This window comes from Lytechinus pictus, chromosome 19 (assembly GCF_037042905.1).
Source record: "Lytechinus pictus isolate F3 Inbred chromosome 19, Lp3.0, whole genome shotgun sequence".
NCBI classification, from domain to species: domain Eukaryota; kingdom Metazoa; phylum Echinodermata; class Echinoidea; order Temnopleuroida; family Toxopneustidae; genus Lytechinus; species Lytechinus pictus.
The window spans coordinates 2,706,534-2,772,500 of NC_087263.1; the positions used below are offsets into that span (position 1 = coordinate 2,706,534).

Consider the following 65,967-nt stretch of genomic DNA (forward strand, 5'->3'; position numbering starts at 1 on the left):
GTGTGTTTGTCACAAGGTTGATGAGCTGCTAGGTACTAGGTACCCCCTGGTGGAAAGTAATTGCTACTTGCAATATATGTGGAATTTTTATCAGCATTTATTTAGTATTTTTTTATTCTTATTTTTATAATTCTTACTAAGATTGTTGATTGCTCACACCCCCCCCCCCTGTTTACTAATAAATGCCAATGTTTTCATCATGTACAGTACATGTGGATTCCATATTTGCGATAGGACAAATCTACACCATACTACATATAGGCCTACATAGAGTACAAAATTCAGTCCAGCCAATGGCCCATATATGTACATGGTAGGTAACTGTTCATGATGTATAATTGTTTGAAAATAATGTGCCTGCCACCATATCTACTTTACCAAATGTAAAAAAAAAACATAACCCCTTACTGTTTTGCCCACAAAGGATCAGAGTGCCATAAAAGATCATTTTTTTAAATTCTGTAAGGCATTAGAGCCTGTGGGGGGGGGGAACTTACCCATTTTTTTCTTGAAAGATGAGAATGGGAAAGGAATTGCATGAAAGGGATACAGGAAAAAAAATCTGTCACATTTTTAAAATCTTTGTTTTTTGTGCTTGTTTGCTTCGCTCTCTCACATCTGTTAGACCCCACCCCCCCCCCCCCCCCTCAAGGGTATGTGTATGCTCTATATTAGATTTTTTACCCACGTTTGTAATTATAAGATGAAAACTAAATAAAGTTTTACATTCTCTTTCTTCAATATTTTTTCATGTTATACTATTTGGGTTCATTCTGAAGTGGATGTCGTATTTCAATAAAATGAAATACAGAAAAGAGATTTTGCCCGAAAAATATATATATATTTCTTAATGGAATAAGATTACCATGAAACTGTATCAGATGTACCTTGCGTCCATTCTATTTAGAATGTTATTGCAATCGGGTATTTTTTGGAACAGGGCATCTACATGTACATGTATATCCTTGAATCAACAGTGTTTTTGTTATTTAACCTTATCCCCATGAGAGGATTCAGCCACCGCAATCCACCAGAACTACAACGCCATATGAATCATTTATTTTCATGTAATCACTCCCCCTCCTACCCCTTTCTTTTCTCAGTTACTTTTCCTTTTTGTCTCATCTGCATAGCAAAGGTGATACCGTAGCGTTGTCGCTCCAGCTTGCATACCGGCTTGATCGGTAATTTCAGTCGATTTTTGGCTTTGTATTTTTCCCTTTCCAAGGTACACAAACTGGACAGCAACAGTTTGTCTGTGATGTTTAATAATTGACTGAAATAAAACATTCTTCAGAAAGACTGGATGTCTTGGCCATAAGTGTTGCAAAATTTACACAAAAAGTGAAATATTTGTGTTTGTGTGTTTATATCTCCTAGAATATGATTCCGATTTCCATGTAGACCTATTGGGTTTGGTCATAGGTAATGCGGAATATACGAGGGGTTACAGAGTTGACAATGGCATATGGAAATTGCTGCCCCAAGCATAAGCACAAAAGATTTGATTTTGCGTCTGAATTTCGATTATATGTTGTAGAATTAAAACATATTTGTGTTTGTTTTCTGTTAATTATTTCTTTTCGTCTCGCCTGTACGAAGTTCAGCAGAGACCTTGTTATTGTTTCGCCTGACCGAAGTTCAGCAGAGACCGTGATCATTTTTTTATGTTGGTCTGTTAGTCTGATGGTTTGTTGGTCTGTTACAAAAGTTTTTTTGTTCAACTTACTCTCGTTTCTTCATTTCTACATCAGTTATGTTCATACTTGGTACATGTGATCCTTGGGTAATACCAAATGTGTGCTCATGAGGATGATGGGGTCAAAGGTCATTTAGGGATCAGAAGGTCAAATAATACGCGATCATGTCCATCCTTGTTTTATGTTTTTGTTCAACTTGTTCTCATTTCTTTATTTCTGCAACAATATCGATCACACTTCGTTCAAATTAACCTTGGGTAATACCACATGTATGATGTCAAGGATGATGGGGTCAAAGTTCATCTAATGGTCAAAACGTTAAGTTTTTTGTTTAAAGGTCAAGTTCACCCCAGATGAATAATGATTTGAATAAATAGTGAAAAATCAAACCACATGTAGCATACACTGAAAATTTCATCAATATCAGATGTAAAATAAGAAAGTTATGACATTTCAAAGTTGTGCTCATTTTTCACAAAATAGTGATATGCACAAATCAGTGACATGCTAATGAAACAGACGATGATGTCGTTTGCTCACTATTTCTTTTTTTATTGTTTGAAATATATTTGAATACTCTTAGTTCTTTTTTTTCAGATTTGACAATAAGGACCAACTTGTCTGAACCATAGAGTATCAAACAATGCTAATTTCACATGTTCAGGGAGGAATTAATCATTGTTTCACTTGACAATGAGGAGGAACTTAGAATATTTCATATAATAAAATACAAAAGAATTAGTGAGTGGATGACGTCATCAGTCTACTTATTTGCATACAGACCAGGAAGTGCAAATAACTATTTTGTGAAATTAAGCGAAACTTTAAAATGTAATAACTTACTTCCGATTTTGATGAATTCTCCACATTTGGAGAAAGCCAGAATGAATTAAAGAATTCGAAGTCTTTAACTTGTATACTGGAATTTTTCCCTTGAAGTGAGTGAACATGGTTTTGGTGTCTTTTTGTGATCTTCTTTGTCTTGCTTGCGAAGCAGTATCCTTATATAAATGCCAATTTTATGACGTCGGCGGTGACTTCGTCGTTATCACTGAAATTTAATTTTTGGAGGGGTGTTGTTTTGTGTGTGTGTGTTTGTGTGTCAACAAAGTTTGAAAGTATAGTAGCCTATTTTATGAAATTCGGACATAAGGGGGGTATTGCAAAGCGTTGCTGATCATTGAATATAAGTCTCAGATCACATGTCAAATGTCTACAGAGTCAATTAATTTCATAATGCTCTGTCCAGTATCAATGCTGTAAAAAAAATCTTACTGCAAAGTTTTGGATTTTTCAAGATCAGCCTAAGTCCATGTTTCATATTCACTAATGGTTAAAATTTTGGCATGTGGATGAGTCTAATACCATTTCATTAGTAAAATGTTAAAGTGACATGTAATTGGGAGGTTGGTAAACTGGAAAGAACTTCAATAACTTAACTAAAGGGTAAGATTTTGATTTTTTTAAGATAGATTTGAAGTTTCTACTCATTATTCAGTGAAACATGGATATTATGGCTTATCAGGGGCCTGTTGCATAAAACAAGAACTCCGGCAATTGGTTTGTTTGGGGATTTTTTTGTCCATATTATTTTAATGTGTTGGGTATTAATCAGTGAAATGAGTGAGAACAAAATAGAGGGCTAGGTAAGGCCTATCGCATGAAATTAATGTTAAAGTTGCGAGCGTGCAAAGCGCGTTCACGAGCAAAAATGTCGACATTCTGATTTCAAAAATCAAATTTTGTGATAAATTTTGACGTAATATTAAAAAAATGATATATTTTACCCTTCTCTCTTTCCTTTTCTCTCTTTTCTTGGTCGTGAAAATTTTGGGGGCAAGAGCTCTCCCAAGACCCCTGCGAACCCCCCCCCCCCATCTGTACGACAGTGGTATCAATGACATAATTTGGTTTGACAGAGTTTTTTATGGCAAACGTTTAATCAACAGGCCCCAGGTGTCGTCATTTACATTCTTTAGAAAAATATTATATATTTTTATATGATGGAATTACGTTATGTTTCTCCATTTTAGGAACAATAAATGATTGTCTGGACGTGATCATTCCCTCGTGGAGTTCATTGGCCCGACGCTATTTAAAGCCATAATAGAAGAGCATGGTAAGTAGGAAATATACAGTGTATACATATATTTTTTTTTATTGTATTTTAAAATTCAGTTATTTCTCTATTATTACCATAGACGTAGCCTAAAGTGTCCCCTTTCATTATATATTGATACTTGATAATGTGTTGGTTTTTTTTTAATTTGCGAAATCACGTTTATTGAATGGTCTACTTACTTTGCGTATTTACATTTGTTATTTCCAGGCAAATATGTCTCTTGTTACATGTAAAGCCTTCTCTAAATGATAAGTGAAATGAACAGAGACAAATTATACAGGCATTATTTAGGCTGAAAAATTATCAATATCGGAAGTGAAATACGATTGTTTGCTACATTAGAATTAGAAGAAAGACAAAAGTTTATTATGTTTTAATTCATTCAGTGTTAAAAAAAATTATTGGCTGGTGTAGGCATATTGGGAGTTCATAGAATTATCTTGGAATAAGACTCAGAAACTGGATTTGCCAGTCACTGGCCGCTATGCCCTCTCTCGTCGATGGCGCAACTACCGACAGAAAAAAAATCTCACAAAGAGGCGGTATTGTGCTTGAACATGAAAAAGGGAGGGGGGATATCCTTGCTGAAGCTGCTCGAAACTATATAATTTTATACCGGAAAATTTGAAGCTGAGTCAAAAGTAATTGTGTGTATTTTACACAGCATATCTCTCAGTCACATTTGCTATACGCGGCCGTAGGGCCAGTCGAAAACAGCCATTTGAACATTTTTTTTGTACCAGCTACATATAGGCGGTATGAATCAAAATTGATAAAACGGCTGTTTTCGACTCGCCGTACGTCCGCCGTAGAGCAAATGTGACTAAGGTAATTCCCAGCAGAATCACGCGCAATATCAATAGCCACCCCCCCTAAAAAAATAACAAAAAAATAAATAATAAATAAAAACCCTCGGTTAGGATCGGGAACAATCCGGTTAGGGCGGGAAACACCAATACATCTTATTATATTTTAAAGGCCTTGTTTATTGAAATATGATATTTGTTCAATGTCGTGTAATTGATCGTATGTTCAATTATAATATTTACATGTTTCATGTTTCCACATTTTATTCCTGTGAATTCTGATAATTACTATATACACATTGTACAAATTTGTAATTTGGTAACTCTGCGTTCAAGCAGTGATTTTTGTCTCACCTGCATAGCAGAAGTGAAGCATAGGTGACGCTCAACCTGACGGCCGCGGCGGCGTCATCATCAATACCAGTGAAAAATTATATTGATCTTTACCTGTCAAAACTTGATAAAAGTTTAAAGTACAGTAGTATAGATCTGTGCCGTCCGCACAGAAACGTTTCTAGCCTAATAGAGCGCTAACAGTAAGCCCAGTCACATCTTTCGGATTGTGAAGTGACTGAAGTCAGTGTGTAATTAATGCAACGTTGTAACATCAGCCATCGCTGTCACTTAACCGGTTGTAACAGGTCATCTTTTAGCACATTTTTAGCGCTAACAACGTTTCTCTGTGGTCAGTACTGGGCATGGGCGGAAATCCCAGGGGGAGCGTGTCCCCCCTACCAAAAATAGTAGGGGGACACAATATCAAATGTCCCCCCTACTATTTTGGGTCTTTCATGATGGAGAGAAATACATCATTCACAATCGTTATAATGCACGTATTTTGACCTTACATTTTAGGTGAAAACCTTTTCTTTTTTTTGCTTGTCAATTTTTTTAGGGTGAAATTGACCTTACATTTTAGGTGAAAACCTTTTTTTGTCTCGCCTGCATAGCAGAGCGAGACTACATAGGCGCCGCTTTTCCGACGGCGGCGTCAACATCAAATCTTAACCTAAGGTTAAGTTTTTGAAATGACATCATAACTTAGAAAGTATATGGACCTAGATCATGAAACTTGGACATAAGGTTAATCAAGTATTACTGAACATCCTACCTGAGTTTCAGGTCACATGACCAAGGGCAAAGGTCATTTAGGGTCAATGAACTTAGACCATGTTGGGAAAATTATTTTCAAAATCTTAACCGAAGGTTAAGTTTTTTAAATGACATCATAACTTAGAAAAGTATATGGACCTAGTTCATGAAACTTGGGCATAAGGTTAATCAAGTATTAGTGGACATCCTGCTCGAGTTTCAGGTCACGTGACCAAGGTCAAAGGTCATTTAGGGTCAATGAACTTTGTTCAAGTTGGGGGTATTTGTTGAATTACTATCATAACTTTGAAAATATACGGATCTAGTCCATGAAACTTGGACATAAGGTTAATCAAGTATCAGTGAACATCATGCTTGATTTTCAGGTCACATGACCAAGGTCAAAGGTCATTTAGGGTCAATGAACTTTGGCCAAGTTGGGGGTATTTGTTGAATTACCATCATAACTTTGAAAATTTATGGATCTAGTTTATGAAACTTGGACATTAGGTTAATCAAGTACCACTGAATATCCTGTGCGAGTTTCAGGTCACATGACCATGGTCAATGGTCATTAAGGTCAATGAACTTTGACCGTGTTGGGGGTATTTGTTAAATTACCATCCTAACTCTGAAAGTTTATGGATCTAGTTCATAAAACTTGGACATAAGAGTAATCAAGTATCACTGAACATCCTGTACGAGTTTCAGGTCACATGACTATGGTCAAAGGTCATTAAAGGTCAATGAACTTTGGCCGTGTTGGGGGTATTTGTTAAATTACCATCCTAACTCTGAAAGTTTATGGATCTAGTTCATAAAACTTGGGATATAAGAGTAATCAAGCATCACTGAACATCCCCTGTGAGTTTCAGGTCACAAAACCAAGTCAAAGGTCAGTTAAGGTCAATAAACTTAGGCCATGTTGGGGTAATTGTTGAAGTGCCATCATAACTTTGAAAGTTTATGGATAGAGTGAATGAAATGTGGACATGGGTGTAGTTGACAGTCTTAAGTCTCCGTTCAAATGTCATTTATGGTCAATGAACGTGGTATTATGTCATTATATGAATGATGTTTTTGTGAATGATTATTTTATAGTAGTTTTCAAAGTTAGCACTGCTGCTATATTAAATTGCGTAATGCAGGCGAGACTGCCAGAGGCGTTCCACTTGTTTTTTTTTGCTTGTCAATTTTTTGAGAGTGAAATTGACCTTACATTTTAGGTGAAAACCTTTTTTTTTGCTTGTCAATTTTTTTAGGGTGAAATTGACCTTACATTTTAGGTGATTTGTCAAATTTTCCAGCCCCTGGTCCCCCCTACCTTTGGGGACAGATTTCCGCCCATGGTACTGGGCGTTGTGGCGTGCGCCTGTAATCCAAGCCACGTGCGGAAATTACGAATCGATGCAGAGATTCGAGGCTCAGTTAGATGATGACGTTAAAGGTCTGACGTAAATAATCATATCTGATTGATACACGTCTGTAAAAACTCACTTTATTTATTTATTCGTTTATTTATTAGTATTTTTTTAGTAGGGTGGCTCCATCAATAGTTTGCATACTGTTGTCCTTGGAGCGCTGGAAGCCCTACAATAAAAACACAAACATAACAAACATAATTATGCAAAGTATACAATGTGAAGACAAGCAACTGTAAAGAAGAGAACAACACAAAGGGCCAGTTTCTAAATTAAGGCTATTAATTATAACGCCAAAATAAAAGACTAAATGAGGATTCTAATTGGGCATTTCTTAAAAATCAGGTAAATTATTCCAAATGAATGCACCAGCAATTAAAGGACAAAATTTGCCCATTTCCGTTCGAACTTTGGGCAAAATCAAATCTGTGCTTTGTGCACTACGAGTAGGAACAATATGTACAGTTTCAGATTTTTTTAATATATTAAACAAATAGGCTTGATTTTGATTCAGGAAAACAGAAAATATCACTTTACGTTCAAAATAATTCCACCTATCTTCGATATGACCCGGGGATAGGACAGACCTCCACACGCAATACCAGTTAGTCGGGCCAATATATGGCTTGACCCCAAACAAACTGCAACAAAAGGTTTCTCAATTGTTTCTGGTACTTTTTATTACCCCAGGAATAACATGCTTAACATCTACCAAAATCCACATCCGGAAAAGGGGTTACATGTATTTTAAAGGGCTCGGTGTAAAAACGGCAGAGGTAAAAATGGCAAAGGTAAATATGGAAGAGGTAAAAATGGCAAAGGTAAAAATGGCAGGGGTAAAAATGGCAGAGGTAAAAATGGCAAAGGTAAAAATGGCAAAGGTTAATATGGTAGAGGTAAAAATGGCAAAGGTAATAATGGCAGAGGTAAAAATGGCAAAGGTAAAAATGGCAGAGGAATAAATAGCAGCGGTAATAATGGCAGAGGTAATACTGGCAGAGGTAAAAATGGCAGAGGTATAAATTATAACACTTGAGTTGGTATTTCTTTTTTTTTCCTGGACTTATACATGCACGACGTAAATCTCATGTCAAATCGCTCTTCAAATTTTCAAATTTGAAGAACACATTGAATCCAAAATATTGTACTTAATTCATTTAAGGGGAAATTCACACTGACATAAAGTTTATTAAAATGATATTGGTGAGGGTTTTAGGGAATCCATGAAAGATTTAAAAAGCTGCTAAAATTTTGCGTTAATGGGGACGTTATTTGCGCGCAGTTTTCCCCATATATGGTGTAATAAAAAAATATCAATAAAATGTCATTTTCTAAAAAAAAAAAATTAAAATGGTTTTAATTGTACCTTAAGTATATTAACATAAAAATAATTTCACATCCGCTATTAGCAATCATGAACCACTGATTAAAAAAAAACGAAAAGTAGACATTTTGGTGCATAAAATACGGGGTAGTTACTAGTATATGACGTCACAGATCAAAAACTCAAACTTCTAATAACTTTCTTAATCTTTGATGGGTTTTCCGCAAACCTTTACCAATACATTTTTTCTGCTATTTTCACAGTAAACCATTATTTTGTCAGGGTGAATTTCCCCTTCAAAACAGGTCGATAGAATGGTACCTAAGAAAACACCTATAAATTTAAATTCCTGATTCGCTACACATTTCAAAATTCATGCGGTAACCGTTACCATAGAAACTAGTTAAGGGACCTGATATCCACTTGGACTAGCTGCAATGAGGTATTACTCTAAAAAAACTGAACACTATTCGGATCCATTATGATGTTGAAATATGAAAAATTACTTTTATTACAGAACCTTTTGTTGTTTTTCTGTTAACCAAGTTATGCAATTGGTTCAAAGAAATCCAGAACTCGTCTATTTCAGTGTGTTAATGGTAACGCACATTGGTGTTTACATTGCAATTCGTTTGGTATCTATGTGATGAAGTGCTGTTCTACTATACGAACTGGCCAAGATAAATCTTTTCATCACTCACTAATTGAAATCATTTTGGCATGAAAATATTTGAGTTTAATCATATCAACGATAAAGTATAGACCTATAAAAAATCCGAATAATATATCATCAGTTCATAATACTCATTTTGTCGATAGGAGTCCATTCAAGGTCAATAAGTATGACTGATATTAACTGGAAAGGCACTATCTTTTCCTTGCTGATCTAGCATGTCATGATCTTTATCTCTGCCATTATTACCTCTGCCATTTTTACCTCTGCCATTATTACCTCTGCCATTTTTACCTCTGACATTTTTACCTCTGCCATTTTTACCCGACACCATTTTAAAGGTGGCGTCTAAGATGTCTGAAAATGGACATAACTCACTCATTATCCACCATAGACCACCAATTTTGGTGCTAATTCCATTGTTACGGGGTAAACAGATCTAAATACAGGTTACAGTGAACATATGCACTCCACGGCACCTGGAAATCCAAATGGCGTTCAAAATGACCGCCATAGCATAAGAGTCAACAATTGATCTATCACTTACTTTTATGTCTTTAATTTGTTTTCTATTCAATAGTTTTTTAGGGTCAAGTACATTGTGAGAAGTTGCAAGGACAGCCAGTGGTCCGGTATGTCCAAAAATCCAAGATGGCTTCAAAAAATGGAGTCTAAATGGCAGCTGATTCTTAAAACGGACATTCATTAAATATTTACCTGGGAGATTGGTGTCTAAGGCATGGTTTCAAGGGTTTCGCCTACATAGCATAGCGAGATTATAGGAGCCGCTTTTTTGACGGCGGCGCCGTCAACATCAAATCTTAACCTAAGGTTAAGTTTTTGAAATAACATGACTTAGAAATATAATGTATATGGACCTAGTTCATTAAACTTGGACATAAGGGTAATCAAGTATTACTGAACATCCTGCCTCGGTTTTAGGTCACATGACCAAGGTCAAAGGTCATTTAGGGTCAATGAACTTAAGTCCATGTTGGGGGAATCAATATCGATATCTTAACCTAAGGTTAAGTTTTTGTCATCATAGCTTAGAAAATATATGGACCTAGAACAGGAAATTTGCACGTAAGGGTAATGAAGCCTTACTAAACATCCTGCCTGAGATTCAGGTCACATGGCCAGGTCAAAGGTCATTTAGGTACAATGAACTTTGGTCATGTTGGGAGTATTAGTTGAATTTCCATAACTTTTAATGTTTATGAAGCTAGTTCATAAAACTTAGGCATAAGAGTATTTAAATATCACTGAACATCCTGTGCAAATTTCAGGTCACATGACCAAGGTCAGAGGTCATTTATGGTCAATGAACTTTGGCCATGTTGGGGGTAATTGTTAAATTACCATCATAACTTTAATTTTATAGATCTAGTTCATAAAATTTGGATATAAGAGTAATCAAGTATCACTGAACATCCTGTGCTAGTTTCAGGTCACCTGACCAAGGTCGAAGGTCATTAAAGGTCAATGAACTTTGGCAATGTTGTAGGTAATTGTGGAATTGCCATCATGTCTTTGAAAGTTTAAGGATCTAGTTCATGAAACATCGATGTAAGGGTAATCAAGTATGAATTACTGTTTTGCACGTGCCCTAGGTCACATGATCATGGTCAAAGGGCATTTTGGGTCAATGGACATAATATTTTATTATCATATTAGTGTTTTCTTCTGTGAATACTGTTTTCAAAGGCAGCACTGCTGCTATATCGAATTGTGTAATGTAGGCGAGACTGCCAGAGGCGTTCCACTTGTTTTTTTATTGTTTTTTTTAGCCATCTTGGATATTTTGACATACCGGACCACCTCTTGTACGATTTGACCTTTAATATCATTGAATAGAAACCAAATTAAAGACACTAAATTAAGTAATAGATGAAGTATTGATTATTAGGAAAAATGGTGGTCATTTTGGACGCCATCTTGGATTTCCAGGTACACTGGGGTGCTTATGTTCACTCTATCCTCATTCAGTAGATCTCTTTACCCCCTAAACCATGGAATATTCACCGAAATAGGATGTCTAGTGTGGATAATGAGTTAGACGCCATCTTGGAAATAACCACTTTCCCTGGATACGGATTTCGGTAGATTTTTAACATGTTATTCATGAGATGAAAGATTACAAAATCCGTTGAAAAGTCACTTGTTGCAATTTTGTTTGAGGTAGTGGTAATTTAGGTTTTGTACATTGACCCGACTAAGTTGCAACAAATGTGTTGGGTTTTCAATGAAAAAACAGCAGCACATATGACGCATATGAAAAGGGATTGTTTATAATAGAAGTCTCGATAGGAACATAAGCCCTCCAAAATTCAATCGCTTTTGTTATTTACATTGTAGTTTACTTAAATGACCTCACGTGCTTATACCGTAGATGATAGATCGCATTCATAACTAGACCGATCGTTAGTGTATTATTGAATAGCAGTACTTGAATTGTATATCCTGAACCCTCTATTGTGTCTATTAAACTGAAAGGAAACAAAGCTCTTCATCTTTATGTGGTCTTTCTCTAACCATGCTCTAACGATCTCAATATACTCACACAGAATGCAGTTAAAATCTCAGTTCATGCATGCAGTCTCTTGGCTTGTGGATGTCCACGGGAATTAACAAAGACTTGTCCTCGGGGAAAATAATTATAACCAGCCATCCCGAAACCAACAATAAGTCGTCAGGGATTGCTCTCTGCAAAGAGCAAAAAAAAAACATTTAAAAAATACCTTGGTCTCCAAAAAGTGAAAATGTGGAAATAAGCTTTATAGGTGAAAGAGTATCTCTTTCCCATTATGTTGTAAAAATTTGAAGTGGTTAAGACGAGAAACGGGAGTTTCGATAATACCATTTTTATCCAGACTACTGGGAAGTTTCACTCATATTGCACGTATCATGCTTGAGTGAATCCAGACTTCTGCAAAGCTCTCACTGAATTCCTTGTACATTAAATCATGAACCAAGATATTCCAAAGTTTTTATTTTTTTTTTTCAACTGAAAAATCCGAAAATTCATTTTGGGCGACTTATTGCTGGTGTGGGGTTGGTAGGTCACAAAATCTCTCTGTTACCTCAATCAGTTGCCTGGGGAACATAATTTCAAATCAGTTCCTTGCTACATAATGATGAATATGATCTTACAAAATGTTAAAAAGTTCAGCACTTTAAATTGGAAAAAAGGATTATGAAGGTCAGAAGTCATATCCAAATGTTTTGAATAGTCAGGCAACAAACACCTCTTCACTAGTCGAGTTCATGTTGGCCCTGTCTCTTATACAACGATCTGTACTGGACCGTTTCAAAATGAAATTTTATTTGTAGCCATCCTGTTGTATATGTTTATTCATTTATTCATTTTTATCTTTATTTTTGTGCCTAGGTGAAAGGTGACTGTCAACTAAAATAAACATCTGTAATATGGCATCATTTGCACCACTTTCCTTCTCTAAACTTCCACATGAAAGATAATCTCCCCAATGGAGGCTATGAGAACACAGGTCCCCTCATGTCAAAATAATGGCAAGGAGGACCCAATCGCCGGCTACTCCAAGAGAACTTTGAAGGAACTCGACGATGTCCCAATGGATGAGCTCATTGTAGGCCCTTTTGCTACCGAGGATCCATCAGGCAGCGAGGGTGATGACGGGTGGATAGAAGACTCTGATGAAGAAGTCCCGGCTTTGCGGAAGCTTTCCGATGTCAACGACGATATCGACGATGGGGATGATGATTCAGACTTCAACTATGATGAGAGTTTTTTGTCGACATCAAATAAATGCGCACAGGATACTTCAGTTGATAAGAACATCGAATATGAAGTAGCAAAACAGCCAGAGTACACAGATCTTGTGAAAGAGGGAACAATCATTGGCTTGCTGGAACAAAATCACGAACATGTCAGAAAGGAGGTAGTAAGGACACAGAGTTCAGTGTCAGTACTTCCAACAGATGAGATAAGCAAAATGCAGAAGAGTAACGAGCGTAGGAGGAAACAGGTGTTAATATCCAGAGACAAGGTGATAAAGAGGACCTCTGTGGTTCATTCTGACCCAACTTTACACCCTCAGCAAAACACACCAACTTCCCAAAGTAAGACAGTAACTCCACATGAAATTCAAAGCTCTGCTAACACGCTTCGGGATCTTAAGAAGATCAGCAGTAGTGTGGATAAGAAAGGTAGTAATGCCTCATACTTCACACTTTGGCATCCAAATAACAGTGAGGTCAAAACCACTTCACAATTGCAGAACGTTAACTCCGGATGTGAGAAGTCAGTTCCAAGGGCAACAGTCGTCAAGCAAATTGAATCATTGAAAAGCGATCATGAACACGTCAGGACCATGGCAGCAAAGATAATTGAGTCAGTGGCAGCAAAGGACGGAACAAAGAACAGTGATAAGGTGCACAGACGAAAACAAGTATTAGAAACCATTGCTGAAAAGGAATCAACATCTAAACCCGGCTTCATTCCTCCTCTACCTACAGTACAGGAAACGTCGGGTACCATTCTTATATCACGTAAGGTTAAGCGGGAAGGGTGTGAGGTGGTCTCAGGAAAGTCAGCCAAATCTGAAAACCTGGTTAGAGGTGTTGTTCCATATCAACCTGCTCCAAAGCAAATCATTGTTGAGTCGCATAAGGGAAACCAGTATTACCCCCAAGTCCAACCAACCTCAAACATCAAAGACAGTACGAAGGACGGTAAGCTGTTGGGTGGCGATACGGGTACTAAGAAAAAATACACGTCGGTGGAAGAGTATGTTGAAGACCTCAAAAGGATGATGCAAGAGAAGGGTATTTCAAACATGGTACTGCATGGTCCTAAACGTGTTATTTCGGATGTTACCAAAAAATTGAATGCTATCACCCTTCCGCCTACCTCTGTCTTTTGCAAGGCTCCCTTTGTGAATAAAGAACCCCTGGAAATGAATCCCTCAGTACCTACCGTGAATAAAGAACCCCTGAAACTTAATCCCTCAGTACGTACCGCGAATAAAGAACCCCTGAAACTTAATCCCTCAGTACCTACCATGAATAAAGAACCCCTGAAACTTAATCCCTCACTACCTACCGTGAATAAAGAACCCCTAAAACGTAATCCCTCACTACCTACCGTGAATAAAGAACCCCTAAAACGTAATCCCTCACTACCTACCGTGAATAAAGAACCCCTAAAACCTAATGTTTCACTACCTACAGAACGTAAGTTTGGTGAATCCAACAAATCTAAAGAATCATCAGTGAAGAATGAACGACCAGTTATGACCCCAAGTTCAGTACGCATGCCTTCTCTTTTAGATGGAGCGTCCATTAAAGACTCTACACCAACCGGCGTCAGTAAACTTGTAGTTGAATCAAAAGATTTGCCAATCACTCTGTCCACACATGTCATCAAGGAACCCAACATCACCGAGAAAGGCGACTCTTTGACCGTCAAGGGAACTGCACCAAATAAAATGGCTTCAGTAAGTAGTACCTCTAAATCTACTGGACCTGTGCAGCTGTTGCAACCGGGGAACAATCTTGTTCGATATACTGTAACTTGCCCCAATGGTCAGAGAAAAATTCTCCAGGTACCTGGAGGCATTCCTGGTGTGAACAACAAAACTGGCTCAGGTAAGCCCCGGATATTACTATGTAAGTCGAGTGTTGATCTGAATGTTGGTAGTATTATGGGTCCGAAAGCAAATACATCGGCAAGCAGTAGCCAGGTGGAGGTCATAACTCAAGTCCTTTCGTCGGGTGCCAAAGTAAAAAAGATAAAAATAGTAAATAAGTCTGTCTTGTCTGATGTGCAAAGACGCCCCACTGTGTCCAATGACAACAAGACAGACCCTCTGAAAATGACGATCAAGAAGAATATTTACCAGAAAAACATAGTGTCCAATCAAGATGGGACGTATGTATTCACTCAAAAGGCAACAAAGGAGCGCAAACAACCAGAAGACCGTTCTACCAAGGTTTCCAAAGACCAAAAGAAACCTGTAGGTAAACAGGATACAGAATGTTCCGACTCGCTTGACACAAAGGGCGATATTTGCCGATCCAGTGATAATCTTGGGATCAACTCAACTTCCCGACGGAGAAGTCGGCGGTACAGGAAAGTATCAAGGCCGTACTCGCCTCCACCACAGAAGAAGAGGAAAGTGACGCCCTCGTCGTCACCTTCAAACCCAGTGAATTCACCTGGTGACAGAGGCTGCCCTGGCCTGCCTTCGCGTCCTAAACCTTCACCACGACCTGTTGTCGTTTTGAAGAAAGAACTAGACATTCCACGCGACCTGACGTTCTCGGGCGATGTGAAGCGAGATTTTCCTGCAAAGGGAATAGGGATAGCCATTAAATCCGAACCACTCTCCGATGATGAGTTCATAAATGCTCTTGAGCCTAGCCCGAGTTTTATCGAGAACAAGGCGGTTAAAACCGAACCGGATTACGCTTCCGATTCCACAGACATTCCAACCGATCCGGAGGACATTGATGAATACGATGTTGATGCTAATACCAATCCTAAAGAGCAGCTTCCAGAAACGACGTCAGCCACTGGCAATTGTGGGCTCCCGAAGGTTTCCGATACGGAGTTTTTGTCGCGAGCCGAGAAAATGCGTCTTCTCCAACAGCGGATTGAAGAGCAGGAGTCCATCCTTGAAAACATCAAGAAACAACGGCAGGAATTAGAAATGCAGAGACAGAATAATCCTTACTTAGAAGATCTCATGTGACTTGATATATACCCAACCCTTCCTTGATAAAAGAATATACGACAAATTAAGGACAGTGATAAGAAAGGTATTATTATACACTAAAAGTACTCGGTCTTATACCACTTTTGCTGCTTCTATTACTAACTAAGAGATTTATTTGTCATTTAACTCCATACTACCCTCATTCTGGGTGGTTTTTTGTTTTGTGACGTCACGTTTTGGGGGTCTTGCCTGCCTTATCAAATTACCCTGGCTGGTGCTGCCCATATTGATAAAAATTATTGTAATAATGATAATAACAATAATAGTAATAATGATTATTATTAACATTATTATTGCTGTTATTGTTATTATTATTAATAGTAGTAGTAGTAGTAGAAGTATGATTATTATTATCAATAACTGCAGTGGTTTTGATTGTTATAATATGTTGAATAACAAATATAACACTTTGCATGTCAAGCAAAAATATACTGGGTGAGACCTAAAAAGCAAACACTAGTAATAGCTCAACGAAAGGTCACATGATGTTGCCCTGATAAGAAATCCACCAGTCGACAAACATTTTCATACCGAGTGATCGGAAAATCCCAAGGACGCATGGTTGTCAGTGGTCACAAAACACGATAATTTTGAGATCAAAATATGGATAAGTCTGACCCAGAAGGTCGAAAATAAATGCATCGACTTATTGACAGTTCACTGATTTAATGAGTTACTTGGTAACGATGTTATGAGTACACTTTGGTGTCAAACTACGGTCGTGTGTTATTCCGTTCAATTTAATGTATTTCCCATTGAAAGAAAATTCCTTTTTGAGAGGACTCTTTACATATTAAAGGGAAAGCTTACCCAAATAACACTTAAATATACCATGAGGTATAACTCGAAAAATATCAACATCATATCGCACGATGTGACTGGTCCTCATTTTATATTTGGATTATTGCCCCAGGGCAATAGGTATTTCAGAGAAACCCACAAATCCTTTATAACTAAGTACATAGCCTATGGGAAAGTTGTCCTTCCCACTTGTCATAATTTACTTACCCAGTTGCCAATTTGAAATTTATATAATTATAGGGATCTCAATTTTAAAACAGTCAAAACTTTCTTATTGCTTGTCCAATTTCTTTCAGACTTTCACCATTCTGTTTAACTATACTTTTCTCCTTCAAGATGAAATTACATAAGTTTATATTGTTGTACTTGATTGAATTATTGCATTGTAAATAATATCACCTCACTACTTCTTCATTTTCCTTTAATTTGATTATTTCATTTTTATGTTTTTCTCCTCTTTGACATTTCTTTGCTATTTATTCTTCCTTATAACCCTAACCCTTTCTTTCTTCCATTTATCCTTCTGTTGTCCCTCCTCTACTACTTCTATTTCCTTTTCGTCATATTTTTCTCTTCTTTCCTCTCTTTTTTCTTCCTCATTTTCTTCATGTTAGTTTCTTCCCGGTCTCCAATTTTTCTTCTTCCTTTTTATTTAGTCGTTTTTATTCTTTGATCTTCGTCGTCTTCTCATATACGTCATCATATGCTTCACGCTTGTCTCTTGCACAGCTCATTATTGGCCTTTTTTAGGATAGATGTAAAAGAGACGTAGGCCTATGTTTTAGTATGCACTGTATTTTAACTCGTTTCAATGTGCTATACTTCGTCCATTGCATTGTTGTATGCAGCATTTAAATCGGCTAATAGAACCTTTCTAATTTATTATTGTATTTTTCTTTGTTTACTTAATGTTTAATACACGTCCGAGGTTATATTACATGTAATTAGTAAATCGGATAAGATTTTTTTTTCGTAAGTCAATTGTTGTGCAGCTATAGTGTTAATATGGTTAAGATAAGTGTACTTCTCATGGAATCACTTTTAATGAGTTGATATTCTTTTTTAAAGGGGTACTCCGGTCTGAAAATATTAATATCTAAATACGTAGAGTAAAATTCAAAGAGCAAAATGCTGGAAATTTCATCAAAATCGGACAACAAATAACAAAGTTATTGAATTTGAAATTTTAGCAGTATTTTGTGAAAATGGTGATATGCGCGTTATCATGAATATTCATTAGATTGGCTGATGATGTCACATCCCCACTTTCCTTTTTCTCATGTCATTACATGAAACCATAATTGTTTCATTTTTACATACATGTACATGTGTGAATAATGTGTCTCCTAATGAAATAAGTTGCAGCAATGAATATTTCATGCACGGAATTAGTTGTCAATCCATTTTTTTCAGTTCTTGGTAGAAAAAATATTAATTAACCTAATTTCATATAATAAAATACAAAAGAACAAGTGGGAATATGACATTATCACTTTTCTCATTGAATATTCATGAATATATGCCAAGAACTGTTTCACCGGAATAATGCAAATCTTAAAAATGCCATAAATGTGTTATTCCTTGTCAGATTTCGATCAAATTTTCTTTATCTGTTTAAATAAGATTATTTTCAGCCAGGAGCATCCCTTTAAGGATGAGTCATTATCATATTGTGTATATTATGGTTTGTATATCATAAATATTCATTTCATTATCAATGCAATACTCTCATAACAATAATTCATTTTAATTCCTCGCAGTTTGACGTTATAGGCATATTCCAGAATGCCGTCAACTGCATTTCCTGATTTTCTCGTTTTTAAGGCAATATTTCAGATGAAATTAATGAATGCAGCGCCATGTTCCCTTTATTACATTACGGCCTATCATGCTCTACATACACAACACACTTTTGCTGTATTTTATATTTGTCTCATACAGCTGAACGCAATACCCTGACTACTAACATCTTTCTCTCCTTAAAGGACAATTCCACCCCAAGAAAAAGTTAAATTGAGTAAAAAGAGGAAAATCATATAGCATATTGCTGAAAATCTCATCAAAATCGGATTTAAAATAAAGTTATGACATTTTGAAATTTTGCTTAATTTCACAAAACAGTTATATACACATCATTGTCGGTATGCAGATGAGGGGACTAATGACATCATTCACTATTTCTTTTGTATTTCATTATATGAAATATGAAATATTTAAATTTTCTCCTCATTGTCATGTGAAATAAAGTTTTATTCTTCCATGAACATGTGGAACTACCATTGTTTTAATGTTTTTTGGCTCATTCAAGTTGGTCATTATTGACAAATCTGTAAAAATCGAAATATTGTATAATTCAAACAAAAAAGCAAAATAAATAGTGAGGGACATCATCGACTCTTATGTGCATAGAACTGTTTTTGTGAAAAATAGCGAAATTTTAAGATTTTATAACATTCTTATTTTATATCCCATTTCGATGAAATTTTCAGCGTTATGCTTGCTTGATTTTTCTCTATTGATTCAAATCAACATTTTCAGGGGTGGACTTGACCTTTAAAACACATGCACATACACGTATTTTGAATGCGAGAAAATGCAGTCCTCAACGTTTGATCAGGACAGCAACACTTTGGGGAGGTGCGCCACCTATCGTCAAATTTGTGGAAACGGCGTCTGTACTTTATGCACTTGTATGTTCTCTCGTCGTGCTGCTATTAACGTGCGTTCATCAATTAAGGAAAATAATACGTCACTATGTTTTTTAATGTCCTTTTGCTTTAATTATTGATGCACATGTACATGTAGATTTGACTATAGGTGTTGTCAAATTAAATGTTCAAACGCCTGACAATCAGCAGTTAAAAAGTACTACCACTTACCCAAATCTATTCAATGATTTTTATTCTATGTCTTTACTTGTTAACTCATTCATTTGTTTGTACTGACTTGTAGTTATTAGAACATCCAATTGCATTCATTTATTGATGTTAGTATGCATTCATTAGTAATGCATATATATGCCAACTATACAGTTTAGATATGTATTCCTTTATTCATATAAATGTAATTTCCTTTAAATCAGTTTCCATTACTTTTATTTCGTTATTTTGACTAATTTTCTTGCCCCCCCCCCCAAAAAAAAAAAATGAATTCTGTAGTAAAATTGATGGAAATGTTCAGAATTCTGTACCAGAGTACTCTCTAAGAAAAGTCACATTCTGCTAAGAAAAAAAATCTTTGCGATTAATCACAGCAATGATGCTTCAAATTGTCGTTTTATTTTGTGTGCATTGTGTAGTATAAAAAGACATTTATATAATCTATTATTATTATTCTATATTATTCGTTATTTATTTTGTCTATTTATTTTAAATTTCTCTTTATTTACTTTTTTATTTCATTTGTTATTTATTTATTTCTTTTTTTGTTTGTTGTGGTGATGATGGGATGAATGTTTTGCATTTAAGCCTTCAGTAACGGGAATGATTGTCAAAAGGCCAAGTGTGCCTTCGAAAGTGATTGGGGTTGAATACAAAAAAAAAAGATAACAAATCAAAAAAACTTAACTCTGACGCAGAAAAGGATATAAATATAGTCGGTTGAGAAAGAATGGAGGGTAGATGTCATTTTAGACCTTTTTAAGACATACATTGGTTTTCATTATATAAAATTCGATTCTTTTTTTTTTTGGGGGGGGGGTTCTTTCCATTGATAAAACTTGATCCCTCGTTGAGGTAAATTTTACCTACTCTTGAACTGGAGGCGGCGCCACTTTTTTGTTTGGGGGTATCAAAAGGACTTCTAAAATAGCCTTATTCGGTTTTTTAAGAGGTAATGAAAAAAACCGAGTTCTGTTTATTCACTGCAGTCTATCTTCCATACTCGGTATCACCAGTGCAATATGTATAAGGGTAGCCCCTGCCTCCTTATATGTTACGACCTTGTGTTGAATATTGGGAGAAGTATATGAGAATGAGTGTTGGGGTGTTTGATGCGAGAAGTCGAAAGAAGAAAATACGATAGTAAGAGGTGTATGATGATATATTGGTGTATGCGAGAAGTTGAAAGAAGAAAATACTATAGTAAGAGGTGTATGCTATATTTTTCGACACTCGATCTTTAATATTTTCACGTTTTTCCCCTCCCCCTCTCTCTCTCACCAGCTATCTCATTCCCTCCCTTTTCTCTCCCCTCTGTTTAACTCTCTCCCACTCTCATTATGTCTTCCTGACACTGTATGTCTTCATTTCGTTGGTAATTAATTTGAAGAGAAGTTCGCACTGATAATCAGTTTTTGATAAAAACAGGAGAAATGTATTAGTAAAGGCTTCATGAAAATCTGTCTAAGAATGAGGATTTGTGAATTGTATAAGCAGTTTTAATTTTGTGACGTCACAGTCGTGCAGCTCCATGTTATACTCGTAATACTGTGATATGCGCTCTACAAGAACTGTTTATTATCATTATTATGTCATGTAATATAAATGCCAACAATGTAATTTTCTTTAGAAATGGAAAGCGATTTTTTTTTTCACGCGTTGAAGATAATTATCAGACATCATTACACACCTTCTACAAGAAAAATATTTTAACATGTCATGCTCCATTGAAAAAGAAAATATATTACATGATGGAGCTGCCCTCACTTGACGTCACAAATTAAAAAACTTTTTTTGAAAATTCATAACTGTCTAACCGTCACCAATATTTTATATGTCTCTGCTAGTATTAGACCCAACTCATTTTCAGTGTGGAGTTTTCCACTTAATCCCCGAATGTCCAATTTCCAAGACAAAAAATCGAGATAATCAGTGGATCAGTTTTGTATTTCGGAATAAATCTTCAACATGTTCATGGTAATCTCGAGATATCCTGGTAAATATTCCATGAACCAACGAAAATATGCAAACTCATCAAACATGATATACGTCACGTGACAACACGGTCAGGTGTTTGGAATTATTTTCACATATCTACCACCCCAAGGTAGGATTTTCAAGAACAATATGTTGTTGGATTTATCGATGAGGAGCCATACAATAAAAAAGTCAATTAAATTGTTTTATTGCCTAATGGGGCTTATAGATAATGCGCACGGATTGGAATCTGATATGATTATCGTTTATCCATGTTCATATACCCCATGCTAGATAAACAGGAGTAGATGGTTTTTGCCTTCTTTTTTGCTATTTTTTACAATGCTCTAAAAAAGTGGGAATCTGATTCTCTAAAAATAGGTCTGCTGATTATTTTGTTTAACAAACCACGCAGTATGAATTGCATCAAATGAATAAGTATCAGAGATATCATCTGTAGCAAGCCCCTTCTTTGTAAATATTATATATATTTGCTACTTGAACATTCTTCTAAGTAACTTTTTTTAGACATGCCTGTAATTTTAATTCTAATGACATATTCGTTAAAACTTCTAATTTCAAATAATTCGTCAAAGACATGCGTATAATAGTGTACAGACTTAAGATTTGATAATCTCGAAATCTTCTTTATATTTTTTTAATCATTGTTCTACTTTATATTTACATCGACTTTGGCTTGGTCATTATGTCAAGTCCGTCTTAGTGGAAATCTGATTTGAATAGATATATACGGTAAATTGCCAATTCGTCTACTGTCAACTCGTCCACTCACCAGTTGGGCTCAAATCCATTTCATTTTCATTCATTTAGCACAATTAATGCTTAGTCCAATTGGACCAAACAGTGACTAAATGGCTATTGGACCAACTGGTTATTAGACAAAATAGTGAATGGACGAAATGGCAGTTAGACCATGTCGATAATGGACGAACTGATGGTAGACAAAACCACTGGCGTAAATCCGTGTTGATGGGTGGGGGGATGACTGAAATATTTTGGCATTTTTTTTTGCAATCATGTTTTTAGATATGCAAGGAATTGCCATTGATATGTCCACAGTGGCGTATCGTGGGTCACGGCATTGGGGGGCACCAGCAAATTTTTTTAATCACTGAGTGAGTGCGCTACTGACCTAATAGAGACATTTTAAGGACAATGTCATGAAACGGATATGTATCTCACTGATCAAATAATGCGAGCGCGAAGCGCGAGCTGAAATTTTGTTATATTCACACCTAAAAAGGGACATTATAATCAAATTTGTGTGATCATGATAGGTACCTGTCTCGCTAAACAATGCGAGCGCGAAGTGCGAGCTGAAAACTTAGATAATTCAGACCTGAAGTGGAGCATTCTAAGGTTTCTTTGTAGGAATTTACTAGGACCATACGTATTTCATTAACCAAATGATGCGAGCGCAAAGCGCGAGCTGAACATTTTTGATATTCAGATTAGAAGGGACATTTTAAGGACTGATTTTAGGAATTCATGAAGAGCAGACATATCTCACCAATCCACTAATGCGAACGTAATCACGGACAGGAAATGTTTCATATATACGAAGACCTTAACATGGGGCAATCACTTTTTTTAGTCATGAAAAAGAAGCATATGTCACTACATAAAACAATGATAACTCAAATGCTAGGAAATATATTTGGTTTATATTGACTTGAAAACGAGATGTTTTAGTACAACAGGATTATATATCTCGTTAAACAGACAATGCGAGCACCAGGAACAATGAAGACGTAGGCCCTGGGCAAATTATGATTCATAAAGTTATGATAAAAATGTTTCTTATGTATAATGTAACATAACATAATTATAATATAATATAACATTATAATGAATAATATTTTCTTCTTTCCCACTACGTTTCTCTTCCTTTCTCCCTCTTTTCTCCTTTTCCCCCTTTCCCCGTTTTTTTTTTTTTGGTCAGCCGATGGGGGGATGTGCCCCCAATGCCCCCCGTAGTTACGCCACTGTATGTCCATATGGCAAATACCCCTCCAATATTATTATATTTTTTACCCCATGATGGTTAATGGTTTTATTAGAGATTACATTAAAAATGTTTTGACATTCCATCTTAATCCCTTCCCAAAGACCCCAACATTGATGAATTGGAAGAAACGGGGTTTTCTCTTCAATGTTATAATAAGGACATAAGTATTTCGTTTGGAAGTGGTGAACTGGCTCTTTATTTGCATTTTATGATTAAATAATTTTGTTTTATTTGTTAAGCGGTATTTTAAGAAGAATTTTCACCAATAAAACAATTATCTCTTGTCATTTTTTTTTTTTCATTTCTTTCGTAAAAACTGGGGGGATGTTTGTACAGGCCATCCCCCCCCCCTCCTCGAAAAGTGGGGGGATATATCCCCCCCCCCCCCCATCCCCCTGGGATTTACGCCAGTGGACAAAACGATAGTAGACGAGTTGGCACTGAAATTGATATTTATCAAAATATGAGCACGTTATTCAGTTTTGATATTGTGATATATCGCTTTTCGTCATGATACAGTGAGATGTAAATTATACATCGTATATTAATGAAGAAGATCTTGATGTCACATTCTTGTCATTCATTTCTTTAGTATATGAATTATAAAATGAATAAAGAAAAATAGTTACACAAAAGATGGCTGACCCATCGAACTTTAGAAATCATGATTGTTGCACTTTATCATGAATTTTAGTGAGGAACTCTGGTATGGAGTTTAAAACGAAATAATTCAATTTCAAATCACGAATAATTGCGTTTAAGTCTCTCTTTCATTTAGAAATAGCCAACTTTGTGCAGTTTTGTGGAAGCATGCAAAATGCCATAACTAGTGGATATATTTTTCACTTATTTGATTTATTTTCTCGATTTATTCATATCCACTCTTCGTTGGGGTGGACTTGGAACTCAATGCCTTATTCCACACGGCACACGCATCTCTACGACAGTCCTCAAGATGCCTGGGTCCTCATCGCGACCCATACCTGAGTCAGTGTCGCCGTGAAGTCGATGAATCTTCAAGCATCCAGCGGCAGCATGTTTTTGTCGCAGTGACCCTCACTCAGATATCTCCTGGCCATTTTCCTTTCTTGCTTTCAGGGACCTGGGAATGATTTTTAATATGGCGTGCTGGTTTGCAAGACAAATTTGACTAGCAATAAAAGGGTTTTCACTTCAAAATGAAGGTGCTTTTGGTCACTGAAGTAAAATTTGACAAGCAAAATAATTGAGCATGGATGATTTTATACCAAACTATATGAAGAGACGTCTTCGCGACAAAAAGAGGCTCAAATCGTCACCTAGTCGCAAATTAAGCTCTTGGACCCCCCCCCCCACACCCACACACGCTCACATATGGACTCGCACCTGCACAACCCACACACGCTTAGATCATGTCAATGAGTATTCAGCATACTTTTAATGGGCCAATTGAAAATAAAGTGTTAAAAGGTGCAGCTTATTCGTGGAGTATTCCTTCAAAATACATTACCCGAAATATTGTTTCTATTTTTCTTTTCCAATTTACCCCTTTCCATCTAACAGGGAGATTGCTCGATCACATATAGTGGCCAATATCACGATTCGCGCCACGATGTAAACTGTGGTCTGTCGTGGAGTAATCGTATGATCGTGGTAGATCTTATCAGGGGAGCGTTTCATGAAGGACTTGTCGGACGTTTTATCCGACAAGTCCTGTTTTATGCGACAGTTACCATAGTAACGGTGTCTCTCAGCCAATAAGATTCAAGGAAAGTTGTCGGCTCTGGGGCCCCTTGCAGAAAGAGTTGCAATCAATCGCAACTCTCAAAATCTTGCGCAACTTGATTTTCAACCAATCAACAGCGCGCATTTGGGACTTGCGATTGATTTTTTGACTTGCGTTAAAACGCAACTCTTTCTGCAACGGACCCCTGACAACTTGCCGGTCAAAAATGTTGATGAAACGTTCCCCACATCTTGAGGTCAGTTGTTTTCATCATTTTGATTGTAGAGAAAATTTTTGGACTGCTCAAAAAATGTCCCGATCAAGTACGAAAGGCCGATCGTAACGGATGCACGACACTGGCGCACACTGGGAACGAGGTATAACGCAGTATAAATGCACAGTAAAAAAAATAGCACGTTATTTAAGCCTGTCACTCAGCAAGTTGTTCAAACTATTTTGTAATTGTTTAAAATTTTGAACAACTTGTTTAACAAGTTTATTCAGTTGTTTAAAAAGTTTAAACAGGAGTTGTTAGAGTGACGAGCTTAAACAACGTGCTTAAAATTTTAAACAGTCTTTTTACAATGTAGCAGGACCCCGGCCGCGGACTGGCATGATTATGTTTTTTTAGCATGATTTTTGACCCTCTAAGAATTGTTCAGCATTACTTGCACGATTCTGTAAGAAGTAAAAATAAAACTTAAAAAATAAAAATGCACAAACTATGTTGAAAATCTATCACACCGGACTTTAAAGGTATTAATTAAAATATCTTTACAGATTTAGTATGATTTGAAAACAACGGGGAGCCCATCTTTTTTCTTCTTCTTTTTCTCAAAATAGCAAAACCGATATTTTTATTTTAATATTTTCATTTGATAGAGTGTTTATCGGAAGTAGTGTGTGTACACGAACATTAATTTAGTATCTTATCAGCAAAACTAGCAATTGTCTTTGGCAACGGTTCAAAATGCATTTAAAACTCGAATAAAACATTTTATGACAACATCATTTTTTTGACATAAAACAATTTTATTTCGCTTCGTTCTCCAATGATGCATCGAAACAAATTTACATCAAAAGCAAAAAATAAATCACAAAAATATAACGTCATAGCGTGATCTTTGTACAAGCTTGCATTCACATACCCGTACCATTCACAATAATAAGCGTTTTAAACAGAATATAACACTTCCTTTGACTTTACATTATGTATATTTTTTTCCGAGGAATGCATGAGTATATACACGGTAAAATTCGTTTCACAATCTGATCAATTGTCAAGGCAAGCCAATCCACTATACAGTGCAAAGTAAATGCTATAAAATTAATTATTATCTTTCATGATTCTATGTCGACTGTATCTAACAAAATTGACTAGCATGTATTTGTGACCAAATTCGGAAAACAATAAACGGTGGATTCCTATAATCAATCGTTTTTCTTTCATTGAAAAAAGAAAAGAAAACGAAATAGAATATAGGGGGAGGAGTGAAGTATGATATGAATAGGGGTCGATTTAGGATCATATTACATTTCAAATCTGGGATTCGCCTATTATCAGACATATCGCCGACGCTATGTCTCCTTTCTCAAGACATTGGGTAATTGACCTTAACTACAAATCACTGATGGCAAAAAGTTACTCCTTGTAAATCAAGATACCAACAAACGAATGTTAATTGTCTGATCGATGTATATTACCGTCAATGTAATTCACTGGGAGAATTCACATTTTCGCTAAATGTCAATATCTTCCAAAAATCAATGATGCTCATGCAGTCTGACATCAGTTTTAGAAATTGACATTTCAATTTACAATCATACACTTGGCAATTTGATTATATTTCTACATTCATGTTCGTTCTTTCAGAATTTGTTTATTTATATTCTTGGTTATCATTCGTACATACTTACCTTTTATGTTGTTTTTCGTAATGGTCATGCAACCACAACACAGATATAGCCTACTATTTCATGATATCAGAAAAGGGGGCCCTTTTCTGGATATAGGTAACTTGTACTTTCTTCGATTTCGTTTTTTTACTTTTGTTTATAATCAATACTAGCAGCATGCTTTCCTTATCATGCAGAAGAGACCGCTTCAATAAAAGCAGCAGACAATATGCAAACTTTCCCAAAGTTTCCCTTCTTTCAAAGTGCATGGGTTTTTCCACCTCACATGTTTCCGTTCAGCTTCTCTCAATTGATTCAAAATTATGTCTAATTTCACTATGTTGTGACTACCATATTCAGCTTTTACTCGAGTAGGTTTGACTTCCTTACGATTCGAACAGTTGTTATGCCGTTTATGATTTATCAGTGACAAAAAAGGTATTTAGTTTTAAAGCACATTATGTATAAACAGAGAATCTGAACGCGGAATACATTCACCATCACGTATACAAGACTACTTAAAAATCAATAAGATTCTTTACCAATTTAGTATAGAAATCTATATCAGAAATAGGCAAATAAAAGAACAGATTTGACGGGTGTTTCGTAATACGAATATTTGATTCGTTAAGAGAAAATACACATTGAGTCACCCGGCATGAGTAAAAAAATAACACTTTATCAGTGCCATCGTACAGTAGGTATATATTTTAGAGTAAAACATAAAAGGCAGCTTATAGTAAAATGAAGACTGACAATATATGTGACTTAAAGCGAGCGCTAAGCTAAAAGATAAGCGCTCAATAAATATTACTTATTAGATTAAATATGCAAGATGCGATTTATTTTTTGGTAATTGCAAGCACCACTTTCGCTAAGCCAAGTCAATGTCTAATTTACTAAAAGCAAGTCATGTTGTCTTTAAAGCTTCTATGCACTCTAATAAATAAATTTTAGTGAAAATGTTGGTGTCGTTGATAAGGAAGATGATGATGGTGAAGATGATGACGACGACGATGATGGTGATGATGGTGAATATGACGATGATGGTGATCAAGATGTTGTTGTTGTATGTTTGATTGTGGCGGGTTTTTTTTTTTTACTTCAAATGCATGTTATGCTTTTAAAAGATTATGAAATCGGGCCCATTCTATTTGACGTCTTTCGCAGCAGTACAATATCATTTCGCCCGGATCGCAGAACTTGTTACAGCACTCGTGAATGAAACCGCGGTGACCTGATGACCTTGATGACCTCCTCTCCACTGACATTACCGCTGTGTCACCTATAGAGGGCCGGTTTTCTATTTCCCGCGTTGCCGATTTTAGGAAGTGCACTGCATTTCTTTTGTGTAGAAAAGGCTCTGAAATGAGACAAAAAAAGATACATGATAAATCATGTTAATATAAACAGGACAACTTAATGACGTGTTTTTTAAATATTGGGGAAGAAATAAAAATTTGATGTAAAAAACGAATTTCCCCATTAGATTTCATAACAATTATATAAAATATATAATAAATATTATTGTGAGGGTGTTTCATCGTGACCACTATCACCACACAACTACAATCACCACTACCACCATCATCAGCCCCTCTACAACCACCATCCAAATTATCCACCTCCAGGTTTATAACGTAAGTCACCACTACTACCACCAAATATTGCTACTAACCACCCCCCCCCCCAAAAAAAAAGGGGGGAAACAAACCATCGTGTTTTTTTTTAGATACCAACAATACAACACCCACCGCTAATATTACGAATACATAATAACCTCTATTGTCACCGTGTACCACCACGATCATCAATACTTATATTACTACAAAATGCACCCTATTATAAAATACCATATGACCACGTCGACAACAGTGAACGCAATATAACTCATTTATATAGAATTTGTTGCATTTATAGGTTTCTGCTTTTGTCGTTGTTGCTGTTCACAACGTTTATGTTTTTTTTTATAGAAATAATCCGTTTTTATTTGCTTTCTTCTTAATGCATAAAGTCCTGTGTATAATCCATATTTCTTGCAAATTAGTAAGGAATTTGCAACATGGCTGTACGCATATTTTTTTTTCCTGGGGGTAGGACGCGTAAACTTTTTCGAAAGCGAGGGAGTGAAGCGACCGAGCTTGACATTTGGACGATGCTGTAAAGTGAAAATAAAGGATTGTACGCATACTTTTTACAGTGAATGTGATGAAAATTGTCAGTAAAATTGTACTTCTTCTAAAATTTCGGGGAAGGGGGCAGTTGCCCTTCGTTGCGTATGGCCATTTCTCTTTTGAAATTCGCTTTTATTCTTGACCTTTTCAGCAGCTACTTCTTAGCATAGCTTGCTTGAACGTAAGATATTCTGATGGATTTCATTTATTTGGTTGACCCTTCACTTCCTGACATATATTCACCGAAATACTAAATTATGTGACATTTTCCTTGTGTTTTACATAGTTACATCATTTTTTCTTACTTTTGAAAATACTTGGTGGTGACATTTCTGGCGAAATATCTCTAGATGTACACAAACCAAATGTACACTCATTTCGTTCTATTTTCATGCCATCAAAAAACTATTTGACAGTTTCAGCAGGTGGATTTTTCTGTGAATCTATATTCGTTCGGTTCACTAAACAACCTTTTTTATAATAAAAATACCATCGGGCCTAAAATCTATTGATTTTTGGTGCACTTTGCCTCCCCCCGTGGAAGGCATTTGCTTTTGTTTAGTTAATGAAAATATAATTTCCGTTCATTAACTGGTAGCCCAAGGTGTTCAAAACATAATTGTATTTAAACAATTTGATAAAGAGAACTTGTGTATTCATATAGGCTTATACATTTTTTCCAATCCGATTTGTTTTACAAAACTATATATAGAATTGAAGGCGTTACGTACCTATTGAAAAGAACACACAGAGTCCAACAGTGTGTGTCACAGTGTGTTCACAGTGTGGAACACAATGTGAAATCACCTTCACACTGTTGAATTTGAGCATTTCAACAGTGTGAATCACATACTCACATAGTTGACCATGTAATACACACTGTGAACACACAGTGTGGAACACAATGTGAAATCACATTCACACTGTTAAATTTTAGCATTTCAACAGTGTGAATCACATATTCACATAGTCTACCACGTGATCACGCTGTGAACAGTTGCACTGTTGAGGTGTCCACAGTGTGAAAATATCTTCACACTGTTGAATTTGACCATTTGTACAGTGTGAATAATATTGTCACACATAGTCCCCTATGTGAACACACTGTGATCACGCTGTTTGTCACTGTTTTTTTTTCCAGCAGGTGTCGTTAATGGGTTTACTACAATAAAAATTATATTTCTGCCTATACATTTAATTTCATTACCTTGATTACGCGAGGCCGCCAAAACTTAAGAAATGATTCCTTTTTATTATTTTGCTCATTAGATTTTATTAATTATTAACTATGGCCTACATTTTGTACAACATAGTGGTTATGTAACTTATAACGAAAAGGTGGTAATTCCGTAAAATTTTGCATTCCTAATATTGCAACATTATACTTAAAACTCTAAATTATTAATATTTAAGTGTTGTCAGAACTACTTCATGAGCACGTAATAAATAAACTTATATTCTGTTCTGTCTTTACTATACACATATTTTTTCAGTGACAACTCATGTACAAAATGTGAATCATCTCTTTTCAGGTGTTTACAGTTTTCCATTAAATAGATATATGCTTTCATTTTTTCATTCATTTCATGTATAATTATTTAGTCAGGATAAGAATATGACTGCTGTCACGTGAACCCTTGCAGAAATGATGACCATTAAAACAACTTATCTTCATTGAATATAAAAAATAAATAGTTACTTAACGAATGGAATTCACGAAACATCCAGGAATATAATCACAAAAATAATGAAATAAATTGTAGAGACGAGATTATAATATACTCCTTTTGATCTTCGACATGTTCGAAAGCACTTGTTATCGATCGCAGGAAATTAAATTGACCACAAGCTTTCGGAAAGGGGGCCACGGATTATTATTGTCTTGCCCTGAATAATAATTTGTATATAGGTAATTCAGTCATTCTTAACAAATTCATTCTCGATCCAACATAGAAATGGTCGAAATCTCTCAAATCCAAATCGTCCAATTCCATTCATCCATTTAACATGTGAAATAATTTATTTTTTGATTTAGCTAATTGTTAAACGATTAATTACCTTTTTATGTTATTGATACATGCACTAAAAAAAAAGGAATGACAAAAATATATTTTAATTCTTTAAATGAGGTGCTGTAAAATGTAGAAATAATTAACAATAAACAACAAAAAACGGTTAGGCCGATGGTTTTTATAGCAGTGTATTAGTGTTGATAAACTCTCCAGTCAGCATGGTTAGGGGCCTATCCTCGGATTTTTTTAATAAGCTACAAATATACATTGTATGAAAAAAAATGTATTATTTTTCCTGTTTTATTTCACGTGTTATCATCAAATTGTACAAGAATATATATATATATATCATATTGTATATATCATATTCGAGTATCATCGAACATTACAGTAGAGCAAAAGCGTCATTGAATATGAGTTTTTTTCCCCGGTCGTCAGGATTTAAATTTAAATCTCGCGCCCTCTATCGGTAATGTTATTATTTATTGAAATTAGCCGTTGGAGCATTTGCTTTACATATCAAGTATTTCTTTAAATATAAAAAACCGACTGATGTAAAAAAGATTATATCCTGACATTTACAACCCATTCCATTCTCGGCAAGCGATTATATAAACAAGACAAAAAATACGCAGACAATTCTCTTTTGATTGAGCACCCGATCGAATTTAAAGTCAGTAAATTCATCCAATAAAACACATTTTTAGTTTATATCCTTCAAACCATCGTTTTGGGGGATATGCATTCATATCACAGGCAGGTTTAGGGGGAATCTACCAAAATTAAAGATAGGCTTCAAGGAGGCTACCAAATCAATTTCCCCCACGTTTTGATAAACTAAAGTCACACCAACGAAACCGAATCCAAACCGACCGATGCTCAGAGGCGTCGATCCTGGGGGGGGGGGCAGGGGGGGGGGGCGATCGCCCCACCAATGAAAATATTGGGGGGGGCAAACATATCATTTTGCCCCCCCAATAATTCCGGATATGCATTAAAAAAAACAAGATTGTAATGTTCAGCAAGCGAGATTGAGATACACAACTCGTTCTTTATTTAAAATCTTCAGCTCGCGCTTCGCGCTCGCATCATTTCTGTAGCATAAACCCATACTTTTCATGATTAAATTGGTGAATGTAAATGTCCCGTTTTCAGTTCTAAGCCTTAAAAGAACTGCTTCAATTTGCAATAATCTTTTCTTGGATATATAGCTTGTTCTTTATCAAACACGTCCAGTAAACTGTCATGTTTTCAGATCGAAATATCAAAATTTTCAGCTCGCGCTTCGCGCTCACATCTATTCTTCTTTTAGATACAAATCTTAATCATTGGTACCAAAAATGCTTAGAATATCAAGTTTTCAGCTCAGAATATAAAGAAATTTGAGCTCACTCTCGGCACTCGTACTATCTGTGTAGTGAGATACGTGTCTGTGTCTCATGAGTCATATATATATATATATATATATATATATGTATGTATATATATGTATGTGTATATATATATATATATATATATATATATATATATATATATATATATATATATATATATATATATATATATATATATATATACATATATATATATATATTGTGTGAAAGAAATGGATGAAGAGAACAATATTTAAATAAAAGAGTTGCCAAAGCTGTAGTACATGTATGTATAACTTCACATACACATATATATATATATATATATATATGTGTGTGTGTGTGAGGGTGTGTGTGTGTGTGTGTGTGTGGGTGGGTGTTTTGTACGATCGAGCGCCTTTGGAACGTTAATGATTTTGCCCCCCCAATCTGAAAAATGGATCGACGCCCCTGCCGATGCTATATAATTGGTAATAATGTAATAGCTTTGATCGGTCTTGAGTCGGTTACGCTGGTAAGACTGTAGTCTATAATCTAGGCATGCTAGGCGGAGGCTGCAGTTATTGTCTTCGCCGTAATGCTGAACGAAAGAGATACGTCTGATCTGGCGAAGACTTCGCAGCCACAATGCGTAGTCTTCGGCAGATCAGACGTATCGCTTGCGTTTAGCATAACAGCAAAGACAATAACTGCAGCCTCCGCCTAGATCATAGGCTAGTAAGACTGGGTCAAAAAAAAAAAAATAATAAAAAAAAAAAAAAATAAAAAGAAAAAAGAGAAAAGAAAAGAAAAGAAAAAAAAGAAAAAGAATACAAAAAAGAGACAAAAGAAGAAAAATAAGAAGAAAAGAAAAAGAAAAAAATAGAAAAAAAAGAAAAGAAAAGAAAAGAAAAAAAAGAAAAGAGAAGACAAAAAAGAAAAGAAAAAAAATAACATGAAAAGGAAAAAGAAGAAAAAGAAGAAGAAAATGACAGAAAAGAAAATGAAGGAAAAAGAAAAAAAAATATCAAAAGAGAGAAGGAAAAAAAAAATTATAATAAGCTACTGAAAATGAACAAAAGCTGTGGCAAAAATAGTCAATCCTGACTGGTTGCCAACCAATTCCAAGGAAAGAAGAAGAAGCGTAAGCTAGCTAAAGATGATACATTCACTGATCGACTCAGCTGAGTGACTTCTTTGTCATAGAACATGCTGAACGTGGTAATCTTGAATAGCCTTTATTTGTAGGCTATGTCGTTGAATCCGAAACTCGGAGGTCATTTTCCGAGGCTGTACCCCGGGGCTGTACGTGTGAATATTGAGGGCATCAGTTACTGTTTGAATCAGTGGAATTTACACTATTAACCAAAATTCAAAAAGAAAATGGAGTCTTTGCACACCCTACCTATTGATTTTTAGATTGATCAACTATTGTCATGACTATGGGGCCTATGATGCAAGTAAGATTTCAATGTAAGATGAGGATCCTCCCTACATCCAGGTAAATTCAAATTGATGAATTTAAAAGATTCTTGTCATTTGATTGGTTGAAAGACGGTCACTCCGTTTTATACTGCACGCATATAATAGTTATATTGCACGCTAGCTCTATATTCATCAGCCACGTAGCCAGGGTTTTGTGTAACCCACAAAGGGTGTGTGTGTGTCTGTACATTTTGTATATGTGTGTGTGCGCGCGCATGTGGTAAGCGCATCAATCTAGAGAGACTGCGCGCACTTAAATCCGTAAATATTTGTACACTTCATAATGATTAACTTACTTGCTGGTGTATAAGATGATTTCGAAGTACTTCTTTTGTCGTGTGAGGCGTAACAGCTGTTACACATGCCCATGATGGTTTGAGCGGCCCTGCCACAGTGCCAACTCTGGCCTGCAGCAACGCAGACACACAGCAGCAACACTGCAACAGCAACCCCGAGCAACTTGTTGGTGGAAGACGACCGTAACGAGACCTTGCCCCATTCTACCATCTGAGAGGAAAGGAGGAGGAGAGAGCGGAAAAGAGATAGGGGTGAGAGAATAGAAGAAAGAGGAGCGAGAGAAGTGGGGTAGACAATGAAGGTAGAAAAACAAGAACAAAGAAGATGAATGAGAACATTTGAGTCCAAAATAATTACCAAATGAATGAATGAGTAAATAAGTATAGAAAGAATGAATGAATGAAAGAAAGAAAAAGAAAGAAAGAAAGGAAGAATAAAGAAAGAAAGAAGGAAAGTAAAGTTACTTACAGTGAAGAAATCGCTCATGACTAAGATACCGTAATCAACTCCAACCATGGCAAAATTGTTTGAAAAGAATTACATAGAATTCAGTAACCGTTGGCATCGTCGTAGTCAAATAAAAGAGTCAAGTAGCGATAGCGGTGTCGTGTGCATGTAGTAAAGATATAAACATTGTTATAGTCGTATTGGTCATCGTTGAAACAGACTTATACCAAAACTAAAATACAATATATATTTTCTAGGATGATACGGGTGATGTGTGTAGGACAGTATGTGTCAAATACTACTTATACCGAAAGGGGAATTGACATAAAAAAATAACCGAACTAACAATATCAACAATATTCACGTGACTCGATTTAACAGTCGTAAATGAGTCGTCATATTAAGAGTTTTGGTTAAGCGGATTTCTAGCGGTTGCAAAATAAAGGCCTATTAAATAATAAGTAGCATTTAAAAAAATCTTCTGGGGTGATGAAATAGATGTTGTAAATCTCTTTCTTTTTTTTCCTTAGAAAAATACATATTTGGTGGTTTTGGCCTTTGTTGGTTTTTGCTTTGTTTGTTTGTTTTTACCACTCTCCTGGAATAGTTATTTTGGGGAACGTGCCCACCCCCCCCCCCTCCCTCACTACATGAATTCAACCTGGACCAATCATAACTCATTGTTTGGTTTAATGTGCATTGTTTGTAGGGTATCGGTCAAGCCACAGTTGCCAAAAAGCTTTTCTGTCACTTCCTTAATTCTTGTAGCATCCGCATCTGTGTGACGTCAAGGTCACATGATCAGAAATTTAGTATTGTTTTATTTCAAAGAGAGCATGCGGCATAATATAACAATAGATAATAACTTAAGTTTAAAAAAAAAATATTTGAATGGTTTACTTTTAAGCTTAGCATTCGATATTGATAGGCATAATTACAAACAACTGAAGCTGGTTTTGATGTAGCCCCATACATCCTTTACTATGTACAGTGCATAAGAGTATATTGTAAACAGGATTCAATTTTTCACGTTGATAAATTCTAAGGTTTCTTGTTAAACAAAATTCACAGCCTTTATTTCTTAAAATCTAAACCAGAACTAAAATATAAGTATTTTCAAAATATTTTTTAACAAGTTAATGAGTTTAGCCTTTTCCCATTTCATTTTCCAATCATTTTGAATATATATCCTTTTAGATGGTGTTGGGGTGGGTGAATTATTTCGTTTTTTGTAGAATTATACTTGTATCTACTTTTTTTAGTTTAATGTTTATCTTATTGTATTTCTTATCTTCTTAATCATTTGTTCACAAATATCATGATATTACCATTATCTCTTTATTATTAAATCAAGTGCAGGTTTTGAACATATCAATTAATACATATTGTGAACGTTGATTTTTTTTTTGTTATTTATTCATTTCTTGTTCAGTGTTGTTATTGATAACGGTTGTGGGGTTTAAGGTTGTGGTTGTTAAATATCTACCATCGTTTTAAAAATTGTAAATAGTTTTAGTTTTTATTCTTTAAAACATAATGATATTCACTTTTGATTAATCTCATCCCGTCCCCTGTCATCTGTTGGATTAGATGATAACAGAAAAAATAGATAAACCGATTGCATAAAAATGTATTGTCAAATTTTAAATGATTAGTTTTTCTCCTTCAAAGATCACACTCGCAGAAAACTTCATCAGCTTCATAAACCAATGATTATGGTAATTTATAGAACTTATATATCACCACTAAATAAAAATCAACGAAATCGTTGCTCTTTTAATCTTTAAAAGAATTCTCGCTGCGTCGTTTTTTCCACGTTTCTCTGAGATGTAAATAGAATATAAAAAATATATTTGACGTCAACATGGTCAAGGTGGACTTCCCTCCCTTTTTAAGATTGTTGCGAAGAGGGAGAAGACCAAGACTTGACCCCTAACAATAATGTAGGTTGGGTTGACCAAAGCAAGCCCTTCAATTCAAAAGGAAGAATGGTAAACTACCAATAAAACCTTTTTGTATCTTATATCTATTAATACAACGCATCTTCTTGCCCTGTGGTGTCTTTGTAAACGCAATCTTTAACACCTGCCTTAGCGGCTAAGGCGTTGACGTTGATCACCGAAAACGCACCAAGAGGGATAAAAATAGACGAGGGATGACCCTTTCATTGCTACCTGACAGGAATCAATGGGTTTATTTCCGTTACCTCATAACATTATTGATGTAGAACCAAGTGCCTCGTTTGGAAAAGAGGAGGAGAACGTGAGAGGGAACAGAGGGGGGGGGGAATAAATGATTATGAAGACTGCAAATGATTGGGGTGGTCTGGTTGTAGAATATGATATGATCTCCAATATTCGAAGATTAGTATGATGATTATTTGACAGGAAAGGAATTAATAAAAATATTTTAAATTATTTGTTTTCTTAAAGGGATACTCCGGGCTGAAAATAACATGGTATAAACAGATAACAAAAAATCAGACAAGCAAAACATTGAAATTTTTAATCAAAATCGGACAAGGAATAACAGAATATGGCAGCTTAATTTTAGTTCTAATAGGCATGTCTTAATGAATATTCAATGAGCAAATCGATGATGTCATATCCCCACTTGTTCTTTTGTATTTTATAATATGAAATTAGGTCTATTCAAATTTTTCAACAAAGAAATGAAAAAAAAATGGAATGACAACTGATTTAGTGCATTAGATATTCTTTGCTGCAACTTATTTCATCACAAACGAGACACATTATTCACACATGTATGAAACAATGAAGCAATTATGATTTCATGACTTGTAATAACATAAGAAAAAGATAAATAGGGATTTGACATCATCAGCCCACCTAATGAATATTCATGATGACGTACATAATTATAACTATTTTCACAAAAGATTGCTAAACTTTATATTTCAATAACTTCGTTATTTATTTTGTTATCCGATTGTAATGAAATGTTCAGTATTTTGCTTTGTGAATTTTACTCTATTTGTTTAGATATAGATATTTTCATTCCGGAGTACCCGTTTGATAAAAAGACGTCACGACTTCTATAAAAATACATATCTTTATACATATTTATATAATACATATCTGAAGTGATCAGCGATAAAATCGATTCGCCTCAGGAAATCTCCTTCGGGATTATATCTTCGCAGTACGGGTCTTCAAATAATGAGGAGAAAATGCAAATTTACAATTTTGTTTCTATTTGTTTACTTATTTGGGTATATTGTTTATTGGTTCTTTGATTTTAATTTTGATATTCATCTGTCTCTGCCTATTACATATTGATTGAAGGTTGTTTCGATAATCTTTCTTTCTATCCTGACCAAAGTATTATATGTGCATCGGATCTGGGTATATATATCTGAATTAAAGGAAACTTAGATTATTTTTGTTTTTTCGCATAAGAAAGCACTATACTCTATTTTTGACTTTTCAGTGGACACTTAGGAACATGACATGGTAATAACAGGAAAGCCTTACACATAAAATGTTAAAACTGATTCGCACTTAACCAATCAAGTTCATGGACTTTGTTGTTAACTAGACACTGATCAAAATAACACATCAACACAAAGATTTTTCAAACGGTCGCTGACTAAGGCAAAATAATGACCAATCAAAAGCGTTGTTACATGCGCATTCTTGTTCAAAAAGGCACATGACCGGGAACCGGCCAATCAGAATAGGTATTTCATGACTGCGATCAGGAAAGTTATAATTGCAGGCACACTTTGTCAGGTCTGAAAATTATTATACATATCCCGTTTGTGTTTGGGATGACTTTTCGATCATTTAAAGTATGTCAAGCTATCGAAAAATATTCACACAAATTATTAGGTGTTGAGTAATGAATTTACGGACAACTTGAACAAGAAATGACAAGTCAACTAGTTCCAATTCAGTCCTGTACACTGTTTTCTTCCCTTTTCACTTTAATGATTATTAAATTGTCATTGCTAACAAACATTTTAGGGTAACAAACAACAGCAACATATTTGTCACGTTACAAGTGAACAATCAATTATTATTGAAATACAACCACATTAATAAAAAGAACACAGAAAAAACACTTTAGTTTGATATTTCAGTTCAGGGTGTTCAAGTTGATCAAAAGGTATAATATGCATGGCTTACAGACAGAGAATATATGGAACAAAATATTGAAGTGGTGTCATAATTCTAGATGCGTGCGCTCACGAGAATTAACCAATCAACGTCGAGATTTAATGTGACGTCATGCATTTATCTTCAATCTGACTCCGCTGGTGTCTGCACAATGCGTGTTATGCATATCAATGAAGCTCGCAGGGTACCGCGGGAAGAGGCCTTGGGCGCCGATAGTGGATAAAACAAAAGTTTTGATGATAATAATTCGTCCTTGCCCTATCTTCAACCATGTCGATCAGGGCCTCGTCTCTCACTCTCTCAGAGAGCTACGATTGATCTGATCAACAGCCAGCATCATCAACATCTAAAATGCATGTGTGTTCAAAATATTTTCTAGATATGATTTTTATTCACACTGTCAACATTTTCATGAAAATTTGGTGTGTTTCTTTTTGTTTGCAAAGGAAATTGTACAAATTTCCAGGAGAAAGAAATATGACATTGACGGATTTCCATACAGTGGAGTTTGATCGGATCAATCGAAACTCTTTGTAAGACGGGCCCAGGGAAGCAAACTTAAGGTATATGGACTGCTGGCTAGAGGGTGACAGCCACCACACTGTCAACAGCAAGGTCTAGGTTCGAATCTCGCCATCGGCAGTGTTTTGACGAATGTCTCAAGAGTGAGAATAAAAGTTAATCAAGCATTCGCGGTGATTTCGTGGTATTTTCAGTCTCTCGGGGGGGGGGGGTAATCTTCTTCCGTAGGATGCTATTCAAATTCAAAATTTGAGGGGAACAATCCCTCCCCCATTACATCGCCGCCATCAAGTCAATAGACCTTGTGTGTGACGTCACAATCTCATAGCGCCCTCCCTCAGAGGATATAGCAATATGCATAAATAGAGTTGTCAGAGATGCACCAGCTGCAAATCAACGCACGCAAGGCAATGGCACTGATCTCTAAGATGGCGGCGCGATGGCTTCAATTCGTATCATCGTAGTATCCACGTGCATATTTTACTTCATTCATCTTTCTGTAGACTGCAGTATTGGAAGTAAGCATGAAAATATGTTCACCTCCTCATGTAGGCCTTCCTCTTGACAACTCTTACGAAATATAATTTCATTCTTTTGTGTAATATTCATAAGCTCCAAAAATAAATGCGATTAAAATGTCGTCTGTCAATTGACCCGAATTCATAAATACAGTATTGTCAAAAATCACAAGCACCGCATAAGAGAAGATTTGAAGTACTTCTGAGGAGATTGTATAGATAGCGTCAGTACCTGGGGATTGAATTCCTTATCATGATGAGAAAGAGACGGAGGGGAAAGAAAAGAAGAAAAAAAAGAGAGGAGGGAAGGATAAAGATTGATGGAGAGTGGATGGTCATGGTTGCTATTGGTCAAAATACCAGACCACCGAGTCACAATAGGAGCGATCGATCGAATAAAACTTGAAATGGCCTTTCAATATCATTGGTATCATGTCAGTTTTATTCCAGTACTGACCAGCAACTTATCTTATTCGCTGTTCCAATTTTACAATCAACTATTAGCCTTCGCCCTCCCAGGGTCAGAGTAAACTTGCTTTCCACATTAAAGCGATTTTTTCCCACTAATTCGAATCCCAGTGACAATTTTTATCATTCTGTATGAATAAAAGTTGTTTTAAGTTTATTATACCTACATTAAAGGGATGGTACGGGCTGAAAATATCTATATCTAAATAAATAGAGTAAAATTCACAAAGCAAAATGCTGAAAGTTTCATCAAAATCGGATAACAAATAACGAAGTCATTGAATTTCAAAGTTTATCACTATTTTGTGAAAACAGTTAAATGCACATCGTCATGAATATTCATTAGGTGGGCTGATGATATCATATCTCCACTTTCCTTTTTCTTATATTATTACATGAAATCATAATTGTGTCATTTTTTCATACATGTGTAAATGATGTGTCTCCATCATGATGAAATCAGTTGCGGCAATAAATAACTAATGCACTTAATCAGTTGTCAATCCAATTGTTTTAGTTCGTGGTAGAAATCTTTTGAATAAACCTAATTTCATATAATGAAATACAAAGAACAAGTGGGGATATGACATCATCAGCCCACTTAATAAATATTCATGAAGATATGCCTAGAACTGTTTCACCGGAATAATGCAAATCTTTAAAATTCAATAACTTCGTTATTTGTTATCCGATTTTGATCAAATTTTCAGCATTTTGCTCTGTGAATTTTACTATATTTATCGAGATATAAATATCTCCAGCCTGGACCATCCCTTTAATATGATCCGTATCCCATGAGATATTCCTTTTACAAGAAATAAATCTGAACTGACTTCGGGATGTTTCGGGAAAATCGGTTCTGTAATAATTGATTAAATGGAACAATTATTATTCATATTCAGGTATGTGATTCACTAACCACGCAGAGCGAGGGGGAACGCCAATGTTTTGAAGTGCACGAGAGGGGGGGGGACGAAAGCTGCCCATTTTACTCAAAGTGCCCCAGGGTCGCCCGTTGGGAAGGGGCGACGCATGCACGATGTCATAGATACACACACGCGCGATTGATTTAAGAACTTCACACGTCAAACTATAGAAGGGTTGACAAAGTATGTCAATCCATGAACCTTAATGATGAGGAGGAGGAGGATGGTGAAGATGATGATGATGATGAAGATGGTGATGATGATGATGATGATGAGGAGGAGGAGGAGGAGGATGATGGTGATGATGATGGTGATGAAGATGAAGATGAAGATGAAGATGATGATGAGGAGGAGGAGGAGGAGAGTGAAGATGATGATGACGACGATGATGATGATGATGATGATGATGATGACGAATCGTCGCAATAACAAAAATCATAATGATAACATTCAGACGATGATTACACACGAAAATTAAAATGGAATAATGAAGAGAGGAAAAGATTAAGAAGAAGAGATTTCCATCTTCTATCGTCTGTCTTCCTCTTAATTTTATGTCTAGCAAGACAGTAAGGATAAACAACTAATTATATATCAATAATTCCCATTTCGTTAAAATCATGCTGATGTATTGACCAAATTGCAAGAATAATGAATGCTAAGATCATGAATAGATGTTCTCAATTCAGACTCCGCTTTCATAACCGTCCTTTTCATTTTGGCGCGAAGCCAAATGTTTTTGACAATGTGGACGAAAATTGTAAGTTCTCACTAAGCATGAATTAATAAATTTGTCTGTACGGTGACATCTCTTGAACATCTATCAACACTAAAAAATCTATTTTGTATTTTAGGATAGTATTTTAACAAATTTTCTCAAAGAGTAATGGGGTCTGTTTTCATATTTACTTTGTAGTCATGTTCTCTTACAAGTATATAGCAAATCTCTTGATTGCACTAGAGTTACGCGGTTAGCTTATAAAACGAAAATTACATCAGATTTTTCTTGTATTATTTACTATTATTATTTGTTTGGCGTCACCTGTGCCTGGGAGCCGAAAAGCGAACTGAATCACTATGACCCGCAGGTCTCTCCTCCCGATATAACTGATTAGGGGGTGCAGGTGGACCACTACACCGGGGTTTCCCCCTACTCTTGTACGAATAGTGCAGTGGGTTCTTAACATGCAAAGGTGGTGACTCTCCTCTACACGGGGTCTCAATTTAACGTCCTATCCGAGGGGCGGAGTGTTTCCATTGTAACATAGCCTGCATCTATGAAACGTGGGAGAGACGTTTACACACAACGCACTGGCTTCAGTCATCCGCCCGGAGGGACTCGAACCCACGATCTTTGGTTCGACGGGCAGACGCTTTACCGACTGAGTCAACAACGCTCTCAACAACTTCGATCATTTAAATAGACACAGACAGCCAAATACGATTGTTTGTGGCTGTTGTTGCTGTTTTTTTTTACTAAGGGGAATTATAATCCATGACTAAAAGTATGATGTGTCGGGAAAGGTCATAAATTAAGTATTCATGATGCCCTGTACCCAGACGGGTCATAGTGAGCTCAATCTAATATTACTTCATCTGTTTCTTCAATGTCGCCCGCCCCCGTGGCAAATTTGCCCCATATATCAAGCTTTATTTAGTACATATTCATACGTTATTCAGTATGCATGATACAGTTCAATTTCCAATGGATGTGTGGTCAAATCGTTAACATTTTGAAAATGCTACATTTTAAAGTTCAGAATTTACTTAATACTTCACGATAGTACTTCGTACTTTTCTGCTGAACTGATTTTAAAGATTGTTAAAAAACGGTAATAATTATTCGTTGCGATCCGAATTCGAAAGAAATTGTAACCATATTTGATATGAACATTCCAACCGATAGAACCTTAGCAATCAGAATTGTGATAGGACTACTGATCTCGAAATTCTGTCAAGTTCGAGCCTCGCTGTAGGAATAAAAGCAAAGTCAATTCAAATCGTAATGACGTCATCATCGCCTCCGACTTGAAGCCGATTTGGACTTTACTCCGAACACAGGGCTTGCTGCAAACCAAGCGTATGATTTCATTATTCTTAAAGGGGTACTGCAGGCTGAAAATATTCATATCTGAATAAGTAGAGTAAAATTCACAGCGAAAAATGCAAAAAAATCATCAAAATCGGATAACTAATAACGAAGTTATCGAATTTTAAAATTTAGAAATATTTTGTTTAAAAAAAATAGTTATATGCACGTAATCATGATATTCATTATAGGTGGGCTGATGATTTCACATCCCCACTTTCCTTTTTTCTTATGTTATTACATGAAATCATAATTATTTCATTTTTTCATACATGTGTGAATAATGTGTCTCCTTTATAATTAAATAAATTGCAGCGGTGAATATCTAATGCACTAAATTTGTCAATCAAATTTTGTCAGTTCATGTTAGAAAAAAAATGAATAAACCGAATTTCATGTAATAAAATACCAAAGAACAAGTGGAGATATGACATCATCAAGTTGCTCATTGAATATTCATGAAGACATGCCTAGAACTGTTTCACAGGATTAATGCAAAACTTTAAAATGCCATAACTTTTGTTATTCCTAGTCCGATTTTGATCAAATTTTCAGTGTTTTGTTTGTCTGATTTTTCTTTATCTGTTTAAATCATATTATTATTCTTAGCCCGGAGCATCCCTTTAACATTATGCCAATCTTCAAGTAAAATAATTTTGCTTCTTGGACATGTAGCATTTAATGCGAAATGCGATTTATTAAAAAAAAAAGGAATGTATCGCATCGGATCGCATATAGTGTGCGCTGGGCTTTACGATACTGTCAAACCATCTAAACCGACTCCGAATCGACCTCAGCTATGCCATTCGAATAACGTAATAGATTTTGATCGGTCTGGCTTCGGTTCCTTAGTGTGCCTTTCGCATTGCGTCGGGTTCTAGCAAGGATGGCAGTTATATATTACTTGGGGGAAAATCGTCTAATTGTGAAAATTGTGTACTTTTGTAGTGACTGTTTAAATGCGACCCGGCGCCTAAAATAAAGCTTCGAAATATAAAAATGTCATTTCCAACAGAGTCGTTAAAACAGCTTTATCAAAACTCTAAGTCGCTTAAAAATGAACTAATTAGTTTCGTAACCATTTTTTTTTCATTCAGTGGCGTTAAACGATATCATTGAACTCGATGAATCTTTTGAAATTATTAAATTGGTTTTTGCACTTTATCTGGCAGATAATTAAGATCTGCCTTGTCTAGCCAAGACAGTGAGTGTTTTGCTCTTTTTGTGATTATTTTTTCCATTGTGTTATTTTATCTATTCATTTTCTTTTACTTTTTTAGTTCATGCTTCTTTATTTCTTATTCAATTATTATTATTATTTGGGGGGTCTGAAGAGAAATAGGGACAGGATTTCGAATGCCTAGATACCCAGAGATTGTGAGCAATATAGAATGTAAGTTAGTGAATGCATCTCCGTCTATGTGTGCATGGGGTTTGTCGCAGAGCGGATCCAGGATTAACCAGGGGGCATTTTCATCTAGGAAAATTTTGACGAGCAAAATAAAAAGAAAAGAAAGAGGACTTCACTCCCGAATTATTGTGATGTACGTCACGAATAAAACTGACAAGCAATTAAAAGAAAAATGAAAGAAGCCTGAAAGAACCAAATATGGTGATTTATGTCACAAAAGAAAAAAAATGAAAAGCAAAAAACGAGGCCTTCACTACCGAAATATGGCCATTCAAGCCACGAAGAATGAGACAAGCAAAAAAAAAAGGTCTTCGCTGGCGTATAAGTACATCTTTTTCCCCATTTAACAATTTGTTATGGCTGTCAAAGGGGGGTAAGGGCCGGATGTGCCCCCCCCCCCCTGGATCCGCCGCTGGTTTTGTGTGAGCGCGTGAATATGATTGCTGTGTGTCAGATGACTTTGCTTGGGAGTGGAAATGAAAAAAAAAGAAACAATAAAATAAAGAAAGAAACAAATAAAGGAGGAGAAATGAAGAGATAACACCTACAACACCAATTACCAAAAAAAAATGAAGAGGAAGACAATGAAAGGGGGCAGAACAAAAAGACGAAGAAAGAAGAAGAAGGAGAAGGTTGAGACTATATATGGGGAGGAGAAGGAAAAACGGAAGGAAGAGGAGGAGGAGGTGCAGTAAAGCAAAACTATATAAATGAAAAATATCTACGACAAGGCATTAGCAGTAAAATAACTACTTGGAGTAAAGATTGATTTTATAGAAGAACAAATCGGGATGAATACAGAAGAAAAACTAAAGAAAAACGTACAGGGGTTTAAATCAAAGAGCAAAGGGCAGATGGATGTTACGAAAGTAGTAAGAACGTAAATACAACATTCGATATTTCCAGTGAGATCCTCCTTCCTTCCTTCCTTCCTCCCTCCCTCCCTCCCTCCTTCCTTCCTCCTTTCCGGCGAGCCTTTCACAAGGCGCGTTGTCACTGATTATTTCAGAAGTGTCGTTATAAGCTACTGAAACCCTCGTAGCTGATTGGCTGGTGATATTTTATTCGATGCATCACTGACATTGCGCTCTGTGGAACAATCCCCCTGCGTCTAATTGATATCATAAAACCCTTCCACCCAGCCGTGAAATTAGAGTGATGTACATCGAGCCCTCTAACCATGCATCTTTGATGCTTTACTAGAATAGAATGTAGCAATGGGCTGCACAGATTTACTACATCGCCACAGCCACACTGGCCAAATGGACTCCAGAACGATTGTCCGATTTACTTAAATGGTGGTGATTTTGTTTTACCTGATTGCTAAGAGCGCATGAATTGCTTGTAAGCAAGCATCCATATGACCGACGGCTTAAGATCATCTCCGAGGGAACTGGTGATGAGGATGAATGCCTTACCAAACGGCACAAGCACACCGAGTGGGAATCGAACCCGGGTAACCGGAATCCGAAACCCCCGCTCTACCGACTGGGCTATCGCGCCTTACTCGAATGGTATAGTATCGGTAAATGTGGAACCGATTGTGTCGGTGTAACATTGGGATGCTCGATGGGATTTATGTGGAAAATGTTAAGATCAAAAACTGTTCACATTCTGGTTCCTTTTTTGATTAATTTGTCTCATATTTAAATCGGAACCTAATTTTTTTTTTTTACATGAGAATAGACCCAGCTCATTTCCCTCATAATTGACCAATCAGCTTGCCTCATTTAGCATGACTGTCTATCCCCTGTCGTGAAGCACTGTCTGTGAATGTATCCAAGTTTTCTTAAAGGGGTGATCTGAGTTGAAAAAAGTGATATCAAAATTAATTTAAGATATTGTTCAACGAATAAAGGAAATACTTGCGGTGGAGCCCCCCCCCCCCCCCCAAAAAAAATGATATTTTCCCCCAGAAGTGATTGTTTCACGGCTTTAGCATGTTAAAAAATGTCAATTAGGGCATTATGTTTAAGGATATTTCGATGAAAAAGTATCGAAATATAAACTATGTAGTAAACATGAAAATTTGTGTCAATTTAGCCCATCCCCCCCCCCCCAAAAAAAAGGAACATCCTATTTGTACGCTAGTACGTAGAAGGCTGTCAGGTGGCTTGCACGTTCAATTTAGGCCTATATTGCAATGATTCATAATACAATTTTTGTAATAGTGAGGGTGGCCATCGGTCTATAAACCTACAACAGATGATTATAATGACACTCATTGTGAACTCGTTAACGTAATGCGTCCCATTTATTTTATTTTCCCATGAAGTCAATTTATGGAACCAACAATTTTACTCTGAATCCTTTATACGAATGAATACCGTGTGACTAATCATATTCCGTTCACGATCCAACGATATATCACACAATGTCTAATTCATATTTCAACCCATTTCTTACTGATCTATCATAAGCCCCACACACCCCGTCTCTGTTCTACACTCTTCGTAATATAAACGTATAAATGGGTAATTAAAGATGTTTAAGGGAAATATGATTTAATATGGAAGGATCAGGAGTGTCCATTCTGATAAAAGGGGGCAAAGAAGGGAAATTTTCATTCGAATTATGTGACAAAAATGGGCCGGGTCTTCTCCTTATAGCTCCTCATTGATGACATGGGGGCAGCACCCTTTTTAGATACAAGGAGGGGGGTTTCTTTAAAAAAATGTATAAATATATATTTACACTGTAAGCCCGTACAGAATGGTAATATTGTTAGAAATGACTTTTGTTAGAAATGTGACAATTATCGTAACATACGTCCATTTCTTGCAATGAGCTAATTAAACGTCATTGCTTTTATTATTATCCTTATTTTATATTTAGTAGGCTGGTTTACCTAGCTTATAATTTGTAATATGATCATACTTTACACTGTACATTTCATATTTGTTTGTTAAATGTTCAATTATGTTAATGTATGTTAATTAATCGTTCTGTAAAGCGCTTAGAAACACCATGTATTAAGCACTATATACAATGTAAATGCAATAAATTATTATTACTATCATTATTATTGTTATTACTACTATCGATCTGCCCCAATCCGTGCATGGAGTAGCCCCTCATTTGATAACGAATCTTTGTTTGGCAAATGTGGCCAATTTAGATGTAAAATATCCACATTTAAATGAAATGAAGATATATTATTATAAATGCATCAGATATTTCCTTGAATATAGGTCTAGTACGACATCATTAACCGTCATAAATATAAAGCTGTCTCACATAACCTATTAAGGACACGGTGAAATCTGAGGGCTTGGTGTGTAATCCCGGACAGAAAGGTCATATTGTTAGAAATGACTAATTGATGCAAGGGCTATTATTGTGACAATTATCATAAGATACGTCCATTTCTTGCAATGAACTAAGTAAAGAGTGAAAAAAAAATCGACTTGTAATAGAGTAAAGTATCCAGTGTTTCGACAGTGATTGTAACAGACTTCATTAATATTTTTTTTCCTTAAATATTTATGTTAATATTTTACGTCCTGCTCGTATTTCATGCTTGGAGAATATCAATTTTCGGTTTCTTGTTGCAAAAAATTGGGTAAAATTGTTCACTTTTATAGAGTCGACTCCCTTGATGTAATGATGTTAACTTCTTGGCGTTCCATAAGTTCATCATGAAGTTAATCTTTACAAAAACAGATATCAAAGAGCCATCTGGCGAAAATACATATTTAAAAAAGAGTTATAGCTCTTTATAGAGTTCCGATTTCCGATGTTGTAATTATTTATCCGTATTAAAGTCATCTACCCGTAATTTACGTTTCATTGTTTTTTTTCAGAAACGTATATTCTTGTCATGTAACCAGAAAATAAATTCGCACACGCTCGGATGAATAAGATAATCATCATTAACACGTAAAAATGCATTTTTTATCTGCAATTAATATGACTTAATGACTAATGGGATAGCTACGTGCACAATTATGATGTCACAAACAGAATATTAAACGTTACTTTATTATTTCATGAATTGACATCCAGGCTTCAAGGGCCCGTATTCTGAAGTCAGGTTTAACTTAGACCATGGTCTAACTCTGTGCTAAAATTATGGGAAGCCAAAAGTGTCAAAATTTTTATTAAGTTGTATATTTCTTGTGTTTGATGTGCTCTTTCCCGATTCATCGATGGTGAAGACAATCATATATTTATACTTCCTAAACAATTATGAATGATTTGAGAGCAAAATGAGTTGAAATGTGATATCTCTACCGTTAGTGATTTATGTAACAATTGGCTTTCCATACTTAAACCACAACTTTAAACCTGAGTTTAAGTTAAACCCGACTTCAGAATACGGGCCAAGGAGTCTTCGTCACTGTGTTGCTCTCATTGAAAACCAACAAAAAGCCAGGGAAAACTCTTCCTTTAAGCATATAATGAACTCATATGAACTGACTACCAAGGTGTAGAAACTTACGATAAGCAAAAAAAGGGGGAAACACCTCGAGATTCTTTGTATAATTTCAATTAAAAAATACTCTAAATGAAAACATACTACTCCATTATGTCTAGCATGGATTTAAAAGGTATTATAAAACGGGAATGCGGATGAGCGAAAATATTCGCTCTTAAAATGAATAGATATGATGATGCTAGAACACTAAAATCCACTTCTACCGTGTCTATAGAAGATAATGGGGATATTTTGGACGCCTATTTGAGATGAGAGAGGTAATGATGGCACTATGCTTACGAAATAATCGAGGTTTACGAATGTTAAGCTTTTTTTTTTAAGAATTCTGGAGTAAAGAAAACGGTGATGCAAATCCCCAGTAAAGCGACTGAAAGTGATGAATGTTCCAAGTCACCCCCCCCCCACACACACACACACACACACCCTCTCTCGCGCATCCTCGCACACAACCAATCTATGTCTAGGATTGTGTTTTTTATCGAATACACAATGGGTGCCTAAGTAGCTGTACATGTATGTGTAACCAAAATATTTTATATGTATCCATTCGGTTCATTTGACTGAGCCTATCCACCCCCCCCCCGCCCCCACCCCTCCCACTCTTTTTCCTACTTATTTATATCTTTCTATCGATTTTCCAACCATTGACGGAAAAAAATATTACCCGTTGTTCGTGTCATCATTTATCAATGTATGAATATTGACACGGGCTACTTTAATAATGATTAAAAAAATGAGCAAGTGGCACGCTCTTGAGGAAACAAGTAATGTTGCTCACAGCGCTAGGGTAAGGAACTCGATCTCACTTACTCAATTTTAATCAGCCATTAAAGAAATGACATTGAAATTTTGATCCAATTTATTAAGTGAGAAATTTCCCTGGAGCCACTCCCAGCAGCAACTTCATTCAAGTATTTCTAAGTATCAACTTCGAGGAACCTAAAATAAATATGCATATTTATACATTCAGCATGTTCAAGAACCCGTTTTAGAAAATTAAACAAATATATATGTAGTTGCGTTGAAACGCCAAATAGTCGCTTCTGATTGGGTTGAATTCAAGTTGTATTTGAATATCGGTCTTGGATTTGGTTGCATTTTATCTGCAACGGAATAGAAAATAGACAATTTCAGAGGCCTCCTTGGCCAGTATTGATAGTCTCTAATTTGGGGGATTTCTCGAAGATCACCGAAGGACTCTTGTAGGATCATTAAGGGGGCTTTGATGGGGTGTTCAAAGGCCAGTGAAAGGCAGTATAGAAACCAGTAAAAGACATGAATGGGGGTCGCAGGAATGTCATTCTGTTGCATGTATATCCTGAACGACCATTGAAAGATAGCTGTAGGACTAGATAGTTCAGCAAGAATGGCAGTCTTGGTCAGTCACTAAGTTCTCTCGGGGTCTTTGTCAACCTCTACGTGTTCTTTCAGTGGTCTCAGTCTTCCACAGATCTTGATTGATCTTTAATATATCTCTGGCAATGATGACACGACATTTGCTCCTGTGACGATAATTGCTCTGGGCTTAATTTCGTCTAAGATGTAGAGTTAGGGTTGCAAGGATTTTATGTTAGGTTATAGGTTTAGGGTAGGGTATAGTGTTAAACCCACTGTTGATGGCCATGGTGGTGGTCATTCCATTAGTGAGTGGAATTTGCAGCGGAGCAATTGTCACCGTAGCAAATGTCATTGACTTATTGTTCAGACATGTATTATATGTAAATAGCTTTTGTTGTTGTTGTTAATTCTGCTCTGAAGCGCCTTGAGCATCTAATCAAGATGGAAAGTGCGCTATACAAATCTCATGTATTATTATTATTTTAGTATACACATATTCCTTACAGTATGCCAGATGATCCTTCAGAGATCTTCCAGTAGTCAATTGGTTTCTCAAGGTAACTTTCAGCTGTCTATGAGGTCCGTCAAGGATCCTGTGAGGAAAGTTATTTCGGGCTTTCAGTTGCCTTTCAGGGATCTTCAGAGCCAGTCCACAAAGACAGCAGATTGCACTGATCTTGGAGACTGCATGATGAAAGGCCTTGGCCATTTTTCGGTCCTTCAAGGACCTTTGAAGGATGACGGGTCTACTGAATGGTGGCCACAAAGATTCACTTGGATTTCAGTTCACACACTCTTACAAGGATCGGTCAAAAATTGCCAAAGAGTTGGTGAATATTTTGTTCGACCGACCCAAAATTGCCAAACTCATCCAGGTTATTGGTTACAATCTACCAGAATTTTTGGTTCACAGTGACCTCTTTATCGGTCGAACACGTACACGCCAACAGATTGGACACTTAGATTAATCATTTCTTCAATTGCACGTAATTCAGTTGCAATATCGCACGTCATAACGCACATTTGTTATCCTATAGGGAAAAAATATTGATTTGAGGGATCAGAGAACAATAAAACATATCTTGAAGTGTTAAGCGCAGGTCTGCAATTTATTTTCGGATCTGACTAGACAGTAAGATTCATAAGATAAGGCATTACAGTAGAATTGTATAAAACATTTTTTTATATTATGATGCTTCATTTTGGTAAAGATGAAAAATGAATAATTGATTGTAAAACGTGTTGAATCAAGCTTTATATTACATTATGAATGATGGATTCAAAATTTAAATTTAAAAGTGAAATCTGTAAAAGTCGATGAAAATAATACAAATCATAACGAAATCGACAATGTCGACATTGAGAAATAAAAACAAGCGGAAGGATAAAGCACTTTGAATTAAGATAACAAGTTTGAAATTAGATTGTCAATCGAATGTTTAAATGACGAATCGATTGAATTAGGGAATGTGGGAGTAAGTATGGTCACAATCAATGTAAGTATATTTTTTTCAATTCCGTAAGCCTATTTTCTATGAAGATGTTCCGATCAATATATCTCACAATGAAAAATTATTATTTTGAGATGATAGAAAATAAGAGGGGGAAAATCATGAGTTACATAATTAATTTTAAAAAAAAAAGATGCTCAAAAGTGAGGATGAAAAATGAAATGCGTACGATTTGCTGTGTGAGGGGAACAGTGAAAAGCGATAGAAGAATAGCAAGATAGACCAAAGTGCGGGACAGGAAGGGGAGGAGAAAGAGGGATAAGAAAAGGAAGGAGAATGAAAATAATAAGAAAAATAAGAAGAGGAGGAGAAGAGGAGGAAAAGAAGGAGGAAAGGAATAATAAGAAGTAGGAGGAGAAGAATATGAAGGAGGAGAAGAAGGAAGAGGGGAAGAAGATGAAGAAGAAGAAGAAGAAGGAGGAGAAGAGAATGACGGAAGAAGAAGGATAAGAGAAAGACGGAAGAAGAAGTAGAAGAAAAACAGGAGAAAAAGAAGGATGAGGAGGTACGCTAGAACAATACCATGAGTATATAGTGTATAGTTCCATGAATGTATTGTTTTTCCCCCAAGCACGTGACTTTTAGCGATTCCGAAATAATGAAGCATCACTTTTATACTGATTAGTGAGATCGATTAAAATCTAATGTGACCTCTCACCCCCGATCCAACAATCAGTTGCTCGAAATGTTATTGAGCTTCAAAAAGCACATCCCAATCTTGAAAATGATATATTACTTGTCAAAATTGATTAACATTAAGCCACTCAGGTATACTTGATTGAACGTAGACGAAATTCAATGACAACTTCCATGACTAAAGAGAGAACGAGTTTTAAAGTTTGAGGTTCACTCGAGCATGTCAAGCATGAGATAAGCACACTAAGTGATCTCTGTGGAAACTTTCATACAGTCCGGAAAAAATGGTGTCAAAGATTTCTATTTCAACTTTACAACTTCAAATTCTTGACAGTATGAAGAAGAAGGACTCCTTCGGATAAACCAATTTTCTAATTATTACTTTTTGAACACCAAATTACTATTAGGGCCAGTTAAAGAGAACTTTCTGTGATAACTTACTGTTGATTTTCGGTGGCTTGCTGGTCACTTTACCAACTTATTTTGATACTGTTCAATCCAAAATTCGATCTCATTACCATACCTTAATTTTATTTGCAAATGCATGATATGTGGAGGGCGTCCATGGTCGTGTGATTACCAATTTGCATGGATTTGCTGGGGGTCTTTTTGCTTTCTGTTTTGGTTTTGGCGTTTCTTCCTCCTTCTCTTTTTGCTTTTCCCTGTTTTGCTTTTTTTATGGGGGGGAGGTTCTTTTATTTATTTTTTTCAAATCATGCCGTGAAAACAGCATGATATTATTGGATGTCAATTACGTTATTGTGGCATTATGACGTCAGTACTGTTGATTTTACTATAAAATATGATCAGTCTGCCTAAAATCGACAATACGTAGCCAATGAAGGTTCTCCTTTTCATCAAAGTGGTGATTTGGTCTTCAAAGTTAAAAAAAAAAAAGCTTCTCTGAAAAAGTTATTCTTGTTCGTCATATTGTCAAATTTTGAAGATGTTAAGTTGAATAAATGACAAGATACAACAGTTTTTTTGACACCATTTTCTTGGAAGTGTCACTGCTTGGAAGTATCAATGGGAAGCCACAGTCATGAAAGTGTGCGCATCTCACGCTTGAGTGAACCCCTTCGAACTTCAAACCTCTTTTCTCGTTATTTTTGAAGCTGTCGTTGAATTTCTTCTGCATTCAATAAAGTACCTGTGATGGTTATTGTCGATAATATCATTATAAGCTTAGAATACGCTTTTCAAAGCTCGATGAAAATCTCAGAATTCATTCTGGACGACTTGGGGTGGCTAGAGTCGCATTGGATGATAGCTATTAGGGACGCACCATTAGATACCCGGGGGAGGAAGTTTGGGTTGATGAAAAAAAAATCCTTTCTTCTTTGAGCAAAGTTTTTTTTTCCTCACTCCATTGAAACAAGCTTTTAGTTTTTTTTTTTTGCATCTTTCAGATGATTTGTCAGTGGACCATTTTTTTGTTTACTCTGATGGTGAGTCAAGTTTTTTTTTTTGCGCGTATAGCAAGTAAAGTTTTTTTTTGAAAAACTTCCAGCCCCCCCCCCCCCCTCTGGATATCTAATGGTGCGTCCTTTAAACTATTTTCTATTTGAAACAAAGGGTAATACTAGTAACGGGGAAGCATACACTGTCTCTAAAAAATGACGTGCTAAATTAGCACTCTGAAGTGCAGTCACGATACAAGCTCCTAAGTAGTACACTGTATTTCAAAGATGGTATAAAACTTAAATGTAAGATTGTATAACATGACACGGTGTATACTTCATCGAATAAATAGGTTAAAATTTTTCATGACTTTGTCAAGTTGTTACGTAATGTCAGGTATTAGAGTAAGTTGAAATGAGTTCAAGGGGAATTTTTCAAGAATTGTTACACCGCCAACACCACCATTAAAAGAGTGAGACGTTTGCTGGAATTGTAACTATTAAAACTTTGGGTAAATTTAATTAGTATATTATTGGTTAGAATTCTATCAGAAGCGATGCAAATCTTGCCCAGATAGTCATAATACCATTTGACGGCTTTGGGTAAAAAGAACTTTGCTCAACCATAATTTTTATATTCATGTCGATATTCCTGGTCATATTAATGCTTGACAAAATTCATGATTACAGATCATGAATTTGATTAAAGTATCATCTTCTTCCCGGAATTTGTTTCTCCGAAATGGCAAAGCAAAAATAAATATTTATAACTAATTATGACACAACAGGATAAGCATTAAACAAACAGTTGGGTAGAAAAATAAATATTTTTCAGTAAAAAATAAATTTCCCCAGAAGTTCAACAGACCGATTATAACTTGACCATGCAACTTATTATATTTTAATTTTAATAAAGAAACTCTAGAATTGTTTAATTCATCAACAGAAAAGGGGAGTAAATGCCTAAATTTAAATTATTATTGATAGTATACGACCGAACATTGGTACAGGGTTGATGAAGAATGGACAACTTTTGGAGTGTGCATAGAATATGCTATTATCGTGATGAATAACTTAATAAAAAAGACAAACAGTAAGTACATTAACTGAAGTTCAAACATTTACTGTAACTGTAGTTCAATTGATTTAAAACGAATAAGCATAGAAAAAAGTTCCTTACCATTCTGAACGTGTTTTGGAGTAGTGGTAGTTTTTGTGAGACCAGCTCTCATCCAGCATTTATAGCTCTCTTTCTCAATCAACAAAGTTCCAATCGGTTCATCTCTTGGAGTAAAACAAAATAAAATAAAAAGCGAACGCAAAAAGCGACGCTACAGCTACAATGACTCCTCGCTCTTTTATTATATAAATCAAAAAGAAGATACGAATCAAAACAAGGACCAGCTTTCGAAGTGTCCGACTCTTCTAATGATGCGAATTAATCTTTCACGGATGCCTGAGATTCGCAAATGGAGGAGATAACCCTGACTGGTTTATGTTCGTCAAAACATTTTTGTATTGTAATTCCCGTTCCAAAAAAATAAGTGCGAGACGCCACAAAAAGGGGGATGGTTAATGATGTTCTCTTGTCAGATGCAAATTATCTTTCTGCGAGCAGATAACGGCTGCGCATCCATAAATGAATTTATCCCCCCATTGTAGGGATGAGATATAAGGCTGAGCTTACGCCATATCCGCGCGCGTCTCTTATCGTGCGAACTTCACTCTTCAGTCATGTCAGTTTGTTGGTCTTAAGGATTTATAAGAAAGAGCGATACACTAATTATACATGCGTTTGCTCTTATTGCTCCAAAATAACCCAAACGCACAAAGACGGGTTGGAAAGTAAAGTGTTCTTTTCCGATAATGAATGCCGTCCTCAAAAGGAATGTAAACCAGAAAAGTTAGAGGCTTACCATCATACCGCCAGGCCAACATTCAAAGCTTCAACATCATCTTCATCTTTAAATAACTTATACCTTCCTTCAAGATGACCTAGTTGATTGTTTCACATAGATCCCTAATTCTTGCTTCATTCCCTGATGAGCTTCCAGAGTTCGAATTGCTTACAGCATACGGCATTAACTTTCAAATAAGATTTGGTTTTAATGGTGTAGAAAGAATCCAGATATTTGGCAATGCATGGCTCTGGTAGGAGGGGGGGGGGCAGACCAAAACGTAATGCATCGCCTGATCCCCCCAGTCACAGGTGGTATCCACATCCCTACATTGTAGCCCCGCTTCTCCATAAGGACTAATGAAATTGTGATATTGACGGGACAACAAGAAATTATCTAAAACATGAATGGTGATCAATTAAGTCGAAAAATATGTCGATAAGAAGTTAGAAAAGTACTAAGACAACAACAACAATAATGTTAAGAAAATAGAATATAAGATTTTTTTAAATCTAACAAGGGAACCAAAAAGGCGGTTAGATGATCCATATAATAAGTCAATGCATGTTTGATCCGAAGGTAAATCATCAGCTCTGATTTTCACTATTTGCGTATTTGGATGGATATTACAATTTGAATCGCCCAACTCCCCCTTCTTTATCGTCGTTTCATTTATTTTCCCCCTTTTCTCTCTCATTCTCTTTTTTTTTTCTTTATTGGTCGCTTCTTTAACTTGTTTGTTATAATTCCTTAAGTTTCTCCTTTTAATTTATCGATGGCTCCTTTGTGATCGATTTGGGTATACCGTTTAAGTTCATTCATTTATTATTGAGTTACACTCTAAAAAATATTGGGTAAAAGTGCTCCATGGGGGTAATTATGTGTCTAGCCAACATTAGGCATTCTTTTAGGCATTTTTACTTATCCAGTGTGATTAAAATTGTGCCGATTCTAAAGTAATTGCTGCTTATTTTTAAACCTTACTGGACAATATGCTTACCGCACTAGGTAAAATTCTGCCCAAAATTGGTTGGACACAGAATTACCCTCGTGCTTGTTAAAATCTTACCCATTCCAATGTATTAAGAAATACATTGATATGATATAGTGACGGCAACGTCCTTACAGACATGGAATAAAATCATAAAAGCCTTTGGCTTAACCAAATTTAACTGCCAAGTAAAATCACTGTAGAATATAAAATCTATGCTGTTGGTTTGGGGGAACAGTCAACCTTGGAGTGGTAAAAATGCAAGATCAACCCTACAATATTACCCCTTTTTTGCGGGCATACGAACCATTTTCGTGCGATTGAATTCATTTTCTTCCGGGCCTGAAATTCGAGCCTGCCAATATTTCGATTTTCTATCCCTATACCTCCACGACCCACACACCCCCTTATATGGGAGTCTTTTTTTCTGTTCAGAGTACTTTTGAATTTTTGCCAGAAATCTATGTTTATTAGATCAAACCACTTATCCTAGCCGTTAGAGAAGAGTGGAAGAAAAAGGGAGGAAAGCAAATGAAAAGGGAAAGAAGGAGATGAAGTTTTATTTATTTTTCTTGTTTGATTTTAATCACAATACAAGTTATCCATTCTCAAAGAACATAATAATATACAAAAATAATAATAATAATATACAAAATTTATAGAGCGCTTTATACAAAAGTTTCAAGGCGCTAAGAAAAAAGGGGGAAAATACAAGATATCTCAGAAAAAGAACAACAAAGGAACTGAAAGTGAAAACACCATTACGAAAAAGTAATTATACGTACAAATAAAGAGATAATCGGTGAATACACAACTTAAATATAACGGGTCGATAATCATGTATGTAAGTTTAAATAATCCTAATAACTAAGCTTACAATCCGACTTAAAAAAATCTGAACACAATATGATAATGCATAACGATTAACTGCAACTCACCATGCTGATTCAATTCATAGAATTTTCCCCTTGTCCACTCAACTCTATATCTTCCCGTTGTTCACATTGTTAAAACAGATTAAAAGAGAATAACGATCATTATAATAATGCATTTAATATTGGGAATACCGCTTACTTGAATCTAATGTGCTTCACATGTTCCCACATGTTCTCCCTTGCTACCATTTCTTCAATGATTGTTTCTATTTAGACATATCTAAATGTAAATGTGTTTTGGTGATATTTAAATCTTTGTATCGTTATTCATGCTAATGTTTATAACGATGTTTGTAAACTATCGACCGGTTATAGAAGAACCTTTAATATGAACTAGTTTCCTTCTGGCTATCACTGGCCATCGGTCGATGGGTCTTTTAATTTTCTTGTGTTTGTAATTTCGTTTTTAACTTTTGCCAGAAAATAGATGAATATAACAATAAATAGATAAATTTAAAAAAGTTTTACGAAGGAATTATGAAACAGACAACCATCTGCCAAAAAAAAAATTCAATATCAGTCACCGGTTGCTCGGCCATTCAATAAATCAATCGGTGTTTCAGTCAATTAATAGGTCAATCATTCATTTATTTTTGTTTCATTCAATCAATCATGTAATTTTATCGATTTATTTAACCATGTAATTTATTCATATAATTGTATCTTGATAACCATATTCATACCTGTTGATGTAACCTTTTTATGTAGAATGGAATAAAATCAAATTGAATTGAATTGAAAAATTGAAGAAAAAAAATATGGAATTGAATCCATCTATGTATCATTCATTTAATCAAGAAATCAGTCGTTCAATCAATTAACGAATCATTCATTCAATCAAGCAATCATTAATAAATCATGCACGCATTCGTTCGATCTTTCAATACGTTAGTCAGTCAGTCATTTATTCATCAAATCAAGCAAGTAAGCATCTAATCAATCGATTAGTCAATCAGTTGATCATTAGTCGGTAAGCCAATCATTCAGCATTTTTTCAGTAGTTAACCAATCATTATTTTATTCAATCAATCATCAAATCAACAATTCAATCGATCACCCAATCAATTCATCCTCCTTAAATACTCAGTTACTCAATCATTTTATCATTCAACCAGTCCGTCGTCCAATAATTCATTCAATGAATCAGTCATTTAATCAATCAATCAATCAATCAATCAATTATCAATCAATTACGAACCTCGTAATTAACTAACAAACTCGTCATATAATCAACCATTCGACTAATGTATCGAACATTAAATCGATCATTTGATCACTTGAATAAACCAACTGTGATTTACCAATCAAGCAATGATTTAATCAATCAATCGTTTAGTCAATAAAATATTTTTTTTACGGCTTTTTCAGTCAAATTTGACTATTTAAGCCGATTTGACGATTTATTCGATTTTTAAACTTTATCTTATTCGCAAGTAGTTCCCATCTTCTGAAAGTGAATGCTTCTTTTCGAGTCGTCCCGTTTTATAAAGTTTTGAAGCCATTTTAAGACATGTGATCAAAAGAACTCGAAATATTTACCAGATACGGCAGCAAGAAAAGTATGAATTTGAGGAATTATTTCCAAACTGTACGAGATTAATTTAAGACTTCAAGACAAGCTCCCCTTAAGCTGTTCCATAGAAGAGTTTAATTAATCGATTTAATCGTGCTTTTAAATTGCCACAGTTAACCCTCTAACTACTCAATTTTGTTATTCCCATAGACTTTGTACATGGAACACGTTCTTAACTCTTCATCCACAATATATACATCAAATCGATTGGTTTAGAAGATAAATTATTGCTATTCAATAATTGTTTCTTCTTCTTCTTCTTTTTCCTCTTCTTCTTCTTTTTATTCTTCTTCTTCTTCGTCTTCTTCTTCTTCTTCTTCTTCTTTGTATCTAATAGGATTTGACCCGTCACATCATTCGCGCAGCCTTGCATAGCTTCATGCAAGCAGCTAAATCTACAGAAAGAGCAAAAATAATGATTTGAAACGCCCCTAATCAGCTCACTTTTTCTGTGTCACATCGGTCTGTGACGCGAAATGACGTCATATGTGCATTTCCGTTTCATTGTTACGCGCAACAAGTTGACGGCAAATGGGAATAGGTTGGGGGCATGGGGGACCGATAGAGTAATCAGGATATCGGCGCCTCAACCTCCGATTCTCAGTTAAGGTATCATAATGTGAGCCACAGGGGCGTCAAGTATTACCTCAAAGAGAAATAGATTGTGTCTGTATCAGATTTTTCGGCCATGATGGAGGGAAGGGGTTGGACTGGAGGCAAAAAAAAGGATGAGGCATCATGATCAATGCTCATTCTGACTGACACTTCATGCATATGTATTAAAGTGGTTTGACACCAACATTTCCACAATTCTATGTTAAATTGAGATGAAAAAAAATGATCACGTAACAATGTGCTAGAGTTTGTTATTTTCACCACCATCATCACCATCGTCATCGTCATCACCATTATCATCATCATCATCACCTTCGTCGTCGTCATCATCATCATCATTATCGTCGTCATCGCCATCGTCATCATCCGTCATGTCCGTAATCATCACCATCGTCATTATCATCATCATCGTCTTCATCTCTATCGTTATATCATCATCGTTATCATCATCGTCGTCGTCGTCGTCATCATCATCATCATCATCGTCATCATCACCGTCATCATCATCATCATCTGCAGCAGTGGCAGCAGCATCGTTGTAAATCATTCTTACCATTATATTTGTTTTTTTTTTGTTTTTTTTACTTATTATGAGACTTTGATATTGGTTACCCCTCGAGAAATCAGTATAGCACAAAGAATATTTGAAGTCATTTTTTATTTAGATAAAATGATGATTGCACGAGTACTAATAGAGATTGATGACCATTATCGTCATCACTTTCAACATCTCCAAAGTAGTTTTCTCATCAGTACAACTATCGCAATCATCATCCTCGTGCACTATCTCCTTTGGTAATATTTCGGTCATGACCGTCCTCGTCATGGTCTTCATGCTGATCATCATCCACATCGTTGCCATCATCTTATTTGCTATCGTATTTTTTAAACAAAGGAACCCGCTGCACTTTCTTGAAGCGTTATGAAAGATGTCAAATGTCTTTGTTCTTGCTTTTTCTTATGCATTCATACGAAACACAGTGTGTTTTTTTGTTTAATTTATTAAATTCCATGTATATTTGCCGAGAGAAACAAAGGGGATACTGACCAAAAGACTCCCTTGTGCAAAAGTTTCCGTTGATGAATTCTTATTCCCAAATCCCTTGTTATCGCTTTGTATTTCGGGTTTGAGGTTTTTTAATTGGACGACCGTTCATCGAAGCTCTAACAGGGGAATCTAATCACCATTTAACATTGTAAACACCGCGTAATAGTTAAGTGACACGTACAAATTCTTCTTACGAAAAAAGAAACAATATGGAGCTTTCGTAGAGGGGTGTAATCTGAAAGACAGGAAGTCATACAGAATAGGGTAATATATCCGCACGCAATGCATTTCGGACAGGCGTAATAAAGAATCACATGACCGTATTGATTAAAATAATTGATCAACCTTAGAGAAATGATTTTATATCCAATAAGTAATATAGTTGTATGCTCATATTCTTTTGTTGGAGATGCTCGGCTGCATTTTCGTCAAACCACTTCCGGCTCTGCTTGCTGCGAACTGACCGAAACTACGATTAGTCATGTTTCAGGTCATTTAACCTTTGTTTTGTTGTATATTTTGATTAATCTAGAATTCAGTAGAGGGGTTGATTTTTATGACTTTTTTATTTTTATAATTACTTTTTTTTTTATGAGCTGTGGTAACACGTGACTGAATTGGAGTCTGAATTGCCTTGAAGAGCGATTCAAATTCGCGCGCATGAGGAACAAGCACAATCAAACTTTTTTTTATGACAGTATAAAAGACAAAATGGCGCCCAACCTGAAGTCAGTCTTGGGACCAATTACAAGTGCATCTTTGCACCACCCGGTCATTCCTGTACATTTACCGTACTTGTGTCTGGCCAACCGACCTACTTTATTAACGAATTATTTCCCATGGTCGTGGTAATACTGTATTTATATCATTAGCTTTAAAAAAAAGAGAGAACAAAAATGCCGTCACTCCAACAAAAAGCTGTTTAAACTTTCAAAACGATTGTTCGTTCTTTTCTTTGGCATTGGCATTGTTTATTTTTTTTAACAATTTATTCAAACTTTGAATATAATATTTAGAGTGACGGGCTTTTGTGCTTAATTTTTTTTTAAATCGTGTTTTTATCGCGTAATTTTGTACAAGGCATGTGCTTTTCTGGGTCCAAAAACACAAATACATGTATTAACTATTGAAAAGTTGGATGTAAGTAATTCAAGTTACGCAGGGCCTTTTTACACGTGAATCTTGAATTATCATTATAATAATGATTGCTATTGTAATCGCGACTGTGATTAGCGTTCGTGATTCTATTCATGTTCAAGCTTGGTTTCACACACGCTAAATATTCGTCATTAGCCTTATTTTTCACTGGAATCATTCAAATTACGATATTTTGTTACCGTGTGAAAGGCGGTTAAACTGGTTAATCTTTAGAACAAAATGCGCAATACTGAGGTCAACGTCATTACAAAGGAAATGGAGAATGTCGGGATGAGAGAAATATAATGGTAGACATGGAGTTCCAGATGCAGACAGACAGAGACAATATTGTACGGGAATGTGAAAATGAAGGGTGGATACTGAAAGAAAGAAGGGATAATGATGACATGATGGGGGACGAATCCAAGCCAATCTTTATTCGAGGAGCCGCCATATTGATAAAACGTTTATCACCTACGCGTGTTGACGAGGGTAGTAGGTCACATGGTCTCGTCGTTTGAACTTTTTCTCTTTTTTTCAATCAATTCCCCCCCCCCCTCCTTCTCTCTCCCCCTATCTCCCTCTCTATCTCTCTCTATCTCTCTCTTTGCCTCCCTCCATACCACATCTTTTACCCAAATATTTCTTAGAATCTACCAAAGATCAGCTTCTGAAATAGAGGGCTTATCTGATAATCTTTACATAATTTATCATGCGATCAGGCAGACGGGGATTTATATTCGGTAATAGCGAGATATTGCAGTTATATTTTGTGCTATTGCCCTGTAATCTTGCGACACTATTAGCATACAATGGTGTGTATGACATGTGGTGTGCTTTTAACTGAATAAAATTGTACATCTCAAATTGCAACGGGTGATGATTTGTTAACAAGGGAGCCATTTTCTTTTTACATTCAGTTTATAAATATTTATTTCGTGCAGTTTAATAGTAGAAAATATAACGCATCACTGTAATGGTGATTATGATATAATTATAAAAATAAAACAATGGAACTTTGGCAGAGGCCCACCGCAGAAACACTGGTTCAAAGCAAAATCAAATCTTAGTAATGTTTGAGGTGTTTTAGAAGCACAAGCAAAAGGATTACATTTTTAAAGGAATTTTATATTTCGTGATGTACTCAAGGAATTTATAGTTGTCGTCGGAACAACACTTTTCCCTGAGAAGGTAATCGAAATAAGAAATTAATAGCATTTTTGTATTCAAACCCCCTCCCCATAAAATGGGTTTAATTCTGAGAAAAACATTTTTTAAAGATGGCATTTCTGTTATTTGTGTGTTACTAAGAACACAAACCACAAATCCATTACCCTACGGGGTCAATTATAAGCCCCTATAGGCACGACACTCTGGTTAAAATGATTGCAATCCTAATCACGCCAAAAGTCATATATTAGTTTCTTGTTTGTTTGATTTGTTTTTCAGTATAACATCACTTTCAACTTAAATTTATCAACCGAATCTCTTTCACAAGCGATTGGCACTCCCAACTGATAATATATGAAGTGGGCTTTTCTCAAAGATTTTGGGTCATGCAAGATCGATTTGAACTTACCATGGACCTATTACGAAATAGGTCCATGAACTTACAAACCCGATATTCTGACCATGCTAATGGTTTGATTGTAATTTGAACTGAAATGAAGCCTTCTGCTTTAGTGTGAAAAACCCCATCAACACCTGTATAAGTAGTGTGAATGACCTCTAAGCAGGGACAAAATTATCTGAGTATGGGGAAAACAGCTGAGCCACTTTCCAAAAAGTGGCTGGAATATTTATTTGGAATGGTTGTTTGTTTGTCTGTTTGTTTGTTTGTTTCTTAGTTTCTTTCTTTTCTTTCTTTCTTTCTTTTTTTTTCTTTCTTTCTTCCTTCCTTTCTTTCTTTCTTTCTTTCTTCCTTCCTTCCTTCCTTTCTTCTTTCCTTCTTTCCTTGACAAGCAAAAAAAAAAAAAAGGTCTTCAATTTAAAAAAACGGGGCACACCTTTGTTTTAATGGCATTTTTAAATAAAAAAAATTAATTTTGCTTCTCAAAAAGGGGGCACGTGGATCCGCGCCTGACCATGTACGCAAAGGGGTCCTTGAGATCAAATAAGGTTAAAATCTTAATTTTGTAGACAAGAGGATTTTCACAAAAAATGGAGTTTCCAGAATGTAAAGCATAACATATCGCAATAACATGGGGGATGTAGTTTACATCATACCACTTAATTGCAATATTCGAATATTGATATTTATACTTCACAACAACAAAAATTATCAAAGTTTTTTTCGCAAATGATAAGTTAAGAGCGACTTTAAGAACGACTGGTGAACCTTTCTTACGCGCTAAACCTTCGCCAATGGTGTATAGCATTTACCAAAAGAAAGGTTCACCAGTCGTTCTTAAGTCGCTCTTATCTTACGAACAGCTTTATGAAACACCCACCAGGCATGTACCCTAAATTCCAAGTGTTGCAGAAGTCAATTCATTAATTCAAAATGGCAATGTAAATTGTCAATTCGTCTATTGCCAACTCAACTCGTCCACTCGGCATGATCTACTTTAATTTAGTCTAATGCCATTCCGTCTATTAACATTTTGTCTCACAACATTTTGTCCAATAAAACCATTTGGTCCAATCATCACTTCGTCTAAACACCATTTCGTCTATGACCATTTCGTCTCATAACCAGTTGGTCTACTACCCATTTTCTTTTCATTAATTTTGCCCAATTAACACCAGTCCAATTAGACCAAATGGTGTATGGACTAAATGGCGATTGGACCAAGTGGCTATCGGACGAAATTGTGAGTGGACGAAGTGGCAATTAAACCATGTGACGAGCTGATGGTAGACCAAATGATAGTGGACGGGTTGGTAATTGGACGAATTGGCAATTTAGACCAGTTGGAAACAAACCACTGTCCAACGAATTCGACTCAAAACTGAACAAACGACGCAATAGCTTTGATTCGTCTGAAAGCGGATTCCCTGGTATTACTATAGCGTGACGTTTTTTTGTAGGTCAGAAGGTAATCAAAATTGAATCGATAAGAAAAACGTAATTGATTGTACATTAATAAAGAAAGAATGCGGTGAGTATACTCGCGTCACTGGCTTACATTTGTAAGATCGGCATACAATTTTTTCACACTTCGAAGGTGTCCCGTCTGCATTGTAATGAATCATAAATCATTTCGATATTGATATTTTTGGAAGAGCGAGGCAAACTGAATGAGCAATGCTTTTATGTGACTGCTCTCCTGGTTGTGGCCTTTTCAAACATTCATGAATATCCTCAAATAGGTTTCTAAAAGGATTTACTTATTTTAGAATAAAATGATTACCGCAGGCCTCGATTGAAAAGTAATATTTCAAAAAGGTTTGATTCACTAGGGACATTCCACTCTAAAAAAAA

At 35.7% G+C, this 65,967-nt stretch overlaps 2 protein-coding genes across 3 annotated transcripts in view; one reads left to right on the forward strand and one right to left on the reverse strand.

Moving 5' to 3' along the window:
- LOC129283932 (uncharacterized) overlaps nt 1–19,775 on the forward strand; it is a 22,121-nt gene extending 2,346 nt beyond the window's left edge. Inside the window, exons 2-4 of one of the 2 annotated variants that reach the window (XM_064113699.1) lie at nt 208–313; nt 3,734–3,819; nt 12,530–19,775. In XM_064113699.1, the coding sequence (XP_063969769.1) occupies nt 12,627–15,872 (3,246 nt within the window). In that variant the 5' untranslated portion in view covers nt 208–313; nt 3,734–3,819; nt 12,530–12,626 and the 3' untranslated portion in view covers nt 15,873–19,775. The remainder of the gene's footprint in view (nt 1–207; nt 314–3,733; nt 3,820–12,529) is intronic. The other variant, XM_064113698.1, reaches the window with a different exon arrangement.
- A 6,530-nt stretch (nt 19,776–26,305) lies between these two features.
- Nucleotides 26,306–60,116, reverse strand: LOC129283344 (uncharacterized). Its single transcript, XM_064114042.1, has 4 exons — nt 59,941–60,116; nt 58,854–58,866; nt 34,503–34,713; nt 26,306–28,546 (listed from the first exon to the last, which is right to left on the reverse strand). The coding sequence occupies exons 1-4, from the start codon at nt 60,114–60,116 to the stop codon at nt 28,299–28,301; spliced, it is 648 nt and encodes a 215-aa protein (XP_063970112.1). The 3' UTR covers nt 26,306–28,298.
- Between the last annotated feature and the right edge of the window lie 5,851 nt (nt 60,117–65,967).

What these genes read in the sequence shown, in the direction of transcription:
- LOC129283344 (XM_064114042.1), bottom strand. Translation starts at nt 60,116, where the DNA reads ATGCAAGGCTGCGCGAATGATGTGACGGGTCAAATCCTATTAGATACA. An exon ending in ATCATCTTATACACCAGCAA is followed by an intron (nt 28,547 to 34,502) that starts GTAAGTTAATCA and finishes GTCTCATTTCAG; the next exon opens with AGCCTTTTCTACACAAAAGA.